At 53.4% G+C, this 67,320-nt stretch overlaps 19 protein-coding genes across 19 annotated transcripts in view; 7 read left to right on the top strand and 12 right to left on the bottom strand.

The window, feature by feature from the left end:
- Positions 1–3,364, bottom strand: part of CORC01_09495 (F-box domain-containing protein) — a gene marked incomplete at both ends in the record, with an annotated part of 3,597 nt that extends 233 nt beyond the window's left edge. Inside the window, 2 exons of the mRNA XM_022621124.1 lie at positions 1–2,895; positions 2,959–3,364. The exon at positions 1–2,895 is cut by the window's left edge and continues 233 nt beyond it. Of these exons, the coding sequence (XP_022472396.1) occupies positions 1–2,895; positions 2,959–3,364 (3,301 nt within the window). The remainder of the gene's footprint in view (positions 2,896–2,958) is intronic.
- Positions 3,365–12,409: 9,045 nt separating this feature from the next.
- Positions 12,410–12,679, bottom strand: CORC01_09494 (uncharacterized protein; the record flags this gene model as incomplete). Its single annotated transcript, XM_022621123.1, has 1 exon — positions 12,410–12,679. The coding sequence occupies one exon, from the start codon at positions 12,677–12,679 to the stop codon at positions 12,410–12,412; it is 270 nt and encodes an 89-aa protein (XP_022472395.1).
- Positions 12,680–20,806: 8,127 nt separating this feature from the next.
- Positions 20,807–21,996, top strand: CORC01_09493 (uncharacterized protein; the record flags this gene model as incomplete). The annotated part of the gene is made up of 3 exons (XM_022621122.1): positions 20,807–20,973; positions 21,064–21,693; positions 21,744–21,996. The coding sequence occupies 3 exons, from the start codon at positions 20,807–20,809 to the stop codon at positions 21,994–21,996; spliced, it is 1,050 nt and encodes a 349-aa protein (XP_022472394.1).
- Positions 21,997–24,939: 2,943 nt separating this feature from the next.
- On the bottom strand, positions 24,940–26,991 carry CORC01_09492 (uncharacterized protein; the record flags this gene model as incomplete). Its single annotated transcript, XM_022621121.1, has 2 exons — positions 24,940–26,699; positions 26,754–26,991. The coding sequence occupies 2 exons, from the start codon at positions 26,989–26,991 to the stop codon at positions 24,940–24,942; spliced, it is 1,998 nt and encodes a 665-aa protein (XP_022472393.1).
- A 1,804-nt stretch (positions 26,992–28,795) lies between these two features.
- CORC01_09491 (uncharacterized protein) lies at positions 28,796–28,957 on the bottom strand (the record flags this gene model as incomplete). Its single annotated transcript, XM_022621120.1, has 1 exon — positions 28,796–28,957. The coding sequence occupies one exon, from the start codon at positions 28,955–28,957 to the stop codon at positions 28,796–28,798; it is 162 nt and encodes a 53-aa protein (XP_022472392.1).
- A 941-nt stretch (positions 28,958–29,898) lies between these two features.
- CORC01_09490 (uncharacterized protein) lies at positions 29,899–30,159 on the top strand (the record flags this gene model as incomplete). The annotated part of the gene is made up of 1 exon (XM_022621119.1): positions 29,899–30,159. One exon carries the CDS (start codon positions 29,899–29,901, stop codon positions 30,157–30,159), a length of 261 nt encoding a protein of 86 aa, XP_022472391.1.
- A 2,566-nt stretch (positions 30,160–32,725) lies between these two features.
- Positions 32,726–33,049, top strand: CORC01_09489 (uncharacterized protein; the record flags this gene model as incomplete). Its single annotated transcript, XM_022621118.1, has 1 exon — positions 32,726–33,049. One exon carries the CDS (start codon positions 32,726–32,728, stop codon positions 33,047–33,049), a length of 324 nt encoding a protein of 107 aa, XP_022472390.1.
- A 1,224-nt stretch (positions 33,050–34,273) lies between these two features.
- CORC01_09488 (uncharacterized protein) lies at positions 34,274–35,825 on the bottom strand (the record flags this gene model as incomplete). The annotated part of the gene is made up of 5 exons (XM_022621117.1): positions 34,274–34,808; positions 34,888–35,113; positions 35,165–35,389; positions 35,446–35,634; positions 35,699–35,825. The coding sequence occupies 5 exons, from the start codon at positions 35,823–35,825 to the stop codon at positions 34,274–34,276; spliced, it is 1,302 nt and encodes a 433-aa protein (XP_022472389.1).
- Positions 35,826–38,232: 2,407 nt separating this feature from the next.
- CORC01_09487 (RING-like domain-containing protein) lies at positions 38,233–39,216 on the top strand (the record flags this gene model as incomplete). The annotated part of the gene is made up of 1 exon (XM_022621116.1): positions 38,233–39,216. One exon carries the CDS (start codon positions 38,233–38,235, stop codon positions 39,214–39,216), a length of 984 nt encoding a protein of 327 aa, XP_022472388.1.
- Positions 39,217–39,926: 710 nt separating this feature from the next.
- On the top strand, positions 39,927–41,380 carry CORC01_09486 (uncharacterized protein; the record flags this gene model as incomplete). The annotated part of the gene is made up of 2 exons (XM_022621115.1): positions 39,927–41,013; positions 41,088–41,380. 2 exons carry the CDS (start codon positions 39,927–39,929, stop codon positions 41,378–41,380), a joined length of 1,380 nt encoding a protein of 459 aa, XP_022472387.1.
- Positions 41,381–41,787: 407 nt separating this feature from the next.
- CORC01_09485 (SPRY domain-containing protein) lies at positions 41,788–43,548 on the bottom strand (the record flags this gene model as incomplete). Its single annotated transcript, XM_022621114.1, has 2 exons — positions 41,788–43,057; positions 43,112–43,548. The coding sequence occupies 2 exons, from the start codon at positions 43,546–43,548 to the stop codon at positions 41,788–41,790; spliced, it is 1,707 nt and encodes a 568-aa protein (XP_022472386.1).
- Positions 43,549–44,292: 744 nt separating this feature from the next.
- CORC01_09484 (uncharacterized protein) lies at positions 44,293–45,611 on the bottom strand (the record flags this gene model as incomplete). The annotated part of the gene is made up of 2 exons (XM_022621113.1): positions 44,293–45,014; positions 45,074–45,611. 2 exons carry the CDS (start codon positions 45,609–45,611, stop codon positions 44,293–44,295), a joined length of 1,260 nt encoding a protein of 419 aa, XP_022472385.1.
- A 725-nt stretch (positions 45,612–46,336) lies between these two features.
- Positions 46,337–46,947, bottom strand: CORC01_09483 (uncharacterized protein; the record flags this gene model as incomplete). The annotated part of the gene is made up of 2 exons (XM_022621112.1): positions 46,337–46,616; positions 46,688–46,947. The coding sequence occupies 2 exons, from the start codon at positions 46,945–46,947 to the stop codon at positions 46,337–46,339; spliced, it is 540 nt and encodes a 179-aa protein (XP_022472384.1).
- Positions 46,948–48,238: 1,291 nt separating this feature from the next.
- CORC01_09482 (eukaryotic translation initiation factor 2 alpha subunit) lies at positions 48,239–49,352 on the bottom strand (the record flags this gene model as incomplete). The annotated part of the gene is made up of 3 exons (XM_022621111.1): positions 48,239–48,716; positions 48,779–49,149; positions 49,266–49,352. 3 exons carry the CDS (start codon positions 49,350–49,352, stop codon positions 48,239–48,241), a joined length of 936 nt encoding a protein of 311 aa, XP_022472383.1.
- Positions 49,353–49,931: 579 nt separating this feature from the next.
- On the top strand, positions 49,932–51,178 carry CORC01_09481 (WD domain-containing protein; the record flags this gene model as incomplete). The annotated part of the gene is made up of 4 exons (XM_022621110.1): positions 49,932–49,941; positions 50,013–50,265; positions 50,326–50,408; positions 50,469–51,178. The coding sequence occupies 4 exons, from the start codon at positions 49,932–49,934 to the stop codon at positions 51,176–51,178; spliced, it is 1,056 nt and encodes a 351-aa protein (XP_022472382.1).
- A 327-nt stretch (positions 51,179–51,505) lies between these two features.
- On the bottom strand, positions 51,506–52,950 carry CORC01_09480 (uncharacterized protein; the record flags this gene model as incomplete). Its single annotated transcript, XM_022621109.1, has 3 exons — positions 51,506–51,801; positions 51,841–52,566; positions 52,614–52,950. Coding segments are annotated over 3 exons (1,359 nt in total), but the record flags the coding sequence as incomplete, so codon positions are not given.
- A 1,356-nt stretch (positions 52,951–54,306) lies between these two features.
- On the bottom strand, positions 54,307–55,767 carry CORC01_09479 (aldo/keto reductase; the record flags this gene model as incomplete). The annotated part of the gene is made up of 7 exons (XM_022621108.1): positions 54,307–54,723; positions 54,787–54,824; positions 54,878–54,996; positions 55,053–55,177; positions 55,229–55,374; positions 55,425–55,591; positions 55,643–55,767. 7 exons carry the CDS (start codon positions 55,765–55,767, stop codon positions 54,307–54,309), a joined length of 1,137 nt encoding a protein of 378 aa, XP_022472380.1.
- A 1,036-nt stretch (positions 55,768–56,803) lies between these two features.
- CORC01_09478 (uncharacterized protein) lies at positions 56,804–59,989 on the top strand (the record flags this gene model as incomplete). The annotated part of the gene is made up of 1 exon (XM_022621107.1): positions 56,804–59,989. One exon carries the CDS (start codon positions 56,804–56,806, stop codon positions 59,987–59,989), a length of 3,186 nt encoding a protein of 1,061 aa, XP_022472379.1.
- Positions 59,990–60,825: 836 nt separating this feature from the next.
- CORC01_09477 (uncharacterized protein) lies at positions 60,826–63,722 on the bottom strand (the record flags this gene model as incomplete). Its single annotated transcript, XM_022621106.1, has 6 exons — positions 60,826–61,703; positions 61,757–63,070; positions 63,131–63,183; positions 63,247–63,303; positions 63,365–63,501; positions 63,606–63,722. The coding sequence occupies 6 exons, from the start codon at positions 63,720–63,722 to the stop codon at positions 60,826–60,828; spliced, it is 2,556 nt and encodes an 851-aa protein (XP_022472378.1).
- Between the last annotated feature and the right edge of the window lie 3,598 nt (positions 63,723–67,320).

Here is a 67,320-nt window from a genome sequence, read left to right as displayed (position 1 = left end):
CTTTGGCGCCGGCGACTGGCTTGTAGCTTGCCGGAGGAGACATGGAAGGTGTTCTCTTTGTTGTCTTCTTCGCCGGTTTCGACTTGTACTTGATGGCAAATTCGAAATCACTGGAGCTGTTCTTGCGGGGTGATTGAGCCACATCATTGGTAGCCTCCATCAAAGAAAGCCGAAGGGCTTGTTGTAGTTGCTGTTCGTACTCATCTCCTTCCTCAACGACAGGTGGGGGCGGGGTGAAGCCAGTAATGCTGGGTTCTGGTGTGACTGTGTCCACCGTGCTTTCGCTGAAGGATGACACCGTATCGAAGTTGGCATCAGCGGTGGAACCAGTGTCGCTGGCGCTGGTACGACGTTGCTCCTCGAGCAAGAGTGTTTCTTGAGAGATCATCTCCGCATACTGGAGAGCCTCCTCTTCGGTCAAATCGCCAAAGGCGCCAACGCCAAACCTATTGCGCAACCAGGCTTCTTCCCGCGTGTCCTGCTCCTCCTCACGCCGAAGTTCTGCAGTCTCTGCGGCAATATATCCTGAAACATTTCCACCCTGGCGTCGAGTGGCAAGACGGCCGTGGACATCAGCGTGCCGGAGGCGACGCTTACGGCCGGGCGCTTGGCTTGTAGCGCTATAAGCCCAGTAACGCAGGAAAGCACCGAAAGACGTGATGCCGCGCAGCACAGTAGGATCAGGATCGAGGTAAATGGCTCGAGCAGCTGAATAGGTGTCGATCGGAAGTGCGGGATTCATTGTCATCATGTGACGCGGTACTCGCCCGTTTGAACGTCCATTCAGAGTACGGAGAGGCTCGAGCGAAGATGCCAGCGGGTCCCATGCTTGTACTAAGCCATCATTTCCGCCGTGAACCAGGTACAAAGCCGTTAAAGCCAAGCAACTGATCTCGGGCGACTCTGTGTGAATGATGCGAAGAGGAGAGATTTCGACAAGGCCGCGTTGCTCACGACAATTCCAGACAATGACAGACCCGTCCTTGGTGCCTACAGCTAGCATGCGAGTTCGCCGACCAGGGACCTCAGTCACAGACTCGGCCGTCTGTGGTGTCATCGTAGGAGTGGCAGCTGATCTGGAGCCAAATTGCAGAGGGTCTTCTGTCAGCGTAAGAAGGGCATGCGACGATAAATCAAGAGCCGACGCAGTGATCTCTGAGTTTCCGTGGTTGCCAAGTGACATCGTAGCAACAGCCCATTCATCCATGGAATTGAGCATTGCCTGAGGCGTCATCGAGCCCGACGAAATGGGTGTAACATCGCCCTTCGCCACAGTCTTGGCGGCCTTATACTGAGACTCCTGCACATGGTCTCTGCCCGATCCAAAGATGGACTGCTGCACTTGTGGGACATCCTGCTGGAGTGAAGCAGTAATTCCCTTGCTGTCTGAGGTCTGTCGCGGCGTTTGGGACATGGCTCGGACATAGCGAGTAAGGCTTGGGGGATGCGCCTCATCGAGCCCGCATTGGATAGAGACAATGACCTCCCCAGCCCCGCCAGCGTCATCATTTGCGAAATCGACCTCCAGTATTCTCCGCATATCCCAGCCATCGCAGACCTTCCGGAAATGTGATGGTTTGTATCGCAGGAACTTTTCGATCTCATGGGCTTCCGCAACAAGCTGCTCCTTGCTCAGATTCATGGCGTCTGCAGGAGACCGAGGAGAATAAGCCCCCCGCAAAGCATGCTTGTCAAACTCATCAGGACGAGCCTGACGACGGGAGTCGTCGATGAGCCGCCAGTAAACTGAGCGTCCAGCAAACCAAGCGTTCTTGGTGACGTCTTCGCCTTTGGATCGCTCCAAGGTCGTCTTTGGTACGTCGACCAGGTAGAATATCTCGCCCAAGGCGTTGAGCGCAACAGCCCACACACGCTGTGCAGTTTTGCGCTTCTGGGTATACTGGTCGTCGACTTTGATCGAGACGATGGGAACGCCTGGGCTGAGCACCCACCGAGCAGTCATCTCACCGTTGGGATGCCGGGGCCCGCTCCCGTCTCCGTGCAGCGCATACGTCGTGACGATACCGAGCGTAGAGCCAGTGATGATACCAACCGTGGAATGCGTAATGTTAGGAACAGCAGTGGATTTGGCGATCCAAACGGCTGAGATCGCTTCTGATAGTTCAGGGATCTTGGGAATGTCTGGGTAGGTGTCGATCACGCCAGTGTCGCTACCAAGATACCGGCCATGCAATTCATTGATCGGGCGGTAGTAGGCACGGCCGCCTGGAAAACCTTCTCCGGAGAGCATGCCGTAAGGCTGGCTAACATCCATGACATTCGGGCACGCAGCAGGTCCATCACCGAGACCGTATGGTTCAAGATTGGGGAACACCTCGTCCAGCTGAAGAATAGTGAAAGGGTCTCTGAAACCCCATTTCTCCACCTTGCCAATGAAAGAATCACTCAGAGTTGCAGCACCTAGGTCGGCAGCACCGTGAATGACTCTGGGAGATTTCTTGACAGTGAAATCGGCGTGGACGTGGGTCACAGCCCAAGGCAACTTTGAGTTGTAGGTCAAGACAGCACTAGTCTTCTTGCTGCTTCGACCAGACGCTCCAACCCCGCCGGGTTTTGTGCCCGGTTTACCTCTGATGAGGCCCCTTAGGAGACGAGTACGAAGTAGATATTCGCTTCTCCACGTCGCAAGGGAAGTCAAGCGAGAAAAGTAGCGAGTCTCTGAACGGACGAATTCGGAAGAATCATGGTCCAAGGCCCCTGCGCGACTCTGCTCAATCGACTTTGTAGTCAGGCTAACGTGGCCCGGAAAGAATCGTAGAAAGGCCATTCGCCATGCATGAGGAGTCGTGACGAGCGAGTAGAAACGCTTCGAAACGAGAGCTATGGCCGAATGAGAATCGGGATGCAGGTGAGATAGAATATGGGTCAAGAGCTCTACAACAAACACGTCAGCGAGTATCAAGATTGTGTTTGTTTCCTCTGTTGCATTTGACATACCATTGGGGAAGTCTGTCAACTGCACGCTGTCGGGTCGATGATTAGATCGTTTGATGACCTTGAAGCCCAAGGCTTGACGAGGAGTCGACGGGGTTTGCGCGTTTTCGTAGTCAATCACTCGCTGACCAGCGACAGCTGAATGACCTTCGGCAGACACTGAATCATGAACACTCAGCCTGCGAAGCTTCTCGTCAAGCTGAGCAGCGCTGACGGCATCGGATGAGTCACGGCGACCTCCGTCTGGAACAGATCTTGGGGATGCACTGCCAGTCTCTTCTCGACGAAGAACAGCGACGCCGTTGGGCTGTTGGCGCGAACAAAAGCCATGCTGAACTGAGGTAGTGGTGTCCGAGGGGTTGTCTTGTTGATGTTGCGTTTCTGAAGACTCTGTCGACCAATGTTGCATAAAGCTGTGGAGCGGGAGGTCGTGGGCAGGTGGCGGGCGACTGTGCAAGGACGATGTGCACAGTCTTTGGAGATGGAGATGCTATGTTCGAAAGAACAAATTTGCGCGGAATGCGGGAGGTTTGCGAATCGATTGCTGCTTGAGGGTGGGATAACGTGTTTAATTCGTGTACGTTGCTTAAGTGAAGCTTTTCGCGGTCGCGTTTCGTGACGAAGTGACCTACGGTTCCGGGCACGGGAGATTGCGGGCGATGGAACATCCCCGGGCCGGCGCTTATCAGTGGCGGGGGAGTAGTGGTTTTCTTATCGGAATCACTTCAATGCCGTCATCAACACCATCACGAGCGCATTTTGTAAGTCAGGTCCACTTCAAAAATTACACAACCAGATTACCATTTACTTGGTTGAGCTTCCAGGCTAATTGCACATGCGTGCATATGTCTTTTTCTGTATAGTTAAATCTTTTTTATAGACACCATTCACAAATGCATTCGCCGCTGCCTTCGTTGCAGCAATCGTCGTCTCAAGGAGGCTTTCCCCACCAATTGGCCTCAGCAAGTAGAGGAAAAAGGAAAGCAAAAAGTTGACGACAGCCCGGCACGCTATAAGCGTAGTCACTCGCTCAACCAACCACACGTCCCTTACCAACAAAGCAATTCAATGGAGCAACAAAATGAGACATCGCCCAATAGAGAGACCTATTATGGACTACGGCAAAAGATGAAGATGCGGCCAGTGTGGATTGAACACACGACCTTCAGATTAAGTGATTGAAGTTGACTTCAGTCTGACGCTCTCCCAACTGAGCTATGTCCGCCACGATCTTCGAATTGCGATGCCAGAACAGAGGGCTCAACCGGAAGAAGACCCCATGGGAATGGGGAGCAATCTCGGAGCGCTCTAGTGAAGTGGATCCTCGAGACTTTGCCCTTTCGAGTATTGGGCATGACAAGCAGCCGTTGGGTTTCACCATATCGTGGTGGCAGTCAACTGCACTTGAGGCAGATGGAAGTACACCGAGTACCTAGTAGGCGGCATCAATAAGAGGGCGATCAACCAGAAAGAGGGGGAAAGGGGGTGGCTGAATGTTGGCTCTCGTCAGCAACTCCCTCCCTCAGCTACTTCCAACTCCCGGCCATCCAGATCCCCCAAGCTTTCCGAGAAGAATTTGATGCGCGAGTGCGGCAGATTTGACAGGTTTGACAGTCTGCTTGACATTGCCGAGACAAGGGATGGTACTAACGGCTGACAGCATCCTGACAGATTCTCGTCAGCAAGTTCGCAACCAACGAGACCACATTAGCGGTGTCAATCAGGGCCCGCCGCGTTGGTAAGGATGGCATTTAATATCCGCCTCATCCTGCTGACCTGCTCTCTCGTTTGTCCCGGTCCACTCAGGAACCGGGCCCTCTTCTTCTTGAAACAATTTCAACGTTACGACGTTGCTCGACCGATTTTCTTCCCTGTCCCTACCTTAGTATTGATGGGACTAGTAGACAGAGTATCGGGCTCCGGAGCGTGAACCATCCATGGCACCACCCGAGCGGCCGACGGTCAGCCTGAACCGTCACAGCCACCGACCACCGCCGCCCGATATGGCATCATGAACTTCCGGCGCCCCTCCAAAGACGGACCTGTTCCGATCCCAGTACCTCGGTTCAGCCTCGTATCTACCCAAAGGGGCCTGCGAGACCCCTATTTGCTTTCCCGCCTGCCGCGGCACCAGCACCTTCTAGTCAAAGAGTCGCGCCCAGCGACCTCGATCCCCAAGCACAGAGGCGTCCGTCTCTGCGCACCGCCATCGCCTACCATCAATCACCATCTTGACGAGGGGAGAGCACAGAGAGACAGACAGACAGACGCCTTACACCCCTAGCTCCCAAATCTTGGACCGACTCATCATGCTGTTGCAATTCCGCACCACATGAGTCGCGCGACCAAGGCAGAGGAATCTGGTAATCTCAACCCGGTTACCAACACATAAGACCCTGGGTGCTGGGCCGCGTAACGGTGCCATGTCCCCCCTCCCATTTCCCCTTCTCTCTCTTTGCACCCCATGGCCCCCCTTGGCACCTCCAAATCTCCATCCTCGGTGAAGCCCTATGAAGAACGAGTGGAAACCCCTCCCTGGAACCTGTGCATCCGGATGTCAAGGGTCCTCCTCTTCACAAACACTCTCTCTCTCTTGCGCTCTTGACTCTCGTAGGTACGGCTACTCCTTGACTCCGTACATAAGCGCGGATAGTATACCGGCGACTCCCATTGGCATTGGGGTGGTTCGGTTCCGTTCTTCGCGCTCCAGCCGTCGCTATAGCCCACGGGCGGCACAGTAGGGGCGTACTTGAATCTACCGGGCCCCATTTGATACGACTGGCAGTGTTGTGCCTCGGCGACTTCACCCAGACGAACCCATTGCTTCAAAGGCTCTCGATCATCAGATCATGGCATCTCGGGCAAGTTCTCCTCCACCCGAGTCAGGACTTGTCACTGATCCTGCGATTCCCAGATTTTCTCAATGATCTCTCATCTATCATAAAGACCGTGCCCAATAGCGCACTGACTGACGGACTGACTGAGCACACACAGTCACGCACTTACAGTACACACACAGACACACAAGATTAAGAATTCCCGATTTTCGGGGGCCGGCTCCGAACCAAAGAGTCGAACATCCTCCAACGCATGGGTGCCCAGAACGAATCCTAGGGTAGCATATCCACCTCCAAATCCACCTTCATCAAAACCACCGAGTCAATTTGTGAGAGACAAGGCCACCTCACTCTGCTGAGAGTGACGTAGGTCTCCGCACAGTCGCCCATTCCCTTGGGCCGCGCATGGACGGAGAGCACACAGAAAGGCAATTCTTGCGGCCAAGAGGGTCTCCATTATATGCGCGGATGCGGATGGAGCCCACCACGAACAACACCACAGGGCCCCATCACCAAGCTACTTGCTCCTCCCCCCCCCCCCCCCGACTTGTCACACTCCGCGCTCCTCGCATAATAAGCCCTGGGGCTCTACGGTAAGAAGGCTGAACAGTACCGCGGGTAGAAAAGTTCCAAGATAAAAAAAAATGGGTAATGAGAGCATTTTTCGGCCTTGTCGGCACACATACACTTCTGGACGTCCTCCCCTTTTGATTTATACGGTACGGGACCCAGACGGACCCACTCTTGCCCGTATGTTTCCTTTTCTCTTCCAGGCCTAGCGTTCTTGGGGCCCGGCCACCGGGCCTGTCAAAACGGCTGTCAAAAAAAAGTCAAAATGGTTGTCATCTAAGAAACTTCCCGATACGCCCAGAGTTCTGCGACTTTGCTAGTGTAAACCCAGGATCCAGGAACTCCCTCTCCTGAGTGTCCCGGATTAGCAGAGTCTTGAGAGAAGGAATCATGAGCGGAACAAGGGCTGAATGAACCTTTTGTTCCTTCTGGGAAATATTTCTGGATGGCGCGGGCAAAACACCATGCCAAGCCCTTTCATCAAGTCCAAAGGCATACGCCATGGACTCGAGCCATCCCCCCCCAAACCCTAAACTCCTAGCAAGTTGTCTAGTGTAGATTTCATCCCAGGACAGGCATTCGAGATGAGCTCTCTGCCGCCGATGCAGTAGTCCCTTCTGTTCCCTCACATCATCTACCACGGCCACCGCAGCACTCCGTGGTCCCGCGGTCCGCTGTCCCGGCCGAGAGCATGGCAGGCTTCAGACCCCCTCTCCCCGGCTCAACAGGACTTCATCCGAAGTTTCCCAGACTCAGCCTGCAGGGGCTCTTCCGAAGGGAGTCCCTGTCAACTCCTGCAGTCTGTACAGAGGGTTACCGCCACAGCAAATGCAAAGAGCAGACAACTCAACAACGTTCATCAGTAGTTGACAACTCCTCCGTCAAGTTTTTTTGTCGACCAGGACCCAGAATCAACAAAGGATACAGCGACCTGATGCAAGTGTACCGGTACCTAACAATCTTTCGAAATCCGGACCCCTGGTCCGGCGCCGCGGGCCCTCCCGCTCGCCTCTCGCGCCCAGCGGCCCAGGCAAGTTCCCATCCAAACTGGCCTGGGAAACCCCATTGAGTCTCAAATCGTCATATTCGCCGCCCGTCGGTCCAATGGTGCCCAACGTCGCGGCCCCATCGGAAAAAAAGGCAAAAAGAAATAGAAAAAAAGAGACAATGCTGGGAAGATCTTCTTCTCATCATTTCGGAAAGGGATCAGACATGGAAGGAAAACAAGAATTCGGCCAATTTTGTCCTCGATCGTCGATATCCCCCTCCCCCAGGGTCGCATACACGCAACGTGTGATGGCGCAGGCATCATCACATAGTCATCTAAAGATGATTTTGAACGACCCAATGTGGACCTCTGCCGCGGCTCTACGGCGCATCTACCGACTTGGGCACGACGACGTGGACAGTGCAAACAAACCCATCCCATCCCCATTCAACCTGGCAACTCCCCGAACTCCTGTCCTTTTCGGGGCCTTGCGGGACTCATCAACCGCCGCTGACCTGCCCCCTTTGGCACAGGCCGTTGACCCCCGGTGGAGCCACAGCGCTCTTGGCAAAGAAAATGCATGTCACGGCTGCGGCTTCAGCGAGGACTATGAAACGGTTCTTTGCTGGAGTGGTCGAACAGGCCGCCGGGGGGGAGGGGCTGAACAAGCCAACAAGACCAATTCCAATTGGCCCTCTTCCCACCCTGGCCTTGCTACGGAGCAAAAGCCGTCGTTGCCTCATTGGCCGACAAGGACTTGCCCGACTCGGCGTTGCCAGCCCGTCTCGAATTCCGCGTTCCTCCCATTGGCGCGCTCTCTCTCTCATACCTGTCGTAAATCTTACAGCGAGATATCGTCCGTGTGTCGTACGCCTCTGCCACCTGGGCAGAAAAAGTTTACCTACCTGGGGAACTGACCTACCCAAGGTGTGCCAATTTCTCTTCGGACACAATGCCGATGGGAACAACCCCAGGCTATCGGCGTTGAGATATGCTTTTGCAAGATGAATCGGTCCTTTACATGGATAGCACATGTCGAGTATTGAGGAGGTAGCAGTAGCGAGAATACCCCGGCACTTTGACCTCAGTCATCGATTAGACGGTCAAAGTGTCCTCGCGGCAGCTGTAGTAATGCCTCCATCACCAGCTCGCGAAGATGAGGTTATTGCGTATCGTCGTCTACGTGAAGCGGCTTAAAAAAGCAGTCGTGTCCAGAGGGTATATTCGCAGCACCGTACGCTGTTCGCGTGGCTGCTGTCTTTCAGCGGCGTCCGCGGCAGTGCGGTTTGACATATTCAACCTCGACCTTTGCTATCTCGTCACAGCTATCGCAGCTTCCCTACTGTGGTCGACGCCGAAATCTGAATGGTTAAGGATCCCCATGCTCTTCCATTAGGGACTTGATTCTCGTCGTATCTGCACGTGTGTTCGTTCGTACGGGCATTATCGAAGCTGGATGGTGCCTCTAGAACAAGGTGGCAGACGATGCTAAGATGGTTCACGCGTATCAGTCATGATAGCCAGAGATAGTCGATTAACCTGGATAGCGAAGGGGTTGCAGTGACGATTATCAATCCTGGTCTTGATAGCAGTGAAGGTGCCCGGCGAACTGTTACCAAGTCATTCAGTGTGCAGCGCTGAAACTGCGTTTGCGTTTGCGAGAATCCCGACTTTTGATTGACAAATGCGCAACCTTGTAGATTACCTATGTTTCGGTTGGCACCGGGAATGAGGTGTGTAGTGCACGAGCAGCAATCGCGAGATGAAGGTCGGGCGATCGAAAAAACCCGTCGCATGCTTCACTCCGACGACGACCCGCATCGGCAACTTTGCCATCGTCAATTTCCGCGGCCAAGAGAAAAAATGATGAAAATATGGCATGATCCGATAGCGAAACTCGGCAGCCGAAGCTTCTCTCTTCAAAGTGGTAGACGGAACGGTGAACCCAAAAGCCATCAGTTTCAGGAAAGTTGATGGTTTCCCTTCCCTGGTGCCCGTTTCACTGGCAATATTAATCCACAATTTTCCGAGGTGCCCGCCATCGACTGCCAGCTCTCCAACGTGTTCGATATACGAACCTCGCAGGGGGGCTCACATCGCGGCCGCCGAAGCTTCACCGTGTACGTAGTAGAGTTATCCAGTATCGCGGGGGAGAGGGAGTCCGAAGGGATGGGGCAAGCACCTTGCCAAGCCCATGGGAGTTTATCAAGCTTTTTATATCAATCAGCCCCCAAATACACAGCCACGATGGCTAGATTGACTTACAATGGTACACTGATGCGCGGTCGCTATCAAAGAAACCACAACTCTAATAGAGTTGGGATGCGTAAAAACTCTAAGCACAATCGTCTAGACCCTTGCAAGCCACGCAGTCAGTCGATAGCATGCATCTGGTACGGATAGTTGAAGTTTGAACGCCCCCCTCAAAGTCGAGAAAGTCGAGCCGGAGCAGCCTTCGGATCCGGACTCGCGGAATCGCGGGGGCTACTTGCCGTCCGACTTACCTAGGTTCAAGGCCCAGCGACGATGACAATCTAAATCGGCCCCCGGGAACAGCAGATGAGAAATACAAAGCCTCAGAACTGGCTCTCACCCAGCAGTGGCCACGGTAATGATCGTCAACAAGGGAGAAAGGGATGGGGTATAGGTAGTTTTGGGGGCAGCCCTCCTTGACCGACCGGCGTCGGCTTACAAGTCGGGAGAGTCGCGCGAACCGGGCCGGCGCAAGGACAAGGACCCCGGGGACGACCTCCATTCAAAAAATCGGCAAGCGTACTACGCGCCTCGTGCCGCCCATCTTTTTGCTTTCTTCTTCTGCTCACGCGATGACCTTGGTAATTGGGAAACGACGAGAAGATCAACGGTAAATCAACTGGTGGCAAAACCCCGATACTATCATCCCGTGGTAAGGTAAAGAGGCAGAAGCAAATTCCGTAACGGTTCATCGTATGGGACTCGGCAGAAGAAGGAGGGGGGCACAAGGGGGAAAAACGAGTACACAGTAGAGATGACGCTTCGTTTCGGCCCGTTCGACAGGCACCGGGGAGGCTCAGAGCTTCCAGAAGAAACGGTGGTCAGACGAAATCCGTGCAATAAGTTAACAATACGGCGGAGTACAGTAGTCGTCGCTAGAAGAGACGCCCACGTGCAAAATGTTGTGAGAAAGGCATTTGCGTATACCACGGGTGGATTTTGCGGACATCGTTGCTGGTTGTACCCTCCATCCTTTGTCAGTAGTAATCTCGTTGCGGACGGGTAGGAGAGAATGCTCCCCAGGTCAATCTTGGTTTGCAGGTCATGGGAGACGCTCAAAGAGAGAAACATTGACATGGCTTGGGACCGTGGGAGCTTCCAATGGAGCAAAACCAACGCACCCAAGCCCATCACAGCCACGCGGAGGATGTCACCAATGCAACGAAGCCGCATCCCAAAGTGGAGGCATGGAGAGGTCCTATGACGGACACCCCCCGACGCCAATCACTACCGGAGACTAGCCGCCGTGCCGCCGCACCGAAACCGTTGAGGGCGGCGCACCGTATGCTTGGGAATTAGGTTTGACGAGTGGCGTAGACTGGTGTGATGATCCGGAAATAACAGCGGGCGGGCGCGAGACCGCCGCAGATTTGCGAGATCTGTCCATGCCAGACACTGGTAGCGGCTAACGAGACTGGCGGCTTGGGGAGCTGTCGATACGCCGGCGGCCTGGTTCGGCGTATCCGTAGTCTGCGACCCTGAAACGCAGGAGGCAACGGCGTTTTTGCCCCGCCGAGGTTGCAAGGCTACGTATGTTGTTGATACGTTCCGTCTGCTATTCTGTGGCATTCGGAATGAAGGAATCAGCTACCTGTGAGTTGCGGTCCAGCCTCAAAGTCTGATGGGTGGGACGGTTTTACTTTCCTCCAAGTCCGGCTCATCATTCTTTGTTGTTATTATTGTCGTGGTTCCTTGAACCTATTGGTCTCCCTTGATTTGAGCTGAGCTGAGCTTCGCAACAAGAAGTTTGCAGCTGACTGAAGGATCTTCTCTGAATCGAGTTGTTGGTTGTGGCAATGGAATCGTAAGAGACATAGCCGCTGGTCACGTAAAGTAGCCAATTGGGGAATCGCGAGGGTTAGGTGGATATGCACTGCAAGTCTGGGCACCCTATCGAGGATTAAGCTCCCGTTTGGGGGGCAATTCCCTCCCATGCCCTGGTTCTAAGAATCCTTCGTTCAAGGTGATTGAACCTTCCAAGACAATGGTTCAACCGCTGATTGGCTTTGGACAGGCGATGAGGGAGGAAACAGATCTTCTCTCTTTCGTGACAGAGAGTTTGGGGAGGCACCGAAGACCCCCATTGGCAGATCTGGGAGATAAGCTTGGAAACCGAGTGATAGAGCGAACAAAGCCTCTGCCGTCAGCATCGTTAACCACCTGGCTGGGCTCTAGGTTGAACCCTGCACAGTGGCCACTGCAGTCCACGACAGCAAAAGGTACCATAGTAGGCAGAACGCATCCAACACCTATCGATCCAAATCCTATCCAAAATGGCTGGTCGTTATGGCCCAGCCTTTGCCGTACCGCTGCCATCTGATATCAGGAGTTTCCATTGACAGCTATGATACCTGTACCTTAAGGCGAAGAAACGACTCGGGGTTTCAGATGCCTACTTTGGCCCTTCAACATGGCCGACAACATCAACTCGACTTGTTTTGTCATGGCGTCGAAAACTTGCTCCGCAATTAGAGAAACGGGTCCAGCAGGCAATCAACACAACGGAACGTCGATCCAGGCTAATCGCTCCGTGGCGCTACTCGAACCCGCAGACTCTATTAGTTGGCGGCTATGATCTGCCGCCAAAGGTGCTCCTTTTGATGCGACCAATGCGATGGTCTATTTCCTGACCCTTCCCTTTTGGCGCAAGGACACAGGAGTCGGAGTCCATGAAGTCCTAACCGATTCAATCAGCAACGCACAAAGAGGGGAAGCGGCCGCTGTGCAGAACAATAGAAAATTCTTCCTGGTCGATACATGAGTGGGCATCCACACGAAAGGGTCAAGGAGATGTAGCCGCTGCAAGTCATTCGAGTCGTGCGTGACATGACGACACAGAATTGAGCTGTTGAGTGTCGCTATCTGTTAGATTTGTCCAAGGTTGTCCTTCCGCGGGACCCGCACCATGCAGAGAGAACCATTTCCAGTAAAGCTCGGAGCCGAAATTGAGGCCAGTTGCATCGATGTTGTGGCATTCGAGCGGGGCTAAGGGAACTTCTTGAGTGCTTGGGACCGCTAACGCTAGGGGGTTGTCCCTCGGTTGGCAGAACTTCCATAGCGTTGCTGAAGATTTCATCGACCCGACTGGCCAACTGGGTTTATTTTCTTTGGAGGGTATCATCGCCGTGATCGCCAACTCCGGCGGGCGGCGGGTCATATGCGGCTGCTATGCGGTTGGTTCTAACAGTCACTGCTCGTTGGCCAGAACGATCCCACGTTGCTTCCATTTACCCTGAGTCGGGGGCTGGTCGATGCACATGACGAGAACACCTGTTTGTGCCTAATCCAAGCAAGGCTTTTCGAGCGTCCTGGTCTGCAAAGATGTTTGCACCAATGGTTGCCCGCCTGCAGCGTCGGCGATACGCTTGATTGGATACAACCAGGTAGGCGGCAATATTGTCCGCCAGGACGTGTCATTCCTCACCTGCTACTGACAGACATCGTTGCAGCCGGTCTGCATCTTGACTTTTGCCTCGCAGTCCGCATTGGGAACAGAGGGAGCTGATACTCCCGAGTCGTACCATAGTCGAGCCCTCGCCCCTTTGCCTGGCTAAGGCGGAACTGGGAAGTGATAGCTCGTAACCTGTCAGTTACTGTCGGCCGAGTGGATATGCTTGAGTCGTCCGCCGAGGCGATGGGCCGGGTCTGGACTAAGCTCGTGGATGGGCTCCAGAACAAATGCCCCAAACTAAATCTGTCTTTTTGATGAGACAGCCATCTCAAGTTGGACCCGGCCGCGTGGGTAGAAGAGAGAGGCCGTCTTCGGTTCGCGTGTCTAGGCAAAGTAAATCGGGTGGCGTGGCGTCAGGGTTCCGTCAAATCGTTTACGGCCGATTCAGCCATATCTCCTAAGCGAGACTCCCGCCCCCGCAGCGCGGGTCCAGGGCTACCATAGGTTGAACTGTCCGCCTCCCCGAGGCCGGGCAAGGAGCAGCAGTAACAGCAGTGGATGTCACCGGTATGCAGCTTGTGGTGTTCCGGCGCTGCGATGCGGTGCACCGCTGTGCAGCTGCGGGGTGGCATGATTCTTCCGTATTTATGTGGTGTCAGGCAAATGGCAGAGTATCTGAATGGCCCAGAAATACTTTGGTCTGCATTTGGCCGGGTCGCTGCGTTGTCGACACGGGCTGTCCCTGGGGTTACCATGTAGGTGGTGTAAGTTCGAGGCAACTTGTATCCGTACTCAGTGCGCATGTCAACAAGCAACCTAAGAGATGGCGTAGAAGCACGCATGGAACATTGACGTTTCCGCACAAGAGACCAATGGCGAGGGGTGAAGAGGAACCCCTTGCCCCTTCGGCCGAGATGGTACGTGTGAAAGCAAACAAGCGTCCTGTGTAGCCGTCCGTGGCGGAATTGTCTCCACGGAGTACGTAAGTATCCGCAGTTTGGGGGCAGAAACAGAGCACACTTACTATGGTACGGATAGGTAACCGTACCTCCGTAGAGTAGCACGGTAGGTCAGAAGCATCGGGTCAAAGCAGCCCAAACATGGCACCTTGTGGTTGTCGAAGGCAGTCTGGCAGGCGTGGCAGGTCTGGCGTTTTTGTTGGTCAGACTTTGCGGGCGGCGATGTCTGACCGCCTCGTACATTGGCATTGATGATACGGATACAATTGTGCCGTCGCTGCTTTCGTCTCACGCGGGCGTTTATCCCAGCGAGCTGGTTCGGCTTTGGGAGTTCCCTGTTTGCCTTGGACCAGATCCTTGGGGAGACCTTGAAGAGACCTTGGCAGAGGCGTTTCTTGCCTTCTCCTCTGCGCGTTAGACACCTAAACGCCCGTCCCAATGCTTCTCGAACAAGAAAAAAAGCATTGTCGTGACCGCTGGGTTGGGATTGAGGAGAATACGAAGTAGAGGAGGGGGCCCAGATGTGATTGCGGCCGTAAGATGGAAGTGGGGAGCAGAGCAGACCATTTTCCCAAAAAAGAAGCCATTTTGAGGAGCTGGAAGTTGGAAGGAGTTTGGAACCGACGCGAACATCAGGCTGGACAAGCGTATACATGCGTTGCTTCCCAGGACGTGTGTATCGGCGTAATTCATCAATTCAACCGTCCGTACGAATAGCTCCTTCTGCCTTGCTTGCTGTTGCTGGTTCCTACTAATGCCGGTAGTCATCAACGACGGCCTCTGCTCTTGCTCTCGCTCTTGCTCCTGCCCCATACGGATACATCGTGAGGTGGATTGGCTCAGGAGGCCGAGGCATCTGGTGAGGAAAGGACACAGGGGGAGTTTCGGGAAGTCGGTCCTTCCAGCGCTGTTTCCACGGGCTTGGACCCAGGCCTTACCCAAGGTAAGGTGCCCAGGTACACCGTACGGGTCGTTCCAGATCGCTACTTACATAAGTTAACCTCGCGACCGCTCACGTTTGGTTGGTGCTTGTACTGGAGAAGACGGGACGAGATGTGCAGCGCGCTTGCCTCACCCCGGTGCTTGGGCTCTCGTTGAATTCTCGAGTTCGTCTCTCATCCCCGCAGCGCCTGGGCCTCACTGCGCCCAGAGGGCACGTCCCGTTTCCCCCGACAAATCTCAACAGTGCCTTGAGATATCCGTACGGATACACAGTATGGATACGGATACCTAGTCTGAATGAATAAAATGGAAAAGAAAAAAAAACCACCTCCCCCTTGACTGAATGAGAAGAGTGGTCCTTACCAAATCCCAGGCCCCTGTCATCCCTGTCCGCCCAACGTGAAATCCACCCAGCCGTCCATGGATCCAACAGTGCAATCCCCGTTTCGGTGCCGAGAACACCAGCGCAAAAGGAAGTGGCTAGCGCAGGGCACCCAAATACGTGGGACAGTCTATCGGTATCCGTAGGTACTGAAAACGGGGTTAAGGATACCGTACGTTCAGTGTCCAGAGGGGGGGGAAAACCAACGGTGACAAGGCCTAAAAATGAAGGCATATTGCGTAAGAATAAGAAAGAATAAACAGCGCTAGAAGAAGAGGAAGAAGCTACAGCTAGCTCTTGCTCAGGAGCAAGGGGAACTCTACGGGTCCGTGAGACCGCCCGCTCGTTGGCGGTCCAGATCGACTCACATCCAATCTGACATGTGCTGACAACGAAAAAGAGCGGTAAGGCATCTGACGGACAAACAGGAAGCGAGCAACGGCAGGAACAGGTTTGCCCGCGCATCCTTCCTGTTGGTATCGGACTTTTCATCCTTTCTCACCTAACCCTTACCTTACTTCGCCTCATCAATGCTGCCAATCTACCCTCCTGCTCGGGTTTGTGGAACGTCGGTTGCTATTTGAGGGTTTTGATCCTGGGGTCGGGGATGAACTGCTGGGATTGTTCGTCGACCTGGGGCCGGGAATAACACCGCCCGAGGGTCGAGGGAGGCGTAACGGGTGGGAAGTCGCATTGCAACTTGCAAGTGAGCCTCACTTAAATAAATTTAGAGATTTGTTTGGATGAGAGGCATCCGTGTGGTTAAGAACACTTGAGTCTTAGGCGGCAAGGGACGGAGGACGTACGGAGCATTGCCTAGTGCAGAACAAACCGTCTCATTACGACACCGTGAATGCATCCATACTATTTCTCCTCTCCAGAATCATTGTTAGATGCTCAGCCTTGAACCAGCCTTTGCGCGCGTACTGAGGGGAAACAGGAGGCAGGAGCATCATGTCGGAGTTTACGTTCCAGGCTACAGGGAGGGCTTGGTGCTGCGGTTGCAGCAGCAGCAATGTAGTAACCCCCTTGGGACTATCTGAGAGGATTAGATACGCCGTACGTCTGCCGGCCTCCGACGATGCCGACGATGCTGGTCTTTGCCCGCGTTGTATTTTGATTAAGTCGGGCATCGTGACAAGCCCCCCCCCCCTCGATGGCAAGACAAGGTAAATGATAAGGTACGACAGATGCACGTTGTAGGAAGCAAATGAAAAACAGGTGCAACCACCCGCATTTAGCCTTCATCGAGAGAGGCGTGCGGTACCTGACGTTTGATCCCTGGGCCACGCGCTTTTCCTTCCTCCCTCGTGCTCCTCACGCACACGAATATGTAGGGTGTTTTTTCTTTTTTGGGGGCACTAGGTCCGGCATCTCGTTCCATTGGCCTAGCGTCAACTCGAAAGGGGGGGTGCCAAGTTGGATTTTCCAATGAGAGATGCCTCACTTTAGGCTTCTCCCCTCCTTTCCCTCCGATGGAGTGCCCAATCCCGTGGCTTCTTACACCCACAGGCTGGGGGGAACCAAGCCACGCGAATCCTGCTAGGCTCTCTCTCTCGTCAGATCGTGAACATGGGGTTTTATATTCCTTGATGTTGTTGTTGTTGTTGTTGTTGTTGTTGGTGGTGTTGCGTGGACGGATATTAGCCAGGCCAGACCCCGACCAGGCCAGCAAAAGATGTCGCGAAAGCTCGGATGATGGACAGGCTAGACATCAGCAGCAGCAGCAGCAGCAGCAGCAGCAGCAAGAGATAGGAGGAGGAGGCACTCGGAGAACTTCAATGAGCCCACATGTTCTCTTCCTCTTTTGTTCGTTACGGGGGATTCCCGTATCTCCTGCACCTGCGTATTATATAGCATCGGACCCGTTACGGAGTGGAGGACGTACACGGTACCGTACCTCTGTCCCTATTGTCAGAGAACGAGAGGAGGATGGGAGACGGATGACTACGGGGCGCTGGGGAAAGCGTCCTTTGCATCGGGCTGGCTTTTGCGGCTTGGCCCACAGAGATTGCACTTATATCCGCGACCCGGTGCGGGAAGGTAAAAGAAGGAAAGGAAGGCCCGTCCGCTAAGCCAGTTCGGGACCGTCTTGCTATCAAGATGTGGCCCCCCTTCGACGATAGGTACGTGGTGCACAACATACCGCAGGTTTGGACCAGAGATCCGTAATTCCGTACTCTGTATCCGTACTGATGACAAGAGTAGTCGCTGTTGGTTTTCTTTTTCTTTGGGTATCCGTAGCTTCTCCCCTTTCTCTAATTGCACCGAGTCGATCCAGATTTCCTAGCCCACAAATGAGATTTAACCAACGGGTACGTCGCTTGTGACTTGCGAAAAAGTGTTAGCCAATTGACGAACCGTTTCGACGTTCTTGATCCGAGGTTCTGGTTGCCGGATTTTTCTTCAGGACCTGCTTCGCCCAAACACACCGTCTTCATTCCTCTCTGCTGGGTCCGTTCCTCCTTGGCTACTCTCTGCCTTACCGCCCTTTCCCCTTCCCGAGTCTAAGCGATTAGTGAGACAATCACAGGTCGGGCCGGAATGCGATTAAAGGGTGGGTGAGGGGAGGGGAGGCTGAAGCTGGATATCCGTAGTCAAGTTGGAATTCCTGGTCAAGTTTGGATTACGTCTTGAAGGCCAACAAGCCACCAGAGGGTTTCTTGCTACTATAGGATAAAAGGCTCTGGGCTTGCATGGTAGGGTACTTTTGCATCAGCCACAAGTTTCTCTATTCACTCTTCTACCGTACCTTGGTCGACCTTGGGAGGTAAAAAAGGGACGCCACGGGACGCCTGAACAGGAGAGAGGCGCGCTACGCTCAAAGCTAGTTGATCGCTTACCGCCCCTTCTTAGCCTGGGCTGGATGGGGGATGCTTTGGTTAGAGGACGTGCTCTATGCTCTGCCGAGCTTTCTTAGCGCACCCGACGATACGGGACTTGTGGTGGTGTTTGGTGGTTGTTTGGTGGTGGTGGTGGTGGTGTTGTTTGTGTAAGGTGTGTGTTTCTGTCGTCTCCGCGGAGGGTTCGAGAGCAACGAGGAGGTTTCGCAAAAGCTCGTTATCCTTCAAGTCCTTCCTTTTGCTGTGTGTCTCTGAGCCTCCATGCAATGCATCTTGCTTCCTGCTTGCTGCAGTCCAAAAGCACGATGGTCTTAGCTAAGACGTGTATCACGGATGTCAGACTCAGGAACGAACGAACAGCTTTCCCATTTGCATAGAGCCACACAGTAAGATAGTTTTCTGTTGTGAGAGGTTCCTCGGCCCCCTGGGAGAACAGACAAGGGAGACCCCCCGTCCTCCCCGATGGCTCCGTGCGAATCCCCGGGCCTGAAGGCCCACCTTGGCCATTCCCACAGTCGCGCCTCTGGGACAGGGATGTCTGCAACCTGGTTGTGCTGGGCAGGGTTGCCAGGGTCTTCTCGCAGACCCCACTTTGGAACACTTAGGTTGTGAAAGTCCCCCCCGCTCTCCTCGACGACTCTCCCAGCTCTGGCATCTGGGAGGAGTGTCACTAAGTGTGACACTCAGTGAAGACTCAAGAGACCCGCCACCGCAGAAACCAGAAAAGCTCGGACATTCTTCCCAATTGGAAGGCACCAGGACCCCCCGCTTCTCTGGGCCTCGCCTTCCCCACCCTTGTGTGCCAGCCGATGGTTCACCTTTCATCAGTGACTATCCGTACAATCAATCACAGAGGTGAGCGAGAGCGAGAGAGTGTGGGTTCGTCGTTCTCTTCCAACATGCCCACTCGCCGCCCCTCCCTCGTCTCCTCCTCCTCCAGACTCCAACCCAACTTCCAAGAGAATCTGGGTTGCTGGCTGGGATAGGTATGCACCATGTACGGATAGGTCCTGAGGATAAGGTACGTACCTCCTCCACCCGCCAACACCACCCCGTCCACACCCCCGGCTCCCAGTCCCCTGTCCCTAGCAAGTGTCCCAGCGCCTGTGCTGACGCTTGGAATGCTCGGTGCTGGCTGGCTGGAATGTGTCTCTGCCACTCTGGGCGGGCTGTCGGGTGTCTGTCGCAATTCTGGGTGTCCTTCCCTCGGGGGCGGTACGTACCTCTCAAACACTTAAGCAGCAGGAGGGGGATCCACCCCAGTTATGGATCTCGTCTCCGGGATGGGGCCATTCCTCTCTGTGAGGAGCCATGGGAGCCCACTGTGCTGTGACCAGTCACCAGTTTCCCAGCGAGGTGGGTTTTTAGTGTTACCACTGCATTGGAGACCATGTTTGGTTTGGCCGCCGTCTGGTCTTTTTTCCCTCTTGCCCTGTCTCTTTCTTGCTGCCCATGCCGCTGTCGTGTCTGCACTGGGTGCCCTGTGCTGCTGCTGCTGCACCTGGGCCTCAACCTGGCTGGTATGCATACACACCTAGACTGTGTATCCGTATTTGTAAGGAGACCGTTCTTGGTACGGATACGGCGCTGCAACTTGCAACAAGTTGTCAATTCGACCGACCGGGTATGGACCATGAGCCACGGGGGCGTGAAGATGCGGTGCAGCGCACCCGGGGTGGATGAGGAGGACTGCAAAGTCTGGGACCGACTGGCATGGGCGTTGGCAACTGGATTGGATTGGCCATGTCGTGGAGCTGCCACTCGGCGCAAGACGCAACCTGCAAGAGAAGAAAGAGGCAGAGCCATCGGTAATGAGAACTAATACCTACCTTGCCTTACCACAGTATCCGTACACACCTCAGTTAAGTAAGGTAGTAGAGACGGGAGGAAGTAGGTAGACCGGAGAGAGTCCAGAAGCCACCACCTCCAACCTAAGCCTGGCACCTGCCTTTCCACCCAGCACTAGCCCTTCTCGACTCTAGCCTCCCTCTACCTTGCCTCTTAGCACGCTGCACCTTGTTTTCCCACTTTTTCCCACACTTCCTTTCAACCACCTCCTCCCCGTCGACTTACCTTGCTTTCTCATCCTTCTTCTTCCTCGTCTTCCCCCTTCTTACACCACACCCTCCTTCCCTGGCCGACTCATCCCGAACAACTAAATAGTTCGTTCGCGATTCGACTCCTTCTCTCACACTCTCCCTCCTCCTCTCTCTCCCTCTTGTCCATCCCAAAAGGTCGCGGCAAGAAGAGGTCAAACTCCCGTCTTGCGAAGGATCTTGCTTTTCGCCAGCACTCACATCTTGACTTGCCGCATCGCTGTAACCGCCAACGATCGACGCCCAGTTGTCGCCCCGAGTCCCTGGTCCACCATCCGTCTAAAACTGCACGAACCAACACCCAACTGCACAGCACCATTTCGCATGACACCTACCTACTTCGCACCTCAGCCCACCCGCCACCCGTACTCTCACTCGAATTGTACAAAACGACAATTCGGTTTTTAATCTTTGTCAAGATAATTGTTCCTCTCGCAAACTTATCTAGACTGCGATCCTAGTCTTGCTCGATTGGATTTTAGTGCACTGCAGATCCTACCGCCTGTCCCCAGAGCAGCCCACAATTGACCCAGGGATCCCACGTTTTCCAGACCGATCCGTCTTGAACACCAGCAACAACATCGCCAACTATGAGTTCGCCAGCACAGGCCGGGCCTTCGGTCCCGAAAGAGAAGAAGGGTTTGGGCAAGATCTTGTCGCGGGCCAAGACCGTGTTCAAGAGAGGCGACAGCTCCAAGCGCATATCGACGCTGTCCACCACCGGCCAGCAGTCTTCTGGGCAAGCCACTACTCCTGGGTAAGCAAGACAATTTGGATACCTTGTTGTCTTCTAGTGTTTTGGGTGTCACGGCACCACGCCTGCATTGGTTGTCTAACGTGCATACAGCCCGTCCACCACTCCTGCGACCGAGCAACCTGCCGCTGCCACCACCAAGGACACCACCAAGAAGGAGGCTCCCAAGAGCAAGTATGAGGACCTCGAGGGTGTCACCAGAGTGCCCCGATCCGAATTGTTTGAGGAGCGCGCCAGGAAGTTGGGCGAGAGGTTCGGTCTCGAGATCAAGCAGAGCGAGTGGATCTCCACCGAGGGCACCGCTCTCCGCGTCGAGAAGCCCATTCGCATGCGCGTCCACCGAACCTGCCACAAGTGCAATGCTACCTTTGCTGCCGCCAAAGAGTGCCCGAGCTGCCAGCACGTCCGTTGCACCAAGTGCGTCCGCCACCCGCCCAAGCGGACCGAGGCCGAGCGCATCGCCAGCCGGGAGAAGCGGGCCGCCATCCTCAAGGCCCAGAAGGAGAACGCGCCCATTGTCCCCGACTACTCCTACGACGCCAAGCACGCAAAGGATATTGTCTTGAAGCGCCCCAGCAAGACCGGAGGACAGGACCTTATTTACAAGAAGCCTCGCCAGAGGGTCAGGAGAACTTGCCACGAGTGCCAGACGCTCTTCACGGCTGGCAGCAAGACATGCTCCAAGTGCAACCACAACCGCTGCACCGACTGTCCCAGAGACCCGTATGTTGCTCCCTGCTGTGTGTGGGGACTAACCGCTAACCCTATATCAGGCCCAAGAAGGACAAGTATCCGTTTGGCTATCCTGGCGACGAATTTGGTCCAAATGCTGTGCCGCACCACGAGTGCCATCAGTGCAAGACGATATACCCTGGAGGTGTGGCTGACGGAACCGCATGCAAGAAATGTCAGCATGAGAAGTGTGTCGACTGTTCTCGTCTGAAGCCACGCAAGGTCGAACCTGAGCCAGACCCGGAGATACTCAAGAGCATACAGGCCAAGATCGAGAGTCTAAAACTCAAATAATGAGACAGCCAGCCATGACTTTTTACATCGTCGGACTTGATTAAGTCGGATTGAGGGCGGCCGGGCATAGCGGGGTGATGGATTTCGACTATCGATGTCTTTTGGGGTGCGAAAGCGAGCCCACGGCATTCTCCATTCATATTCACCTCTCCGCAGCACACACGTTCTCATCCGATTGGTTCATGTCGCACATGCATTCACCGTTTTTTTCTCCTTGCAACACTACGACACTACACGACTATCCATCATCATCATCATCATCATCTGCATCATATCATACCTTTGATTCCGCCGCTGCCATGTCCCTCTGCCTTGATCACCAATCAGAGGGATGACGAAGAACAAGAAGCTTTCACGCACCACGCGATCACGAACCAGCATTGTCTCGACCACCATAAAAGTACCGTTTACTGCCGAGCGAAATGATCTACACCTGCTGCATTCAACTAGCCCGTTTTGAAGAGAAAAAGAAGAGGAAAAGAGACGTAGAAGAGAGGAGACGTACCCTGACGCACCTGGATTGGGAGGAGGGGGTGGATCAGGCCATAATTGCGGAAGACGGGACGAATTGGGGTATGGCGGCTGGGAAAGAAGCAGAGGAGTTGCATTGCAGCGACAAAGAACAGAGCAGTACTAGGCGTACGGACCAGAACCGACAAGACGGGTCCAATCAAGGCGGGCGGACTAGCCTACCAGCGGAAAGCGAATTATTCTCCTTTCATCTCATCATCGTCACCTTCTTCCCATCTCTCACGAACCACCGTTTACTGCTACTACTACTACTACTACCACCACTACTTTGATCAAGGTATATCCAAAGGTTGGGTTTTTACAACCCCCAAAATTTGCTTTGGATAAGTTCATGTTCCTTTTCCTGTGTCATCGACGCCATTTCCCGACTCATTTGTCTTGAAATGTCCGCTACGTACTGATATCATCGGCCCGAATGTGAAGAGTGTTTCTACCCTCAAAGTTCTCAGAGACCAATCTCATCTGACCTTTGCTTGGTGATGTGGACGAGTGAGTCGATTATTTCCGACGATGTCACGTAGTGTAACGTAACTAGTGGATGTCTTACTTCCAAACTGTCAAGGGCCAAGAGTTGAGAAAAGCAAGGTTGGCAGAAAACGATGTTTGATTGAGTTGTTTGTTCCCATGGTACGCTACACAAGTTCAGCACAAACCCGACCATTGGGGGGGGAGAGGGGGAGGTGGAGGGAGCGGAGAAGGAAATTCACAATCCGCACACCCGGAAAGTCGGTCGGTAGGTGTGTCGTTGCGTACTACGGTATGGCACCGCGAGCCCGGGAGGTGGTGGTCGTGGTGGTGGTTGTTGAAAGGGGGTGGCGGAAGCGGGAAGCAGTCCATTGGGTGCGGGCGACATAGAATGGAGGGTGGGGGAGGGGTGTATGTGAGGTGGGTATTGGGTTGGTGGGCGGTGGGCGGTGTTGGACAGTGACGTTGGCGCTGTACTGGACAAGGGGGGAATCTCTCTCGGTCTTGGTGGAGAAGAAACAACGGTGTAAGGTTTGAAAGCCCACGGCGATTCCTTATTGTTACTATTTTTTGCCTTGGAAACGGGTTCCACCAACTTGGTTGGCTTTGCCACGGTGACTTTGCAGATGAAGACTGTTGGTTGGGGGGGTTTGTCGGTTGATCTACGACGTACTCGCCTTTCCCTCAGCGCAGCGGCATTGATATGTGTGTGTGCGTGTGTGTGTGTGTGGCTTCAGCCACCTAGCCGCCCTCCTTTACAAAAAGCCAAAATAAAATAGATTAAATGGTAAACCCGTAAATCCGTAACGTTCCTTCTAGCTTCCCTTCTAGAAAAGGGGCCGAGAACAAGGATGTCTGGGAAACGCTCACTGCCAGCTCTGGGTGCTTGATGGACAAGTTGGCTGGGACGAATAGGGGTCCTAGGAACGGAGTGACAGAGGGAGAGAGAGAGAGAGAGAATCCAACCTTGAGGTAACGGGCTTGCTGACGTGCGATTGGGGGCCACCGCTGCTGTCAGTTTCGTGTCTGCACGTTGTACGGTAATAGGTTGCAGAAGTTTTGTAGGTGTGTGTAGTGAAGTCAAGGTATCGAGTGGCGTTGCTTGGCTCCCCTCCCCTTTCGAACGTTCGGTCCTATCCGCGGGGTGGTGTTGTGGGTGAGCCCCCCCGCCCCGTGTGTGCGCGCGTCTTTTTCCGGTAGTTTGGGGGGATGGGAGTTCTGATGGATGGTTGGCTGGCACGGCTGGGAACGTAATCCCCTCTTCCATGGATGGTTCCACTCACTCGTTGATTATCAGAGTCATCTCGTGGGATGTCATAGGGTGAGATTCAATAAAGACTGTGTCTCGGGGAAAGAGTGAATGGCGGAGCCTGGAAGACGTGTGTGGCTGGGCTTTCTACGTTGATTGGATATACCCGTTATTTACTTTTAAAGATGGTGGCGTTCATTCATGGGTGTGGTACTGTTTTTGAAAAGCTGATATCTCGCAATGAAAGTCGTCGTGGAGGTTGCGGATGCCACTTTGGACATGTCACCTACCTATCTCGTCGACATATGCAGGGCAACCACTGCCTATTGAAGAGGAGTGAAGATGCTACCCGCCTGGGTGTGTCTCTCGTCGCCCGGCGTATCCGTCTTGGCTTGTTGTCCAAGGAGCATTGGCTGGGAGCTCAAATGGGATCATGCTCTAGCTCCCAGACTGGATGGTTCACATGAATATTCCAAGAAATGCAAGGCACGGTTGCATCGACTGGGAGACTCCAACAAGCCGGATGGGATGATCACATCAATACTTGACGGCGGCGTCTATGTAGTATGCATTCCTATTCTATACCTATTCTACACAGGGCTCTGATGCCTGCCTATCCTAACAAGCAAGGTACGATCTCATACTCTTTCGTCACCAGTGAGACACTTCTTTCTTCACCGGCATCTCAGGCGTCCCTCCTAGACCCCATCCTCATGCACGGATTGCTCAAACTGGATCACGCTGCCGGGAGGCAGGGCAGGCCCGATAGTCTCGACGCGGGTGCGCTTCTGGCCAATGTACGCCGTCTTGAACGTGTCGATGCGCTGGTTGAGCCGCTGCTGCACATCACGCACGATGCCCTGCTGCACTTCAGCAAAGGCCTTGACCTGCCCGTCGAGCAGGGGCAAGAGCTTGTGCGTGGGGTAGAATCGGCCCTTGAGGTCCGGTTCGCGCAGGACGGCGTTCTGCTTGAGCAGCACGCAGCGCCAGCGCTCGCTCGCGGCAAACTTATTGCGGAACGCCATCTCGTCGCGCAGCGGGCGCGGGAGCTTATCTTCGGGCACTGGCACGCCGCCCACGGGCTGGTTGTCGCCTGTGATGGGCTGGTAAATGTCCCCCTTGAAGAAGGCGTTGCCGGGTGAATCGATCGGCGCGGTGCAAATCTCACGGAGGCCGAGGAGTGCGTCGGGGAGATTCGCCGCCGCCGGGGGAACGCCTTGTTCGGCGGAAAGACGCACGCGGAGAACGTCACCAAGTTCGATTCGCTCGGCGCCGAGGAAGACACCGTGGTAGTCAATCTTCTTGCCCCCGTTTGTCTCGGAGAGGCGGCTGAAGACGGAGAATGATACGCCCACCTTCTGGGCGGCCATCTTGGAGGAGTCGAGCAGTGCAACTTCGCGGCGATGCGTATCTTCCGGAGTCAGCGTCTGGAAGAATGCGTCCCAGTTGACCTCGTCGTAGGCCTTGTTTTGCAGCTCTGGAATGCTGACATTGGGGACCGAAAATGCAAGGAACGGACGAGTTGTCGATTCCAGCGTCTGGATTGGCGACTGATTGAAGTTGACGTGAGACATTGGGAGGATCTGAAGCTCGGCTTTGTTGCTGTTGGGGTTGGCAATGCCTGTGGCAGCCACGATGCCCAAACGCCATCCCGACGACATCTGGAACCAGACCAGTTCTCCGACGCGGAACAGAGCTGGTGCTACTATTCCGCCATAAGGCTGGGGGTAAGGCAGAAACTGCGCTTGCTGATAGACTGGCTGTGCCGGCGGTTGTACCTGGGGTTGGATCTGCTGTTGAGTCTGAGCCGGAGCTGGTGCAGGTTGTTGCGGGACTTGTTGTTGAACAGGCTGCTGGACTTGAGATTGCATGGGAACCTGTGATGGGGCCTGTGCTTGCCCATGAGCAGGAGGTGCCTGATTCGGTTGAGGAGTGTGCTGCTGATGCTGCTGCTGCTGTACGGTAGGCTGTATCTGAACTGGTGCTTGCGCCGGGGCGAGGGCGGGTACCGCGCGTGAGGGTATCGTCGGTATCGGGACTGGAGTCTCCTTCTTCGCCATTGGAGGGGGCACTGGCACGGGTGTTTCCTTCTTCGCAATAGGAGGTGTTGTCGCGGTTGCAGGGACGAGGACCGGGGACGCCGCTGCGCCAGGGGGTATCTGAGGTGTGATTTTGCGCATCTTCGACGGAGGTTGAGTGTTGTTCGGTGGTGGCAGAGGTCGTGGGGTATCCGACACCGTCAAATCTTCCATGTTGGGCATTTCGCGAACGTTGCAGTGAATACAGCGGCAATCAGCTCGGTCCATCGAGCCCGAGAGGAGCCACAGCACATGAAGACCGAATTCTTGCGGGCTCTTGTACAGTTTCGCCTTTACTGGGTGTCCAGAAACCCAAAGATGCTTGGATTTTTCATACAGCCAGTAGCCCCGTGGAAAGTTCATGAGCCACGGAAGACCTTCTATGAGGGATGTCAGACAACGTGCCACTAACCAGGCGCGGATGGTCTCCTTACCTGTTGGAGAGAGTTCTTGCTTCAGCAAGATCCCCAGCTTTATGCGCCACTCTTGAAATCTTGCATCATCTTTGTCTAACCGCGCCATTTGAGGTTTCGCTCTTGGTACCTTCTCCAGTGCCGTCTTCTTCGCGTTCTTCGCAGCCGTGTCGGCAGGGGTTGGCCAATACCCCGGCCCATTGTCCTGACCGTCACTCCGACACACGTTGATTACCGCGTACTCTACTAGATCTGACATTCTGGATCGCTGTCAGAACTCGACGGGAGTGAGATTTGCGCCGGAGTCGAATGAGGGCTCCGATGAGATGAATGGCCGCCTCAGGCCTCAAGCAGCAGACCTCGAGCCTCCAGAGGCAGCCTGCCAGTAACTCTGTGCGTCAACTCGATCAGAGTTCAATAGCTGAGATGGCCCAAGAATAAGCTGGATGCGCTAGCACATCCTGCGCTTCTGTTGATGAACTCCGTCGCAAGCTGTGAAGTGGATCTGGTGTCGTGGTGGGTTCACTGTTAGATGCTGCTCAGGACAGTAATTACAGGCTCAGACTAGCCTATCGATGCAAGTCGAACCCCAGATGGTGTCAGAAAAATTCTCGGTGGTACCCAGTCACGAGCAGAGTGCAATTATCCACTGTTTGTCGCAAGTATTTGTTTGTCATGGAGTAGAGCAGTCCGAAGTTGAAAGAGGTTGAATGTTGATGGAGCTCGGAGGTGGACGTGCACCGCGCTTGTCGTCTTAGTCAGCAGGCCCGCTTTACGAGGAAGGTACCGCGATGGGTCCCGTCCCTTCGCCTAATCCAGCCTCCCGTCTTCCAGAAACGACATGGCCGCTGCGGGGAAACCTTTCACCATGTTGCCGGCTTCAATTGGGCGTGTTGTCCTCTTGAAAGGGTACTGTGAGGATCTCCGGGTTGAATTTAACCTTGTAAAGCCCGGTTCAATTCGCTATGTATGGCTTACTGGTACTCTGTCTCACGCTATTTGCCGTGTTCCCTTGGTACGGCAGTGCTCACCACAGCAAAGCCACGGGGGCCAGTGTAATATACTGCCTACAGCCAACAATATTTAATGAATTAGGCGTTACCACTGCATTCAATTGCAGGTCAACCGACGTTGAATCCATATTAAGAGTGTTTCAGAGGGAATCGACAGAGCCCGGGGAGGTTTTCGCCTACAACAGGAGACCTATATCTTCTGAACTTACAAGCATGTCGTGCAACCTGTATGTCTCTGACTTTTCCTCGACCAAAAATTGGGTTTCTCCCCGATATATCATTGTTGTGTTAAACATTATCTGACTGACATGATAATGAGATTTATGAGAACATTCTGCTACTCGAGTTGAGTGTTCCCCTGGGCCTCCGAGAGCAGGGCCTCCGAGAGCAGAAGAACCCGTTTCCACCCACTGCATGACCCGGAAATCAATTGACAATTTTCTCTCAGCACAAAATGAATGACAACATAGGCACAAGAAAATTTTGCTGACAACATTGGGGGAATAGAGTATAAGGTGATGGCTTCAGGTCGACGAAACGCCACCAACTGAATCTCCGCGCTCTGGCGTGGTGGTGATTTGAACAACGGATGGTCCACGGCACAAGGGACTGCACCCAAGAGACATAAGGATTATAGAAAATCTTGTACTGGTGGATTGTAGTTTACAAGGTCTTGTTCCCTTCGAATCATTGTTCCTGAACACAAAGATATCCTCTGGCATTTACCCTGCAATGTAATGCCACCTGTACGTCTTATTTGGGTGAAGGAGCGAGTTCTCGCTCACTTGTTCTCGATAGATGTCATCACTGTCGAGTATGTCGTCTAGAGCGACAGATGTATCGTCACAAAGAGTGAGCGGATAGTCGTCATTCGGCCCTGTCTGGGGACGCCATATGACATTAGGCCTGCCGTCAGCAGCCACTCACTGACATCCACACAAGGAGCCTGATGGATACTGCCGGATTTGGACGCTACGTACTTCAGATTGTCATACTCTCTACCTTCCAAAAACTCCAATTGATCCGGGAATAACGTTTGCAATTATATCGCTACGCCCCGAATTGAGAAGTCGCAATGCAGACGCGGGGTGGGCTGTTAACTAGAGACGAGATGAGCAGGGCCACGGAGTCGAACAGGAAATCGAGGATCTGTTTTACGGACCTGAAACCTAGTTGAGAATCCGCTGTCAGGATTCGACCTAGCGCAGCCATAAATTATGAAACTCTGACCGTTAGACTCATGGCGTCGATCCGCTCTTATTCTGGGAAGTGTATATAGAGAAGAGCTTCGGCCTCTGCGAAGTATACACCTTCGACTTCGTGTGGCCGTACGAGAATGTCCTCCGGAAATACTGCGGATGAAGAGGTCAGGACACAAAATCCGTGCACAAAGAAATCGAAAGACTCATGGGAGCTTATCCGGGCTGGAGATATGGTTAGTCTGCGGGCTGCCATCTTTAGGGTCAAAGTCTGCGTTGTATGGTTTCTCCCTCTTATAAAGAGGATCTTTGTGAATATAGGGCAGTTCAGCAACGAAGTCTTTGGTTGAATCCATCTTGTCGACACATCCACATCCATGATTAAACTTCGCCGTTGCTCATGGTCTATTCCACTCCTGAGAGTATTTCGCTGATCTGAGGCTCTTGAAGATACCAAAGATGCGAGGGCGTACTTTTTTGGACGGACAACCTCGGAAGTAGTGATGTGGAATTTACAGACTGCTTGTCAAACCACACTTTGGTATAGACAGAAACCAATCATCGCTGATCATGCCAATATTTTCCAACACCGAGGCGACTACCAAGGCGGCCAGATAGCCCACCTCACGCTCTCAGCCGTTGGTAGCCGATCAGGGGATCCGCCCTCAACTCAGAATCCGGGGTAACATTGCACATGATGGAGGAGAGTAGAGATCCACTTGAATAAAATAAATGTTCGGCTGACACTCACTCTTTCTCAGGCTATGAATATTGTGCCTATGAAGGGGAGGAGCATCTCTTGGTAAATCGTCCAATGCGACGACCGGCCTCCACCTTTCACAACACCAAAGAGACTACCTGTTGAAACTCGCGTCAAGAAAATAATTTAAATCGATAAACTATACCAGTTAGTTCGTTAAATTCTGAAAACTCGACCCAGCGGCAACGGGCAAGATGAATATCAACAATAACGACGAAACTTCTCGAGGCCAAGAGCTGGAAACACGGGCTCAACCATGGAAGAAATGGTTCATTCCCGAGAAACCAGTGTCGACAGACTATGGTCAGAAACCGGTCGTTCTCAGCTCCGGCGACGGCCAGGGAAGCCTTCCTACTCCTCTACGCGATACCGACCTCAGCCAGCCCAAGCCAAGGGTTGAACTTGACGCAAAGCATTTGGCCAAGTCGGAATATCCTTCAATTGGCGGCCACTGAAGAAAATTTTGGTGCATATAACACCTGGTGATGGCAGATATTGTATTCCTCTTCTTATGAGATAGTGTATGCTGGGAAAACAACGGCTTTTTTCGAGACAACAATTATATTTTAGCTGGACTTACCGCTTTCATACAATAAAATACATTACCCAAGTACAAGTCATCAATATTGACCTCAACGAGTTATTCCTTGCAAATCCTACATAGATCAAAGAATTCTACAATTAGAGCTCTGCTTTAACATGATGAGAATTGCTGGCCCAAACCACGTAGTGTGGCGCCTCGAGTGGGGGCTCAATTGTCTTCTTCTGTGCTCAACATAATATATTGGGCGGGAATAGAAAGCCTCCACTACAGCTCTGTGAGCTACAAGTCATTGTTCCAGTTGCGAGAGAGCATGCCTTTGCCGTTCTACATTTGGTCAAATTGGACAGACTTCTGTTGCAGCGGTCAGCTTTGATTCTTTGTTCTTCGTGTCATTCTTCAGGATTATGTAGTTTGGCCGAAACAAATTTAAATGGGGGAAAGAGGGACGCCTAGTATCTGCTCAAAGAGGAGTTCATGTAAGCTCATCGTTAGGCTATGGGCCGAGTCACAGAAACTTTGAGTTCAGCGGTGCTGGTCGAGAAGACAATCCAAAGGCTGGCTAAACCATTGCGATGAGATCTTAGGACAGGAATCAGAGTTCGACACTCGGCAAAATGTGAGAGATGTTATCAAAGCCAGCCCCTGAGTCTCGAACAAGGGCTAATTAGTTCAAAGGCGCGTGGTATCCTCCACAGTGGTGTATACTACTAGCCATTTGCATACTGTCAGAGTGACTCCGGTGCTGAGATCCCGAGACATATCGGCACCTCAACCTTTTGCTGTACCCAATTCCTCTCAACCAGCCGATTCTCCTCGCGTAATTTACGCAGAGAAGCCGATTAACTTCAAGGAATGTATTGCATTGTTTACCCAAGCGAAGCCTTCTTACTGTACGGACGAAAAGACACAGCGTCGTCAGACGCCGGGAAGTGCTGGGATTGCATACACGTACGTTGGACGCAGGCTGTGATGCATTCCCAAACCATTGGCGGCAAACGACCACCTCTTGTCAAACAAGAAAGCCCGATTGGACGTATAGAGCTGCTGTGATACCCCGGAGCTGTACTTCGGAAGCCCAAGAGAACGCAGCCGAGACAAGAGAGTTGCAAGCGCCTATTGCTGCGTACCGCTTTCTATCCAACTGCCGCTGTCTCCTTCTTGTGGACGGCCGGGAACGCCTAGCTCGCGGCCTTGATAAAGCAAGCGCCATATTCTTGGCTCACGAGTTTTAGAAGTCGGGCACAAATTCAAAGAGAAAAGCACGGCGGTTCTTTTCCCAGAAAGTGGATAGCTTTTTTTCGCTTTCAGTCAATTAGAGATGAGTGGTACATACTCTTGGCTTTGAGGAGACATCCCATTTCATGTCTTGAGGTATGTACTGTTCGTAGTATATGTCACTTCTGTCCCCCTTGCCTTGCGAGCAAAGGTATTTTCGGGAGCTATCAGGCATACACTGTGAGAGGAAATATAATGTAGGTGCCGCATCGATGTTTGGGCTTTGTTTAGACCACAAGGTATTGATAATATCAAGGAAGAAGCCGCAGACAGTTTTCACTCTCATCTGGATTTTGCCACAGTCTGAGTCGCGCACAAAAGCTGACTTGGAGCCGCAAGGCCAAGGGCTTGACAAACCTGAAGCATCGTCCTCGTCAACATAACGTTTAAAAACCTCGGAGGCCATCTTTGGTCTTTCAAGAAAAGATCTTGACAGGTTTCCTAGTATTCCCGCGTACTAGGATTACATAGAATCCCAAGCCACATCCCTTACGGACTCGGTTTTCATGCTCTCATGGTCGCCTTTATCACATCCAACGGCAGGAACAGTAGAAGAGTGTTGGAAGTTCCTACATGGAGTAGCTGCAATCTTCAAGTCAGAAGAGGGAGAGATTAGTATTGAGGATTTGAAAAACCATGTCGTATCGCCAAAGGAGAAATCGAAAGGGGCTGGGGACTCTTACATATTGACAGCTGTCTTCGCTGAAGTGTGCTGGTTGACAATGACGCTTCAACCGTGGCTGGACCTGCAACCGTCTGGAGGCCAAGTCTCTCTTGCTTGTAGATTTCAAAGCTTGGCTGGTGGCCCAAGTTCGCAAAGACAAAATCGTCGGACACAATTTGAGGGAGGCAAAGCGGCCAATCAGAAGAGTATTCGAGCTATTCAGTCGCAATGCGTGGGACGATCGACCTCCCAGCGCAGAATCTTCGACTGACGAGAATGATAATCTATAAGAAGGTAGTCTGAATCTTGAAGTTTTGCGATTCGGGCGGATCAAAATCGAGTGGGTAGAAACGCTGAGTGAACATTTCAAGTTCGACCCGGTGAGCCGGCGTCATTGCATTTTCCGGTTCCCATTCTGCGTCTTATCAGCTTTGCGAAAAGAGACACTTCCCCTTCTTGACAGGTCGGTACGCCCCCATGGATTCATTTACAAATTGCCCTGCTGAAGACATGATGGACCAGCATCAACGAAGGCTTCATGCCGACTTCTACGGTGAATCGATACCAGAACTATGTCACTTTGGAGCAGGAGGTCATGGTCTCGTATCGCCTCCTCTCTGGACAGAGCGTTCATTCGAGGAAGCTGATCAGATCGGACCTCGTCAAGCTCAAGCACGACGGCCGGCCCTTTGACGACCTGCTACGCACACTTTGCGGTCCGAAGAAGGAAGTGGACACGCTACTGCCCGAGATCTGGCCAGAGGGGTGGATGGACATCGAGCGAGACACCCTCTTGGAGAGCGACGTCTACAGCGCCCAGAGTGACTTTCCGCGACTGGGCTATCGCCTTATCAGTCTCTAGAGATGCAGCCTGCGCCAAAAGCCCAGCCGGTTGAAGGACCTGTGGAGGGACCGCAGGAATCCCCTGGAGTAGTATACCTTTCTGGCAGTCCTGTGGATGGGAGGTGCTGCTACTGTACTGGCCATTTCACAAACGGTCCTGGCAGAAATTCAAGTTGCCAAGTCGTGAGAGACCACACGGCGCATCTCAAAGCCATAGTTTGATTGTATAGTAAACTTGAGAGCGAGAGTGGATAGAAAAAGTGCGAGACAGCTTTCGGCATAAACCTCTTTCACGGAGGAGGATTTCGCTTCCCAGGGCTTTGACCATCACTGCTTCTAAAGGGCCTCTCCGGGTAGGTATCAATGTTTTGTAGACTCTGTTGAAAAACCGAATACATCAACGCTCCTGTGAGGCAAGAGGAACTTGAAGAATATTTCGAGGTTAGATTGGGCGGAGAGAGTTTCCTGATCTTAGCATTACTGCCCAGCCTGTGGCACTGCGTCTGTCAGAAACATACTAGCGTTTGAAAAATATCTGGCCAAAGACACGAAGAAACATTTGGTTGCCCCAAAAACTTTGTAAAGGAAAAGTTCCTGATGACGGGGAGTGAGATCATATAAGGTCACAGCTTCAGTGGTGGTAACCCGGGTGTCGGGAAGACGATGTCAAAAGCTGGTCAGACCACCGAGATCGGAGGATAGGATGACGATCCCCGTTCGGTAGTTTGAAGGTTTTGAAATCACCTTAATGATGCAAGTGTCTCTCACAATAAACTCTGCCGACTCAAGGGAGTCTAAACGGAGGGAACTCTGACTCAAGGCGGCAAGCTTTGCATTTGACAGCCTTCGGACAAACCATAGATCTGAGTCAAGGACCGAGACACCTCCATCGTACAGGGCTCGCGGGCATTTCCTGAACGCTAAAAAATGCCACAGATAACGACACAACGTGGAAGACTACGGCTTGAATAATTGGCGGGATACTTGACTCGCGAGAGACAGGCTGCTCTGCCCGACGTCGCTCGGTCGCCTCGACGTATGCAGGGGTGGGGGTATTTGAAATTGGTCATGTTCTTGTGTAAATGTGGCTGGGGTTGCATTGAATCCGGCGCCGTCCTTGAGTAAGAATGGCTGGCGAGAAGGCTCTGATCTTCAGTCACCAGCATAGTGGACGGCATCTTGCGATAGGTGATTCAACACGGGCCTCGACCCAAGTGGTATCATTTTGATCATAACTCGTGAACTACTGTTTCGGGTACAAATACAAATTTACAGGTTTCGCAGGCCCATCAGACGCCTCAGACGTATCAGAGCCAACAAGGGGCCACCGGTCGTCCTCGGCGACCTTTCTCGACCCATCGATATTCAACTCCCTCAGCTGAATCCCATTCCCATCGGCCGTGGGTGTGTACAGACCGGCGTTGTCCACAACATACGGCGTCAAGGAAATTCGTGGCGGATACGTTATGCTCTTCCTCCTCGCAGAAAACGCTTGCGACATTCGGGTGCGAGTATTGCGTCGTTGCGCCTGGTTGCTCGTCCTCCTACTCTTCTCGCGGAGCCACCTCGGAATGAGCCGTGCCACCAGATAATCTCGAAACGTCTTGGTTGTGCCAAAAACGACAAATGTCAGCAGGCTAGCGGACACACCGGGCAGAAAAAGTATGAGATCCAGATGCAGTCGTTCCGTGCTGAGGTCCGGGCTCTTGCTCGCAGAGTCGCGGGAAATTTGTTTTGCGGCCGAAACTTGAAACAGAATGGTGACGACCTGAAAGATGCTTTTGAGAGAACCTCTTGTTAGCTCGTGACCCATACTACAGACTTTGAGGCTTGGGACCTTTTGGAGGCTGCACTTACGCTAACGCAACGAAAGCTATGCTGAACCGTACTACTAGCCATCTGTCGTAGATGCTTCGGCGGTGGGTTTCCCTTCCGCTATCAAAGACGAGCGTGTCACTGCTCTTCGTGCTGTTCGAGCGTTGACCGTATTGAACTTTCCAAGAAAGAAGGTTTCGGCGCGTGTGGACGTATTTGACCAAGATGACGATGAGCAGAATTCCGCTGCCGCTCAGACAGAAACCCACTGCACAAGCGGTTAAATAAATTTCATGTGGAATCGGAGATCGAGACTTACTGATACCATCAGCCAAGACCAGGAAGGGTACTGTCTGCTTCTGGACAACCTCGAGTCGCAGGATCCCCATCAAAATCGCCGGCAGCAAAACAGCCGTAGCTTTGGCAATATAGTTCGCTCGTTTGCGGGTGGACTTGACGACGGGCTCCAACTGAAAGATAGACTGAGTAAGAGCGAGAGCCCAAAAGAAGGTCAGGACTGCTTCAACGTTGTAGCTGTAGAATTCTGCAGGAATGTCAGACAAAGGCTTGGTTGGAAGTTGCTGAAGAGAAAGATCTCACGAATGTAGAAAAGCACAAGGTCAAGACCAGTTGCCTGGCCGGCGATGGCAAGTTCAGGATTGCCAACATGGGCGGTCAAGTGCTCGAACTGTGCAAGCTTGATATCTCTCCATCGTACAATCGTGTGAATTTGCTGGGCGACAGAAGCGGCCGTCGACAAGCCTGTGAGATATGATACCAGAGCGACATCTGTTTATGAGGCTGGACGTCAGTTTCTGAGCCACCTTCTGGATCCATAACCGTAGCTACTTACAGCTGAGGCCTTCACGATGGGCATACACCAGCCATGCCATGACAATACTACATGCTAGGCAGAACAAGGAGTAGACGAGCACTCCTATAGCTGTGCCTAGCTCTTCTTGAGGCAGCTGAACAGCCATATGACCCCTTTAGATATTGGCCCAGTAGGCCAGACATGAATACGGAGCTGTTGACGACAGGCAGGGAACAAGGTGACGGGGGACGGAGAGAAAGAAGAGGTAAAGAACTGGGGAGCATACAACGGCATGGCCATGTTTATCATGCGGTCCTGGGATCGATCTGCCCCCTGCGATCGGCGCAAGGTTGTCTCCCCGGACTCGACTGTAGAGTAATGGAAAGTGAACCCAAGATCGGTAGGCATGGAAATAAACGCCGAACCTTGTTCGGTGCTCTCAACAGCATGAGGAGTGCGACCCAGGCGCAGCGGTAAAATGACGAGATGGGACTTCCCAGCATTCCAGAGGCAAGGCAAGGGACTTTGGGCCGAACTACGACCCCAAGCCCCCCCTACAACGTGAGCGAGTAGCCGGCGGGCTAGAATTGTCTTGGCTGGAGATTCTACAAGGGAGGGGGTGGTGGGGCCGCTTCGGATGGTTATGAAGAGTTTTACCTTGTTGTAGGGCGGGCAACATGGGTTGAAACACTATAGTGTGCGAGGGCGATCTCCAGATCAATATTACACTCAGTTTGAATGACTTCGGAGGCTGTCCATTGAGCAATGTCATGGCGAGACGGATGACATTACGACGGCATTCTAGCCCGCTTCTTGGTGCGATTCTGGCGGCATCCTGCCGACGACAGAACTCGGTGGCTGCCCGGCCTCAAATGACAACGTTGAACGCCACCATCCGTCTCATAGAAGACATCACTAGTTTGCGTGGGTTAGGCCGAAGCAGCAGTGCGCAAGCGTCGTCGCAACTTGCTGCGGAACACTAGTCCATAGGCCGACAAGTATCGAACTAAGGACTGCTAGAGGTTAAGTGGTATTGTAACGTACGAGTTTGACCAAACTCTCCACCTCCCACATTAAGATCAACCACGCTCGTCGCTGGAGTCGGAGGCAAAGATGGCTCGAAACACGTCTGGTAAGTGGAGGCGCGTCCTCGACGACAGATTCGCTGGCCGACTGAGGGTGTGTGGACGGACGGACGCCGCGGAGGGTCTCCCGGACCAGCGACAGCCCGGCAGAGGCGATCGGACCGAAGGGGCAACAGACGGCAACCTTCAACAATGCGCAATGCGACGCAATTGGGTTTGGGGCTGCGCTGTTGTCAGTTGCAATATGAAGTCAGCCGGTAATCGAAGACGCTGCTCCATTCCAGAAGCAAATAACCTCCAACGAGAAGGTCTGAACATGTCAGAGTTTCGGCCAGTTCAATACGATGCTCATCAAATCATCTCATTGTTGAGCTGAGTTCGATGGCAGGGGAGCATGCCGTCTACCGAGTGCTCGGTGCCTGGGCTCGTGAAGGGTACAGGGTCATCCATGATGCCGATTCGAGCTAGTGGTTTTGTGTTAACTTTGGTCCTCCTGAGTCAGGAATTCAAATCGGCACGAAAAGCCACTCAAACTACTGCCCAATCTAGCCCGAGCGACGGACATGGCTTCGGGTGTTGGACCCAAGAAGGCAAGCTAAGGATTTCTAGTCCTAACCAAAAAGCAGGGTTTGTCACGGAGGCACAGATTGATGGGATGAAAAGGCCAACGGCGTTTGGCGTGGTGTCAATCCTGCCATTCCTGCTAGATGGAAGGCTGCTGAAGGTCTGCCGCGACGCAACCCTGGACCCGAGGCATGTCGAATCTGCATAACGGTCGGACCACACCCACGTGCTGTTGAGCGAGCCGGGTCTAATCAGAGCGAGTGCGAGGCTGTCAAGACTGGAACCCTTTGGACCAGAGGATGTGACTATGATCGGCAGTCGCAACAAAGTGCCGTGTCGTCGGCATGTGGCGCCTTGCAAGCTTGTAGTGTAGGCGCAAGGTTTGCTGGAATGGATTTCAGCTGCCCAAGTGAGCCATGCCCTCTTGCTCACAAGTTACTGCCCAGCAAGAGGGCACGGAGGGTTAGTGTTCAGGGGTTGACCGATCCGGAACTCCACCCGGAGCGAGGATCCAGATCCAGACCCAGAGCTGCCGAGAGGCCCTGCCCGCTGGCCGACGCACAGTGCAATTTGAGAGGGTGAGGGAGATCTCATTCCAGGAGATGGAAATTCTCCGGCGAAGTGCCCCCCTCTTACAGAGCACTCCAGCCACAACGTGGCTCGCACCTCAAATGCACCCCACTTACCGTGGGTGCTTGGGCGGTGGGGTCCAAGGAGCTCTCTGCCTTCAATTTAATCCTGCGCATGCGATACGCGTCCAATGCGCGTCAAAAGTCCCCCTCGAAAACCTCACCGACTTGCGAAGACCCCTAGTACAGCCCAACTACGGCCGTTACGCCAAAATCAACATAGCTCGGACACCCCTCATGCCATTTGTCCAAAGCCCCGGATACATTGTTCAGTCTAAAGCCTTACCACACCACAATGAACATCGTTCGAGAACACTACAATGATGGTAATCGTGCCTTCCTTCAGGCCTTCCTGGCGCGGGGCACCCTCACATTCGAAGACGCACAACCTATCCTGGCCGGTATCTTTACCATCGAAGCCGAAGATGGCGAGCCCGTCGCTGCCGACCAGGTCACAGCGGAGGACTTCGACTCCTACCTGGAAGCCGCAGCCGAAGGCGTCTCGTTCTTCGACTACGAAATACGAAGCACGATCCACCAAGTCACCAAGAAACGTGTCTACGCTCTCGTGAACACGACCTCAGACCCTATGACACAGCTCGCGACCACATACAATGCCGAGCAGATTGCTTTCACCAAGAGACTCCTAGACGCCATGTTCGAGACGTACAACTCCCCGCGCATGGAGCTGATGAGCATCACGGAGATGCAGGCTATCAAGCTTGCCCGCCCTCCACGACAAAACAACAATAATAATGACGAGAACGGGGAACCCACGCAGACTCAATCTTCCACGGATAAGGGACTTAAGCATAGCGAAGTGGAAGACATGTTGGCAAATCTGGTGAATCAGGGCTGGCTAGAGAAGTCCAAGGATGGGTTCTACAGCCTCAGCCCGAGAGCACTGCTCGAACTCAGGGCATGGCTGATCGACTCATACAACGACCCCGACGCGGCCGCGCAAGATTGGCAGCGCATCAAGTTCTGCGAGGCATGCAGGGAGATCGTCACAGTCGGACAGAGGTGCGCGGAACGAGACTGCAATGCGCGCCTACACAACACCTGCCAAGAAGCGTACTGGCGCACCCAGCGGAGTCACAAGTGCCCCAGGTGTTCAAAGGATTGGGATGGGGAGCATTATGTGGGAGAGCAGGCAATGACTAGCACAGAGGCGTACCAAAGGGGCCATCGGAAGAGTGGTGGGGGCAGAAAGAGCAACGCCGCAGACGGAGCCACGCACGAAAACGGGGAAGAGGAAGAAGACGAGGATGAGGCATGATTAAGCATAGAAAAAGATGTGGAAGCTCGACCCCTGGATGCTATGGGCAGTTTCCACGAAAGATACCCCATGATGGCGGCTAGTCCAGCCGACCACTCAATATACCGATAGCATATTACATATCGCCCTGGACAGCTGTCAGAGGAGACTGGATGAGCCGCAATGCTCTTAGAGGTTCTTCACTTCTCCATACTAGCCCCAACAAAAAGAGACGAAAGTTGGACCCTGGAGCGGCCTCCGATGTGGCGGTGCACTGTAGGTGGATACCCGGATCCAGTTGCCGGTTCGCTTAAGAGCGGTTGTTTGAGGTTGCGCCGGAGGGATCCAATGGAGGTGCATAAATGATCACCGGGTGACATCACATGTGGCTGTGCAAGCTACCCCAACTTGCCCGCCCAACCTATCCTGTGGCTAACACCTGAGTTCGAACGACATGACGCCCGCATCTCAGAGAGCAGGGCCCTGGCCCAGACCCAGACCGCATGTGATTCAGACTTAGAAGCGCTTGGCCGTTGGAACAAAATAAACCGGTTCCGACCGCCTCATTACAACGCTTTTGCATTTACGTCTGCAGGAAACTACCCTTTCTGCGCCGTGAATCTTTGACAGCAACTCCTGATCACGACTTCGGCTCACCTACACGCCAGCTTGGACTCTGACGTTCTCTCACGGTCTCTCGCCAGAGAAACCACCGCCTTCGTTCGCCCAAGATGCTGGAATACCTGAGCTACAAGAAGTTCAAAAAGTACAAGACAGAAAAGGAGGCAAAGGAGGCAGCGTCAGCAGCAGCAGTAGAAGGCGAGCGCGAACACAACAACGGGTCGCCAGCAGCAACAGCAGGAACACTCCACCCAGACTCGCGACCATCGCCTACGCGGCGCCAGACGAGCTCGCAGTCCGTCTCGACGACAGCAAGCGCAGCGACCGGAGGCGGGCCCGCACCCCTCCTGAACCGCAAAGATGAGGCTTTCTTCAGACGCATCCTCGCCGATGCCCACGAGGTCGACTCGGACGACGAGAGCGTCCGGCCCGCCCTACCCCCGCGCAGTAAGACACCAGAGTACACCTGGGAAGACTCGTCCGAGTCCCGGCGCGCCACCGCCGCCGAACCCTCGCAGACTCCCAAAAAGGCCGCCACGGTGGCGGTAGACCCCAAAGCAGACGCCGCCTCGGGTAGCTCCAAGATCCCCAGCAGGATCGCCTTCCTCTTCAACAAGGCCAAAGGCACCGCCGGAGACAAGGATAAGCAACTCGCCCCGACAAAGGCCGTCCCCGCACAGGAAGCCGCCCGCGAAGAAGACGACCTCTCCCGCGTGCTCGACGACCTGAACCTCTCAGCGCGCAACAACAAGGCCGTCCCCCTATCCGCAGAATCCTCCGAGCTCGTCTCGAAATTCACCCTCGTCCTAAAGGACCTCGTCAACGGCGTCCCCACCGCGGTAGACGACCTCAAATCCCTCGTCGAGGACCGCGACGGCACCCTCGCCAAGACCTTTGACAAGCTCCCCAACAGCATGAAGAAGCTCGTCACGCAGCTTCCCGACAAGTTCACCGCCAGCCTGGGCCCCGAGGTCCTCGCGGCCGCGGCCAAGAGCCAGGGCATCCACCACGCAGAGTTCGCGGCCGAGGAAGGGATCAAGGGCGCCGCGAAAAAAATGTTCACGCCAACCAGCTTCGCGGACCTCGTCACCAAGCCCGGCGCCGTCGTGGGCATGCTCAAGGCCATCGTCAACGCCCTCAAGCTGCGGTGGCCTGCCTTCATCGGCGCCAACGTCATCTGGAGCGTGTCTATATTCCGTAAGTCGTTTGCTTTCCACATCCCATAGCCAAACCTCTAGTCAAAGTACAATGCGCTAACATGACTTACCAAGTTCTCCTTTTCGTAATGTGGTACTGCCACAAGCGCGGCCGCGAAGAGCGCATCAAGCGCGAGAACGCACCCGAGATTGTGGACGGCAGCGGCCGCATCGAGGAGCTCCCAGATGACCCGGCGCTCCCGGGCCCGTCGCGCTCGCGTACAGAGCCGCTCCGGTCAGATCGCCCGCGGAGCCAGCGCAGCGAACGCAGCCGGCGGAGCGGTAGACACAGCTCGGGAAGGACGACGCCTCAGCGACGGGCGTCGCCAGACCCCGATTCCCCGAGGAGGACGTCGACAAGGAAGTAAAAGGCTTTTTTTGCGCATGCTCTGATAGTTGAGCTTCTTGTTTCTTGACGTCTATTTAATGACCCTTACGCCTGCGTCTCCTTACCTAGGTACTTTGCGACGAACGACCGGAACGACAACATGAATGAATGGGCAGGCACAGGATGATGACCACGGGATGTGTGGACTGAATTGATTCATTGCTCGTTTATACTCGCCTGATCTGGACTCCTCTTGATGAAGTCTTTCTTATCCTCTGGAAAATCAGAGGCCTGTACGTAGCAAGCAGTTTTCTCCATGCTGCTCCTCTCCCTTGATAGTATAATGTACAGATATGAATTGGAATGCAAAGGACTTCTTAATAGCGAAGTCTGGGTATCTCCGAAGCAAAATTTGCCTAGTGTCTCGATGCGCTTCTGTCGCCCCTTTCAGTCGTCCTGGACCAACTCCTTAATCTCCTCACGTCCACCAGCCGCAAGACTACCCGTCTGGCCGGCCTTCTCGCCCTGACCGAATCGATCAATGACCTTGCAGCCATCCTGGATCCAGAAGTCGACCTCGTCAATGATGTCGTAGACAATATCCTCAACAATTTGCTCCGTATATCGCTCCGACATGGGCCGGACCTGATCCAAGCTAGGGTACGCGGGCTCCGACGGCTTCTTGGGCTCTTCCTGTCCAGCGTCGATCATGGAGACCTCATTGTCGGGACTCTCTTCCAGTCCGGGAGGTGGGAACCAGAAGTCAGGGCCGAAGTTGACCTCAGCAGCACCGCCCCTGTAGACGCTCACAGCGGGATAGTAGCCGAGCATGCCGTTGTCAAGGCCCTCGCGAGCACCGATTTGGCCCTGCGGTTTGGAGGCCGGGGGGAGGAAGGCGAGGAGGTCGGTGAACGGGGTGCCCATCAGAACGCCGTTCTTGTACACCTTGATGAAGGAGCCTGGAAGTGTGCGGAGGGCTGGGACCGGGTGATTAGGGTTAGGCGCCTCGATCGAGTTGGCAGGGCCGGAGGAGACTGGCGAGGGGTTCATGAGGTCCTCCAGCTCCTTGGTTGTGTGGTAGTCAATCTTCTCAAAGTATATGTGCGACTTGAAGCGGATGGGAATACGATCGCGAACAATGTTTGGCGCATCAAAGTTCGTGCTGTCATCGTCTAAGCCGGTATCAACGGCCGGGTTGTACTGGCCAGCAAGGACCTTGCGCTGCAAGCGTTCCGAAGGTAGCTGGATCTCCAGGCCGATGACATCGCCTTCACGGATGCCCTCTCCTTCGGGGAAGAAGGGTTTGGGTCGCGACATGTACACCTTCTCGCCGCCAACGTCACGGAAACCATAACTGTAGGCATCGAACCCAACTGGCGCATCCAACGTCGCCTCTCTTCTCGCGAAACCCATGCGCACGTGGCCATGCGACTCGGGCTTCTCGTCTCCGCTCTTGTTGTCGACAATTCCTCTCGTAATTTTAGTCTCCCAGTAGAATCGCCCCTCTCGGATAGCGACATTGGCACGCGTCATGCGAAAGCCCTTGTTCGTCGTGATATGGAGGCCCGTCCGATCAAAGAACAGGTGGGTTGCGCTGTCCTCGAAGCTGAGATGAGGTCCGGTGGGCTCTGCCTCGGTACCACGGTAGTATAATGACGAAGGGAAACCGGGATCGGCGATACAGTGAGTGTAGTGGTAGCTTTTCTTGTTGTGAACACTTTTGCCTCGTTAGTATTTTTAGTCAGGCGCATAAAGGTGTCAGTAGACTCACTGCTCCGAGGTTTCGCAGAACTGAATCTCGGTTCCGTCCAAGGCAGGGAAGTTGTGGTGGGGATTGAAGCTGGCTCCACGAGCAGGTTCAAAGTCGGAAGGCTTGGGAGGCGCCAGCTTGTAGCGCATCGGACTGTAGTCGGACTGCTTAGGTTCGCGATGCTTGGGGTCCGGCGTGCCGCGGTTGCTGTCGCCGCCGAAGGCACCCTTCGATTCGCGCTTCTTCAGTGACTCCTTCTTGTTGCGTTTCGCTGGCATTTCGTCGGCGCCTTGAGGTTTTGGTGTAGATCTAACGTCGGGATTGAGTGGCGAAGGGACCGAAGGAGTAAAGTCTTCTTCGAGAGCAGGTCGCTTCAAGGGAATGGCAGTTGAAGCAGAGAGGGAGCCGCTCGGGGTCGGCTCCCGTGGAGGAGGGGGTGTGCCTGAGTCGGAGGCCATTGAAACGTCTTTCTAGTTCAAATGTGCAGATTCTTTATGTATTCAGGCTGTCAAACTATGTGCGGGCTTGGATCGGTGAGGTGGTGAGTGGAGGAGGGAGAACAAGAGTTGCGAGTACTTGATTCCTGTCGCGAGGCGCGTGTTTCAAAGGCCAAAATTTTGGGAGCTTCGCCAGGGAAGCTACAGCACACCCCGCGTCAACCGTGGAAGCCCTGGAGCTCCTTCTGTTGTCACACAAGGGGTCTCAGCGGGTAGGCACCAGGGGTCCTGTCCATTCATGGATTGCGGGCTCGGGCTGGATTTGGCGGGGCAGGTGCCTGACTGCAGGTTGCTGCATTTGACAGCTGGAGCTTGGTCACGCATGGGAGCCAAACTGGAAAGCTACTTAGATTAGGTAGGTTCAGGTACCTTTTGGTGCCTCCACTTGCTGCATTTTTTCTCACATATCTTGGTGTTTAGGTACTGACCTGAAAGTGAGCTTTACGATGATCCCATCCCTTTGTGAAGAACTCATTTGAGCCTTAACAAACACATCAAAGCTGTTGTAATACAAATCAGATCAGCATTTGAAATGAGACTTGTCTTTAGCTCTATCAGCTCTCTATTGGACATCATGTCCCTCTACCATGCCGTCAAACGCCAGTCCCATGTTTATCCTTACAAAGTGTACAGAGGGGGTTGTTTGTACAATGTTTTTCTCCATCCAACCCTGGTATCACCCGCCCAGCCCAACCTCAAACCTCCTTAGATGGCGCGCTCCTGCTCTTCCACTGGTGGATGCCAAGTCTCTAATGACTTGAGAATGCGCTGGTACAAGAACAACATGGTGCCGCTCTGAATAAACGTCCATACGCCACGGGGACCCACGCCCCTAAACCATCCGCTGATACCCTCCGTCTGGTAAATGACCTTAAGGCCTTCGATGACGGACGAAGTCTGCAAGTTGACTGCGCCTGGTCGCGGAGTATGCGTCGAAGGCGACGACGTTGAAATGTTGCGTGTCTGAGATTTTGACGTCGAGGTGTGCGCGGCGCCCTTGGCTCCTGGCTTCGTCTCTTTTGGCATAAGATCAGGGTGCACTTGCGTCTGCAAACGCGTCTTGACGACGTCCAGAGGACATGTCATGATTCCGGCCAAGCTGCCGGCGAGGCCGCCGGTGAGTAGCTCTAGTGGCACACCGACATCTCTGCTCTGCTTGTATGTGCGGGCCCAGGCGTGGAATTGCTCCCAAAACATAAACTGGAGTGCGGAAAATGGGAGGTCACGGGCAAGTGTTGCTTGGTATCCGTGAAAGAGCGCAGCCGGTCCCTCGTGACGCACAATCGTCCGCGCCGCGTCAATTGTTCCTCTGTAGTTATAGCCCGATTTGAAATAGGGATTGTTGTAGCGTCCCTGCAACTGCAAGCGGGTCTTCAACACCTCGGATGGAACATAAACGATGGAGCCAGCCAAGTCTCCGAGAAAGCCTGTGATAACAGTTAGTCAGTCTTTGCCTTCCGATTGCTGAGCGCAAGGGTCAACGAACCGGCTGACAGGTAGGCCAGGTGCTGCTGCACACCAAAATCGATGAGGAACCGCTTGCTCCATTCGTAAGTCCCAAAAAACATCATGGTGCCCGGAAGGGAACCACCCAAAGCCGGTATCCATCCGCCATAAAGACCTCGTCGGATACCCTCTTGCCGCAATATTGTGTAGTAGGACGAGCCCAGGGACGTATATTTGGGGGGGATGTGCGGGTCGCCCTGTTGCCGCGTCTTGACCGTGTCCAGGGAGTGCATGAGCATGTCGCCCGTCGAACCTCCCACACCTCCAGCAATCATGGCGTGGAGGTAAGGCGGGCGGCCCTCCTCTTCAAAAGAGTCATCTTGAAGACTCATGTCCTGTCCGAAAGATTGTCCGACTGTTCTGATATCCGGCAAAAATCCTCCCGTCTGTACCGCATATCTATCCTCCTCAAATGAGGCCGCCGCCGCCGGGCTCGAAGCTGAGATGCCCCCCGGAATCGTTTGCGCGTTGTTATCGGTAGGAGCTAAGTAGCTGACGATGCGGTCAGCGACGGACATTTGCGAGTGGTGCCTGTCGCAGGTTGACCAGGCACTCTCCGGTCTGCGTCAAGGGTCGGTCCCTCTCGGTGGCTCCCGGTGCTGAATGCTGACGTCGTGCGGTGTCGATGTCGAGGGGGGCGAGTCGCGGTTGAGGCAGTTGGGTACCCGCTGCGGTACAACAACGCTGTAATGATTTTGAGGGGAAGTTGAAGGAGAGGACCTCCTCGTCGTTGATTGTCGCGTAGGTTTATTGGCACTGGCGAGATTTTGGCGGCGGCGAGGAGGAGGAGGAGTAGCTGCAGATAGTGATATCGAAATTTCATGCAGGGTTCCCGACTCTGGAATTTTTGTTGGCGGTGCACAGACCACATCCAATGCAGCACCTCCCGCTGCGTCACCGTCGGGTGAGCTCCCGTCCCTTCCATCTGAATCGGCCGGAGGCCCTGAGCTGAAAGGGGCCGAGAACTCCGAGCTGCAACGCGGGACAGCCCGCGCCACTTCGAAGACAACGGGATTCGAAGATTACCCGGACTTAAGAGGATGGTAATGAACCAGCTGAATTAATCGTCAATACCCATGTTGGATTTAAAGATGAAACTACACATTTATTGCCTGTTTCGATATATGCATCAACTTTTGGTGCCTCTGAAGCCCGCATCCAGGAGTTTCTTCATGTCCACTGAGACGCCTTCTCCCCCACACCTGCTTATTCATACACGAAGCCATTCACACCCTATGTTTCTTCAGTATCTTTCCTTGAACTTATGTTCTTCCCATCTCACGCGGCCAAACTTGCGCCAGGGCCAAATATTCCATACGCATTTGCCCGTCACCAATGCCATGGATATCGGACCGTACGTATTGCTGTCCAGGGTTTGATCTTGCGGCCCATCGCCTTCCACCCAGATGTGGCCTTGCGGTACCCTGACTACTTTTTCCGGGTACCCTGCTCTCGTTGTGACATATTCGCCTTCCAGCGCGATGACTCTCTTGATCGCTACAGTTTCCGGATGAAAAGGGCTCCTGCAAAGCAAGTAAAGGTCAGCTCGCCGGGCTCCCACTTTAGCAAAGGGCATCGTTCTTCCGTGACGCACCTAAACGTGATAATCATGCCTCTCTGGAGCCCGGCGGAGGGTTTCCACCTCCAATTAAGAACCATGTCGTTTGCAGTCGTCTTATTGCGATCCTCGTTGTAGTAGGGGTACATGGAGCCGCCGCTAATGCTCGTGATGGTCGCAACATGGTCGTTGAAAGTAATAACGACCGGGATCCAGGTCGCGAGCCCGAGCAGGCGGAGCGTGGTGTCACCGAGGAAGCTCCCTCGTGCGCGCGCCCATAGCGAACGGGAAGCCATGGGCGCAAAATTTCGTGAAAATGTCGCGGAGGATTGCCGCGTTGTGTCTTGGAGACAGAGCTGCCTGTCCTGTTGTCAGATAGAATTGTCGCGACGAAGGTTTCGAGCTCCATCATCCCATGTTCTTATCTTATCTCTTATCTTATCTTACATTTTCGCCGTACGTTCCATTACCTTAAGGTAGAGAGGATACTGGCGCCATCGTCAGCGCGAAACAACCTAATCTACGATAAAATTTTGTGAATCGATCTTAAGGAGCGATATTGAAAGCGGTCCGATTCATGTGGAATCGCGAATTCTCTCGAATTCCACCTGTTTAGGATAGAGGACTCAGGGATGACTGTTGAATCGCCACTGTTCGGGAGTCGAAACGAGGAGAGAATGACCAACAATACTGATTATACGAAATGATCTTGGCTCTGCTCTTTCTACATAGTCTCAGCTACTTGCTTAAGCTTCATCTTCAAAGTCAACCTAATTTCCGGCCAGTTGTTCATTGATGCAGAAGCTTCGAAGGCGACAACAAGACGAATAAACCCACAGCATGGAATTATTCCCCATTCAAGTCGCACCCAAGTTAGCTCATTGAACTGATTTGAGTGTGGAGAGCTGTTGTGAAGCTCCTGGACTAAACGATGAAGCCCTGGCGAACGCAGGTCAGCGTCCTGTTATAGACGCTAAGAGAAGAAAACTTTGACATATTTCAAAGCGAAAGTAGAAACGTAGATCAACAATAACCAACATCAGCTATTAGCTATTTTGTGCTCTTGTATCTCATAATGGAGTTGGCACACGTGTATACTTCAGTGACCCTGTCAGGAGCTCCCTTTTCCACGCGGAAAATCTAATATCTAGACCATCGCAATGATGGCATTGACATCCGCGTCGACCGCATCGCAAATGTACAAGTGTCATGCAGTAAGTGGGCTATGCAAATCGGGTTATCGGAGGGCAAAGTTGCAGATGGGAATATCACTGGGAGTCATTAATTGTCGAGCCTTGCCGGGGAAGACTGCCGTGGCTGGTTTGAGTGGCAAAGGCGAAGAATCTCATACCCTCGTCGACTCGGAGTGCCCGAATACACAGCATGAGTTGGTCGACCGTGATGATCATGGAGGCTAATCATCTCTCCGTCGCTCACTCACACTCAGCGTTGGAAAAAAGGTTTTTGAAATGTTTGGACTCTTTTTTGGTCGTCTCATTAGGATCACTCTGGATTCCCAGCCTGCCAGTACGCTCATTCTACCAGCCGCCCCTTTTTTGTTGTGATGACGTTGACTCCAAGAAAAATCTAAACCTCCGGGTTGTCGTCGCTCTCGCTGACACTCTCGTCACCGCTGACCTCGGCGTTCTCGCGCTCCCTCTTCTCCATGAGAGCCTGCAGCTCGGCGTCGTCGCTCTCCGTAACGGCCTTAGGCTCCATCTTCACCACCAAAGAGCCGCCGGCAGCCTCGATACTGTTGCGGATCTCGACAATGGCCTCCTCGAGGCGTGAGATACCGAGGTTCTTGTCCAGGCACGTGCTGGTCAGAACGTACAGGGGAGGGGACACAAGTCTGACCTTGACCTGGGTCTGGTCGTCGTTGCGCGCCTCAGCGGTGCGCAGGGCGTTCTTGACGGCGTCGATACCCTCGTATCCGAAGCAAGTGACCTCGACGTCGGCACGGACCTTCGTAGGTTGGGGGGTGAGACGCTTCGCGATATATGACTTCAACTCCTCGGAAACGGCCTCGCTGGGGAAGGTGGCGTCGTTCCAGACCTCGGCGTTGCTGTCCTTACGCATTAGTACTCTTAATTCCTCCTGCCATTACTACAGGTAGTTCCAACTCACGTGATAGACAGCTTGAAGGCGTCAATCGCATGGCCGTACTTCTTGTTGAGAGGCCATGCGATGGTCTCGTAGAGCTGTTCGATCGGGGTAAGGGTCTTCTCGGCGACATGGCGCATGATGGAGTGAACCATCTTGCCCTTGTTGTACCGCTCCTCGCACTTGATGATATCCTCTGGCGACACACGACGCTTTGAAAGATCGATATAACCCTTCTCCTTGTCGACACGCAGGACGACGACGACCTCGTTACGGCCCACACGGATGAGCTTCTGGATACTTCTGATACGACGTCTCGAGAGCTCAGAAAGCAGAATCATGCCGTCAATATTGTCGTACTCGAGAAGCTTGACGTAGGCACCCATCTCGGCAATCTGTACACCAGTCAGACCCGATTGTTCCTTCTTTCCTGTAGCCTTCCTGTCCACCGGGACCCAGTGGGTTTGGTCGGTTCGGCTCGCGGTGTGCGTTGGGCCGGCGGGGCACAAACCTGCTTGACGTTGACCATGACGAACTCATCGATCTCGGGGTACTTGTTTTCGAAGTATCGAAAGTGACTGTAGTTCGGTTCCGCCATCTTGGCTACTGGTTCTCGAAGTCGTCGAGTACGAAGGTTGGTGGTGGCGGTTGGGTGTTGTTGTTGAAGGTGGTCGGCCGACAGGTGTGGAGGGGCGGGGTGCAAAAGAAGGCGCGCGGGCTTTTTACACGTTCCTCCGGTCTCTGGATGGCTTGTTTCCTCTGTGCTCGGTGGATATTCCGCCTACTCGTCGGTCTCGATATCGGGGTGGGATCGGTTGCTCGGGGGCGACGTCGAAAAGCGTAAAAGAGGCGGCCTTGGGGGTTGAGCGGCGTTACGTTGGTGATTGGGCGATCGAGTCACAATTTTGCTACTGCGGTTCACAAATCGCAGAAATCCGAACAATGGTGGGGGGTGCTTTCCGAGCGGTAGTCCACGGCAGAATTGATGCTGATTCGACCGATAAACGCTGCTTCTCTTATCGCCACGTGAGCGCCCCTCCAACCAAATTGTTCAGGTAAACAGACCCCAGAACCCAAGAAGCTAACATTCAGGTACACCAAGAGCTGCTTGTTGTTAGAGGCGCAAAGAGCTACCTCATCGTAAGAGCTTCAACAACATCAGAACAACAACCCCAAAATGGCACCTGGTGAGTTCCTGAAGGATTCCGATCTCTAAACTCAGTCGGGAAACATTATCCAGCTACTGATCCCTTCTCAGCATCCCAATTCGAGCTGGCGCAACCGCCTAGTGACGCCATCTCCTCGCTCTCGTATGCGCCCGACTCTCCCACCAGACTCCTGGTGTCCTGCTGGGACAAGAAGATCTATCTCTACGACACACATAGCGGAGGTGAAGATGCGCCGGGCACACTTCTCAAAGCCATTGAGTTTCGGGCGCCTATCCTCGACGTGATCTTTGGCGCGACAGACAACGAGGCCTACGCCGCGTGTTTAGACCACTGCGTCTACAAGTACGGCGTTTTCCAAAGCTTTCCTTTGACTATTGGGTGAAGCTGACGCTTTATATCTAGGATCGACCTGGAGACAGAAGAGAAGCAAGTCGTTGCGCAACACAACGCACCTGCACGATGCGTAGTCTACAGCCCAGAGCACTGTAAGTGGTGTCACCGCTTTGCCTATATGTAGCCAACAAGCCGTCTAAACAACCTCGCAGCACTCCTTATCTCCGCCTCCTGGGACATGACCCTCCAGATCCATAACGCAAAGTCGCCCTCTGATACGAACATCACCGTTCAGCTGCCCGGAAAACCCCATGCCCTGGCAGCTAGCCCCTCAAAGGTTGTCGTCGCCATGACCGCGCGCCTCGTCAACATTTACGACCTGACCAACATTCCCGCCCTCTTCGCCGAACCCGGCCCCCACGACATCAAGCCCTGGCAGCAGCGCGAGTCGTCCCTCAAATTCCTTACCCGCGCCATCTCCTGCATGCCCAACGACGCCGGCTACGCCACCAGCAGCATCGAGGGTCGCGTCGCCGTCGAGTGGTTCGAGGATTCAGCCGAGTCCCAGGCTCGCAAGTACGCCTTCAAGTGCCATCGCGCGGCTGCGCCTGATGGCGAGGGCGACATTGTGTACCCGGTCAACGCCATGACGTTCCACCCGGTCTACGGCACCTTTGCTTCGGGTGGTGGTGACGGGACCGTCGCTTTGTGGGACGCCGAGGCCAAGCGCAGGATGAAGCAATACCAAAAGTTCCCCGACAGTGTTGCGGCCCTGGCTTTCTCCAAGGATGGTAAATATCTTGCCGTTGGTGTCTGCCCAGGCTTCGAAACAGGCATGGAGGACTACAGCGCCGAGGGCAAGGCGAGCGTGTTCATTCGTGAGCTTGGCGAAACGGAAGCCAAGGGCAAGGGCGCGAAGTGATCGACTACGGACTTTAGGAACCTGTGATGGAATCTTACAAGATTTGTGGGCGCATGGCGTTTGAGGTGGTTTACATATGCAAGCATTTCATTTAAACGGACCGAGAGGGTAACGGAAAAGCCTGGTATGTATTATATCAGATGATACCCATGGTATTGGGTGAGAAGCGTGGCTGTTGATATATCTTGGTAGCCTCCATCAAGCTAATTCTCCCAAAAGTCCGGGTCCCGGAGAGGACGCTATGTACACAACCATGATGATCAAGCTTAACTCTCTTCCCTCCGCACTCCCGAGATTCACATGCATATCTACATCCTCAGCATGCTGCTACAGTGTAACCGGGTATGTCGTGGTCTTGGATCCCAAATTCCTGTTCTCGCGGGGCAAGGCTTTGATGGGACGTGGTCTTAGGTCCCCGAATGCGCCAGCCCAAGTGGCAGGTCTTCCGTGCAACACAGATCCAGCCAACGGTGGCGAAACCTTTCGGGTTTCTCCTTTAACGTACGTCTTCCCGGTGCTCATAAGACTAGACAACCTCCTGCGTCCAGCGCCTGGCTTCATCTTACTGGTGCCGGTCGGTGTTGCACTGTCTGTCGCTGCCGCCTCATTCAAACCAAGCTCGTCGTCGAACATATCGTCAATATTGTTATCTCTTTCCTTAACGTCATGCTGCCCCATATCTGAAGTCTCCCGCGAGATGAACGAGGTACCTAGGTGGAAATCATCCGGAGAAAATCCACTTGCTCCGTCTGACTCCAGTGTCGAATGTCTCGCGTGATCGATGTCTTTAGCGAGGTCAGAGACAATGGGCAAGATATTGGTACGGTGTCTTAGTTCCCTGTTCGCTGGCCCTACTTCGATGGTTCGCAGGGGGGGCAAGACTCTTGGGCTTCCAGACTCTCTAGTGATAGCATTCGTCTTGGTGTGATGGAAATTAGTGGGGGCGGTTTTCCCTGGAGACTGTTGCATTCCCAATAGATTGACTGCTTTGGATGTTGCCTTGACTTCGGTATTCCTAAGTAGATCAGGGTCGATCACAAATTTTTCACGCCTTCTCAAACCCTTGGTGATACTTCGAAATGTTGTAGGTTTGATGCCAAAAGACACAGAAAGAGGCCCAATTCCGGGCGGAGCCGGGGATCTCTTTCGCCGTTTGGTGCTCTGTGGCTTGCCAGAAACGTCGGTTTCCCCTGTGTCAAAGCCATCCCTGATACTCTGATGCAGGGGTAAAGTTCCCGGCGCTGATAACGTCTTGTAATTCTCAACAGTTATCTTTTTGTAAAACTTTGATGAGGGCCTTCCACGTTGTCTCTTGAAGGGACTCAATGTCTTAACGGCAGTGGGAGGATGTCGACTTTCAGCACGTACATGTTCGGCAATATTCCATGCTGGCAAAGCTGTCAGAAGACTTCCGATCACATTGTATGAGACATACCTTCGTTGCGATCGAATCGACTACTCGATTTTGGGTGAGGCGAAAAACTGTAGTCAGAGTCAAGGGGCGTGGTGTTTTCCTTTCTCTGGGACTGCGATTCATCAATCGCAAGACTCTCCTCGGTACTAGGCAGCGGATGGCTTCCGTCGTGTGTAATAAAATCTAACCCCTCAAAGTCCTGGTCAGACTCCTCGACCTTCACGGAAACATCAGCAAAGACGTTGGGATTGACATCGTGTAGAGGCTTTGGGAAGCTGTATCTGATGTAGTCGACCAGTGACCCTCCATCAATCGCATGCAATGACTTATGGGGCTCGAACTGGGATGTTTGCTTTTCGGTGGGGATGCCATTATCTTTAAAAACGGATGAATTCTTTGGCGAATCTTGAGGCCTGTCATTTAAGTTAAGCTAACTCCAGGAGGCAGGCATCCGGACTCACGACGACATGGTTGAACGAGAACGTGTCTGCGTAGGCTTGCTTTGAGTGGTACGCCTTGGATCAGATCTGTTTGTTGTTTCGCTGTGCCGTTTATCGAAAATCGCGAGCCGCCTGGTGATTGAAACAGTCACAATGATGTCCAGCAGAGGATGTTCCGAAGCTTTCCAGGTACCTATCTGGGTGATTGTCCTCTGCTAGAAGCACTGACTGTTTCCCTTGACGTAGACAAGTCGTCTCCTCTTCGTAAAATGATTCTCAATTGTGGTCCTTGGTCAGCAGTGATAGTTTGGACAGAACCAAGGACCAGCGGGAGGGGTGTCATAAAGCAAGGAGGGTGAGAAGGGAGAATGACTAAACGCGTGACATCGAGCACTAGGTAAACCAGGGCAGAATGAGCCCAAGAATACTTCAAAAGTGTGCACCGGCACCTTAGGTTAGCTGATGAGGTTTTCAAGGAAGGAGCGCGTGCTGGAGCCAATGCATGCTTTCCGAGCTACAGCAGGCGGTGCTTGAGGTGCCCTACGCCGCACCTTCCATGGCTGTGGAACCAGGGCACAACAATATCTCGCTGGTGACGTGATTTCCAGAGTCATAGAGCATAAAGGTTGCTGGAATGAGTGTATTTAAGAAGTCACTGGGAAGCAAGTAGATGCAAGCAATGCCGTCTTTGGCTTGACGTATTGGCTGGATCGCAACTCACTCTACATGTCCTCCACGTAGCTTCGCTCTACAATCTGTTACCCAAACAACGTGGATTCTCCTCCATCAGTCCGGATTCTGCTGTCATGCGCCGCTTGTGACTGCTTCTAAGATGTGCGCCAAACAACACAAACAGTAAGGTGTAAGAAGGGTACAGGACGTCAGATTTACCATGCCCCAGTCCTTTAAAAAAAAAACTCGTGACTAATTGCCAGGGGTTAGCAATGCCAGTAAAGTAGGTATCTGCCTCATGACTGCATAAGCGAAGCGGAGCGAAGTGAACAGAATGGATGGTGATTGGCCTTCAGGCAACATAAACTGCATGCTGAGTTGCAGAGCCTCAAATAAATTGACTACAAACCTGGTCGTTATCTGTCTGCTACTCTCAGTTACATTCGACATCACAAATTGGAACGGGGTTGGGCTAAAACTATGTTTGGGATTGTGTCAGGTAATCGGCAGAGTAATATCGTTAACGGTCCTTGTTGCTCTTCAATAGCTTTTCAGTAGTCTGCTGGCTGCCACCTTTGGTACTGAGTCCTCACTCGATAGTACTACTTTCCACCTTCCTTAGGTGCGATAGCCTTGGGCTCTGGAACATAATCGAAAGTTCCTGCCATGTTCAATAACCAGATCTCCCCAGGATTCGATGGGACCTTCTCCCTCCACAGGAAGTTGTGGGGGAAACCCATGTCGAACGGGACAGCTCCTTCGATATCCTGAATCTCTTCATCGGAGAGATTGAGAGCCAAGGCCTCAATATTTTGCTTCAGATGATCGACAGTGCGGCCACCAACGATGGGGAAGACGTAAGGCGTCTTTTGCAAGACATAAGCCAAAGCAACACTCGTGATGATTGTGCCCTTGGCCTTGGCGATCTTTTCCAGGACCTGACTGATCTTGATTTGCGCTTCGCTAGCCTGAACTTTGCGGCCATCCTGGGACTTGCGTTGCTCTTCCGTCTTGAAAGCCTGTTCAAAGTTAGTGCTGCTCTTCTTGAAAAAGGTAACAGAAGGCTTCTCAGGAATACTCACGCCACCGCCGAGCGCGCCCCAGGGTGCCAAGCTCATTCCTAATCAGATGTCAGAGGGTGTATTCCAGTACCACTTTGAAAGCGTTGCAAACCTTCGGCCTTGGCCATCGGAATGATCTCTCGCTCGAAGTCTCTCGAGGCAGCAGACCATCGACCTTGGTAGACTGAGAATTGGCGTAGTCCATGGTTTCTCGCATATTCATTGGCCTTGCTGATGGGGAAGTCAGTCTTGCTTCTTTGAGAGGACAAACTCCTTCTGTTACCTACCTGACGATCCAAGCGGGAGTGTCGCTGATACCGAGAAAGAGGACCTTGCCGCTGATGACGAGGCTGTTGAGGGACTGCATCAGCTCCGGAATAGAGGTAGAATAGTCCCACCAGTGCACATAGAGCTATACGGTGTAAGTGACGTCACTTGAAAGATGAGAGACAAAACTACTCACCAGGTCAATGTAGTCGGTTTGCAGCTTGCGCAAGCTTGCCTCGACAGACGTGTGCAAACTCTTGGATCCGTTACCGGTGAAGTTGGCCATGATGCCCGGCGCTTTGGGACCGGCCTGGAAGTTCGTGGTGTACTTGGTTGCAATAACTGTAAACGACTTAGATATGGCTTCTGTTGAAAAAGGTGACCGAACTTACCCATCTGGTCACGGACACCTCTCTTCTTCATCCATTCTCCGATCCAAGTTTCCGACTCTTCGAATTGGTAGTTGTTGGCGGTGTCGATGAAGTTGCCACCCTGCTCATGAAAGAAGTCAAGAATCTCATCGACAGTATTTTGATCACAGGTTCCCATGTATCCCTTCCTGAGACAGTCGTTAGAAAGAGGTATACACGTCTCACAGGTGGTAATTTACCAGGCATCGCCGAAATTCATGGAGCCCAAGCATAAAGGGCTCACTCGAACGGAAGCCGTCGGAGAGAGAATGCGGTAACGAGCCAAAGGGCTCTTGGGCGGAGGTGCCATGGGTAGGGCCGACATGATGATAGGCAGTGTGTGATATATGAGGAAGTAAGTTGAATGCAGCCCAGAACGAGAGAAGTTTAGGATGAAATCAGGTCAATGGATTGATTGGAGGATGGAACATGCGAGGAGACAGTCGATTTATGTCTTTTCGTGAGAAAGACTAAGAGCAGCAAGGCAGGGGGTTCAACTGTCACCGACCGCTCTTTCCCCCTCCGGACGAAAATGGACGAACGAAAGGCAGCATGACAGGAGGCAGGACCCCTCAGTTGGGAGGGCAGGCCGGAGATCCAGGCACAGATGATCTCATGGGTAGCTCGTCCAGTCTCTTCAGGCGCTGCAAGTCCAATTGGATATGCGGATTTTTAGAGTTAGCTCCTGCGCCAGTCTCCAAGTCTGGGAAACCTTGCACGAGGTCTGCAAACCACCTACCACCTTAGCTTCCACGGAAGACGCTAATCACCGGCCTTAAACCCGACGATTCGCACTGCCCTTTGCGGGCTGCAGGTAGCCGGGCATGATTTCGAGCATTCGGACCAAATGAAGTCTCCGGTGTCCTGCACATCTCCGCACCGTGAAATTTTTGGGCAGAAGGATGAACATTATTCGCCAAGGAGAGATGCTGGTTGGTAAGCGCTCCCATACTGTCTTGATTCTACCTCAAGGCATCTCAGAAGCTTCTCGCGTCGAACAAGGCAGCCCGTCTAGTGAAGAAAGTCACGAGTGAGGCTGACGTTCGGGTTCGGGTTCGGGTAACATGACCCGCTGATGACTAAGGTGACGCGGAGCGGACGACGCGGAGCGGAGCAACCATGTCTCCTTTCACTCTGACAGCCGTTAGCGGGTTAGCGGGCAAACGACCGCGTAGCAAAGGCCGAGGTGGTACGACAGTGGGCGTAGATTCGACAAGGGCCCTTCAACGTTTGACTAGCAGTCTCGACGACCCATTGGCAACCGCGCTCAACATTGCGATACCTGCGACTGATCCCCTCCGGCTGCGAAATGATCCGATAATCGAGTCGAAAACGACCATGGCCATTGTTGAGCTCGCACAATGTCCGCCCCCGCCCCCGTTCCCTCAAAAGCCGCGATCCATGCACTTCGAGGTCTTCTCTTCGGAACTTCTTGCTCTCTCGTCCTCTTAGCGGAAGAGCGTCGCCAGCGAATCAAGATAGCACGATCTGCGGTCGAAAATGGCAGGAGATTGAAGTCTTTGAAGCGGTACAGCTCCAGCGGGGTCGTTGCCCTCGAGGCCCTCCAGGAAGAAGTCGCCACCGATCCAAGCCTCATCAGCTGGCCAGCGCGCTCTCGAAGTCGCACTTCTACTCACGACCACGGAAGATTGGCATTTGACAGCTCATACTTGGATCAACACGTCAACGAAACCGGTCCAGATGCACGACGGCCAACGAGGGCAACGAGCGAACAAGATCTTTCCCAAAAGCCGTCAGACCAGAGAGGCGCAATACAGGACAGTGGCCGGCCGGCCACAGATGCTGCGAAGAAACATAGTCATGACCCTTTTTGGTCTCGATTCCCGTCCTCAGTCTCTGCGATACAGGACATGTCTATTGAAGACAGCGTTTTGAGGTCAATTAGAGATCGGCCGAATGGATGGCCAGGAGAAACGAACGCCATTGATCTGGCTGTAGAATGTGTGATTAGGGACCACCCTGATGACATTGCACAGACTGCTGGGCTAGAGGAGCTGCTTCTCAATTCGACGTCTCCACAGCTCAGGCAAGGAATTCCACACGCAGCCCTGAATCTTGTTCGTCGAGCCTACAGGTTCGTGGACCAGTCGCAAGCCTTGCCTGATTGGTTTTCAGAGTTGTCTTCGCTGCTGTCAACAGCTTGTCATCGGAGGAACAACTTCAGAATCGCCGGACAAATTCTGGAGTTTGCGGTACATCATAACGTAGCCACTGAGAACGACGTGTTGGCACAGTGTGTTCTTGAGGTCACCGAAATTTTGGTTCCCCAAAAGACGCAACAGTCTGCTAAGAACCAAGACCCCCCCGAACGATTACAATTAGCGGCAAGTCTGTATGTGGGCAACTTGCAACTACCTCCGCTGGAACAATCGAAAATACGATCTGGCTATGTGAAAGTGGGCAAAGATTTAATCAGCCGTGCCCTGGAGGTGAAATGCCCTATTGACGTTGTTCAAGTCTTTCAACAAGTTTCCACTTGGAACCACGACAAGCTTGGAACCATTGTCTGGTTCATGATGCAACTTTTCGAGCACCAGCAGCACAAATTGGCCATCGACACATTCATCGAAATTTTTGCCAAGTTGAGGAAGACCTCTGCGTACTCTAAGCGTCTATGCATGGACATTGTTCATTCGGTTGTTACCTCCCGAGGTTACGAATGTCGCGAGGTTCTCCACACATTCAACCAGCTGAGGGAGCGCGATGGTTGGGAGATGCCGAGGAAATGGTTGAGAGACTTGTTGTGGGTGTATTGGAACTCGACACGCAACTTCACTGAGACGCTTCAGCTTTTTGAAGACGCAAGGGGAAACGACTTTTACGGTGTTCAAAACACTCTTGAAATTCGATCGAAGATGGTGCGGATTTGCATCGAGGCTAAACAAGCCGAGAGAGCACATTTGTTAATGGAGGAACTTGCATCTTTATACCCAGAAGTTCAACACGATGTTGAGATATTCGGCCAATTCGCCCTGCAAAAGGCCAACCAGGGGGATTGGGCCGGAGTTCTCAGCGATTTCGAGGCGATGAAAAAGATGCAAACAGCCAACTCTCACAACGAACGGCACTTCAAGCGCACATTTGCGGCAGTACTAGAGACCTATGCGAAGACTCATACGTGGGGCGAAGTCGAGACATTCATGGAAACGTATATTCCAGAATTCGGATTAGGTCTTGATCGCCAGCTAGTCACATTCATCGCTGACAGGCATGCGAAATGTCGCGACATGCAGGCACTGAAGCGATGGCTGATGTTCTGTATGGATGCGGGGTACACCACCGATGGCAGATTCTGGACCGCAATGTTGGTCAGTTGCAAGAGAGACTGGAAGTACAACAAGGACCAGCTGTCCGACCTATATCGTGCCATGAGGGGTGCTGGTATCAGCACTGCCTTCCCGGGCCTCGAGCAATGCTTCAAAAACCTCTCTTGTGCCACAGGCCACCGTTCAAAACAAGTCCGGCTCAAGGCTTACATGGTGAGCCCTGCCCACGAGGTGACTGCCTTCGAATCCATGAGAGCGGATGCGCAGATCGGGAAGTGGAACAGTGTGCTGGCTCTTTACAAGCGTGCGTTACACAACGGCATGGGACACACGAGTCGGTGTCTCAAGCTGGCGATCACAGCTATTGTCCAGCTCGAGGGCCCCAGAAGCAGACAGGCCGTGGCACTCTTGAGTAGCGCCCAATCTGAAGGTTGCGATACGAAGGAGGCCATGTACCCAATCGTTTTCAGCCAGCTCGAGGAAATTGGAGATCATCACAAAGGGCTAGCGGGAGAAGACGGCCGAGGACGGCCCTTCCCGTACCTGAAGGCCGTCTTCGACGACCTCCGCAGCAAGAACCTCCACATTGACGACGGCCTTTTCAACCGCGCCGCCCGCATCTGTCAGGAACTTCGCAACTACCGGGAGATGATCACCTTTTGCATCATCGCGGCCGAGATCAACGGCCGCGGCGATCTCTGCTACAGCGTCTACAACTTCAGCAACCTCCTCGCCGCCTACGTGATCCGGCACGAGTACGACAAGGTGCGCTGGCTCCTCGCCGAGCTCAAGACGCGCGAGTACCGCACTTCGAGGGAGATAAGACATCGCCTCTACTGGGCCATCCACTACCTCAGGAAGAGCTCCGAGGCCGACAAGGCCGAGGAGCTCAAGCAGTCCGATCTTGAGATCATGGCCCTCGTCCACGACGCTTGCAAGGCCTTGGTCGCGGAAACCCGGGACCATAAGATTGAGGTCAATGAGGTTCTCCTCAGCGCCATGTCTCAGAGCAAGTTCAAGTCAAAGGCTACCGGCAAGGCCGACAGCCTCGAACCCAAGGCGTTTGAGGAGGAGCAGGAGTTTGACATGACGAGCGAGGAAGAGGACAATGTTGCTCCTCCTGCGCTTCCGACCCTGGCTAGAAGGGTCCAGAATAAGGGCGAGGTGCCTCTGAACCCTGTAACAATGTCTGGGGCGAAAGAGACCGAGTCGCAGCCGGTCAAGAGAGCGTTCTCGTGGAGCTCGACCACGCTTAGATAGAGGGATAGGCTCTCAACGATGAGCCCGTGTAAGACGCCACGTTGGATTCACAACAAAAATTAGGTGGACAAATATGTGTATACAGGGTGTAAATATAGAGCTTTGAGGGCAACTGTACATGTACATGTAAACGAGCCAATATAGAATGCGTGTTCAACTAGAGACCATGAGGGCCAACGACAAGCCGTCTTTGAAATACACACTTATGGCGAAGCAGTAAATACAATTCATTGGGTGACAAGAACATGAGCATGTTCACGCACTTGAGCCAGGTGAGGTTGGGGGAAATTCTCTCGCGTTCAATCTACGGCACGAGACTCGAGAGTTGGTTCAATCCAAATTGGTATTTGCTCGGAGGAGTGTTGGAACGTAGGCACCCAGATCCGGGTGAAAAAGCCTTGTAGAAACAGGCTCGCCGGCCGCAGAGCCCGGTCGAAGCAACTTCAACAAATATGGTACACGATGCTACTTTGGCGATTCCAGCCCGCAGAGCCCATACCGCGATGGGACTTGTCCTCTTTTCTTCTCCCTTTCTTTCTCTCACCAAAAGGGGGGTCCCCTCTCTTGTCGGCGCACTCTGAATGTCAAATTGCCGTCCTGCACGACAACACTTGAAACTTCTTCTAGCCTCTCTCTCTCTCTCTCTCTCTCTCCTCGCGGCACCCTCTGGCTCTCTAGCTAGTTCTGGTTACTCTTCTCGATTTCCCATGTCGTGAACTGTGATAATAACGCCTCACCGCCCCCAAACTCGCCCGTCCCTAGTTAAAGCATGATGGAAACAGTCATCGCCAGTCGTATCTGCAATCTGCCATGCAGTAAACGCCGGGGGAAAACGCTCAGGATTCATCGTCCGACCTTGCCGTCCCGCCACTTTTCACTGAAGGTGATATGCTGATAGCAATTTTTTTCGGCGTTGCTGTGTTTGACCGATCCGCAAAATTCTTCTTCCTTCTGACCATACTTGATGTCATTGACGCATTTGACCCTGCAGAACTGCTGTTTCTGCGTTTGTTCTGCATCAGCTTACCAAGCTCGTCGTCGTCATCCTCCTCGCGACGTCTCTTTTCAGAAAGTCGTTCTGGTGGTGCCACGGAGGATGATTCACTGCTCGTGTCAGAAGCGCCATCCGCTCCGTCCTGCTTCTCGCCAGACGTTGGCAAGACCTCGGGGTCGGCGTTCTCATCCACCTCTTCATCTGAAGGATAATCAACCAGCGGTTTTGATGCTGGTGTAAATACTGCTGAGCCATTTGTTGGCTGCAACTTGTCGAAAGCCCTGCTCTCAGGTCCATCTTCGTCGTCCGAGGTGTTGAAGTAATCCTCTTCGGCTTGGTCAATGGAGATATGTTCCATCATCCTCTGATTAGGGTTGGCCGTCCGCCTCGCAAGATCCTCTTCTGATTCCGTGTAGAATTCGGCGGTGTGGCCTTGAGTTTGGTCGTAGAGCACTAGAACGTTGCGGAAAGTTTCCATGTAACTCAGATCGACTAGCCGCTCACGATAGTGGTGGACGAGAAATTTGTTCATCTCCTTTCTGTGCTCTTGTCCAGTGACGAACACGAAAAACTCGACACAGGCTGAGCTGAGGAGATTGTCCCGGTGCATAGATTGGAAAACCATATTGAGCAGTGGCTCCAAGATGCCGTGCTCCATGATTTGCCTGTCGTAGTCGACATCTTGCATCCCTGCTAGGTTACGGAAGAAGCGAATGGCAACTGACAGTCATGGTTAGTAAAGCATGAGACTGATTTTACAACTCAGCACCTACCTAGTCGGAGATATTTCTCCGGAGAGGCAAATAGCTGAGCAATTCGCCGAAGCAGATCATGTTTATGGACGAATGATCTGCTTTGTTTGTGTTGCCTGATGAAGAAGCCGAGTATTTCAATGAGGTACGTGAACATTGACGCTTGTTGCAATGGGAAAGCCATATCGGTGCGACCTTGAAGATCGGTGAGAGGCCTAAAGAGCCGTTGTGCTGATGAACCTGAGTAAAAGTTGTTGAGAAACAGCTCGTGCTGAGATTCTAGTACTGCCGGAGGCCGTCGGCCTGTGAACTCCCCATTCGCTTTTGCGAAAGCCTCCTGCGACTGAAGCGGAGGGCCCTGGTCAAGAAGGACCTTCAAGGCATCCGAAATTTGTGCCTTGACGCCAAGATCGACTTCTACCAGCAATAAATCAATGAGCGAATCTGTCAAGGGCGGTTGGTTTTCATGGAGTTGTCGATAAATGGTGCCCCGAATCATGTGCGGATCGTGGTCTATCAGGGACACGAGGACATCGGTCGCACCGACCCGTACACTCACGTCGGGATGACGCAGGCCGAAGTTGATGACCTGAAGCAGGCCGTGACCGATGAAGTTGTTGTAAAGAGTTTGACGAGCCGGCGGCTGCAAATTCTTGGCAATGGCGCAGCACTGCTGAATGAAAAGAACAGCCTCCTTCTTGCGTCTCTGATCTGTTTGCGTTGCTTTGAAGATGCCGAAAAGATCATCGAGAAACTTTCCATTCCCTTGTAGATGCTGGACAATATCCACTTGGTTGAAGAAAATCAGAGAGTTGAGAACGGAGAAAGTCGGATCATCCAATATGCGCGCTAGTACAACGTCCTTCAAATACTGAAGTCGGTAAGTCTGATGGATTTTCCGCCTGATCTGATCGTCCTGGATCGGTACAACCTCCTTGTATCGTCCTTGGTTATCTAGCCAGTGGCGATGATTGGCTTTGTGGCTTGGGAAATCGGGGTCGTATTCGAGAGCGCCTACGACGCCAAGAACACACTCGTCGGATACGGCATGTTCTATTATGGTGGTGTCGTTGAGTAGGATGACAGTCTTCATGATGTTGCACAGTCGGTGCAAGTCTGAGAGGCTCTCGAGATCTTCGGCCATCTCAACCAGAGGAATCAGCTTGCCGATGTAGTCCTCGCCCATAATGCACTTTGCCAGTGCGTCTCGTCCATTGACTGTCTGACTCATGATGCGCATACTGGTCTCAATTTCCTGTAGGTTCCCTATTTCGGCAGGGGGAAGGCTAATGGTGCTGGGCATTTCCATGGCCAGATCGTCGGAAAGACTGTCGTCTGAGTGGAGAACGTTAGATCGGGGTCGTCCACAGCGTTCCCCGCCAGCACGCGACTTACCGGCAGCGGCCATGCCGCCCTGGAAAGTCTGCTGCACGCTGTTGACAAATTTCCTATTACAAGGAGCCATAGTGAGCGACAAAAGTTCACAGCTGAGATGCGAAACCAGCGCTTACCAAATCAGTGCACAGCCATCAGCCTCCTGGAACGAGAGGGCCATGTCGATGCCATTGCTGGGTTCTGTCCAAACGATGAGAGTCTCTATTATTTCGAGTCAGTCGACCTGCGCCGCACACGGAGGCGCCTTGCAACTTGCCTTGCTGCTTCTGGAAGCCATCCTCTTTGCAGATCTTGGTCTCAAGTAGAAGCCTGTCAGGGTGGTCTTCGGATTCAACTATGACTCTGGGGTCTCGAGGCTGGCCATCTTCCGTCTGATGAGTATCATCAGTTTAGCATCAGACTTTGATAAATAGATAGGCGCCGGCGGCGGAGAAGGCGATATCGCGACAACATAGGTGCGTGCGAATAAACATACCTGCATGAAAGCAGCGGTACAGAAGCCGGTGCCGCGATCGAACCAGTCATTGTTGCGCAGCTCGTAGACCTTGACGCGTTTCTTGTCCGTCGCATGATGAGGCACGGGTTGTGCCATCATCAATGGTTCGGTGCCCCCCTCTGTAGTGAGACGGGGGTAACTAAGGATGTCGGGAGCGAGGTCGAGATGTTGTTGGAGGGAAAGCTCAGCGTCGGTCTGGCTAAGGATGGTGAGCGCCACTTTCCCGTCGTTCGGTCGCGCCTGAGATGGGGCGCGGCTCTCAGGCGAGAGGTCGGTCAGGGACGAGAAGTCTTGAGGTCGTGTGCGAGATATGTATCGTCGTCGTCGATGATCTGTGGCAACGAGATGTACCCGGGTGACGTAGGGACGAGATGATCAGGGAGCCATCAAAATGGGAGGGGGTGGTCGGGTCGCGCGATTGGCGGGTGCCGGGGATTTGGGCGACGCAAGGCACGGTATGGGTTGAAGGAAGGATGGCTGCGGCTGACGCGACAGCGATAGCGGAGTGCAGGCGACAATGATAAGCAACGCGCTTGCACAGATGGAAGGCGGCGACACTGGAGCCCAGAACGAGTCGAATGCGGCGTCGCGGCGCAAATTTTTGGGTTGCGTGGGATGGCGGATGATGATGAGATGGAAGAACTTTGAGGCTGTATTCGGTCGGTCGGTCGGTTGGTCGGACAGAGGAGGCAAACTGGGGACTGGGACTGGGACTGGGACGGGACTGGACTGGGCTGGGACGGAAACTGCGCGGGCTACTGTCGCTGGCACTGGGAGGCACCTCAGCGTGGCCGTGGGACGGAACAGCCAAAGGCGCGTGATTCCCTGGTTGGCAGGTTGTTCAACCGGCCCACAATGCCCACCCACCGAACAGTGACCCTACCGCTCATCGCTCCCACTCGCCGCTTTCTGGCTCGGTACCCGCATTGCACTAGCTGATTGTGGACTCGACGCACGTACCACCTCGCACCCGCGACTACCACCGGGGAGGGGCTTGCGTCAACGTGCGGCTACTCGCCTAAGTGTCCCCTTTGGGTAGGCTTTCGACCGCCAGTTGTCGCCTGGCGGGGCCCAGATGACTAAGCGCCGGGCATCAAATGCCGGCCTACCTCGTGTTTTTCAAGGTGTCCATAGGGCCTTTTTAACCTTCTCGTGAACCCCGTTGCGGCTTGCCAGACTACCTTACCTCACTTAAGGTATGGATAGACTCGAGGCAACAGGAGAGCCCTGTCTCCCTTAAGGTACACCAGGCCGATCATGTTCCCTAACGTTTCCAAAGGTAGGTAGGAGCCGGCGTGTGGTTGTGTGGTTGTGTGGTTCCTCCAGAAGCGCGGCAAATCAAGCGCCCGAGGTAGTTTCTTTTCAACCTGCTCGCTCGTGGAACGCACCTTTATTTAATCTCATCTCAGTTACAGCTCAACCTCGTCATCGTAGGTCTCCGCCTCTCGATGCTATACGTCGGCCAGGCCATTCCGTGGAACCAGCGTTTGTGGGACCGGAGACAAGGACGCCCCAGCCACGAAAACCACTATGCAGGTAGAAACAACGCTTCAACTTCCCCGCATCTCATCCGCTTGTTGATCAATGCCTGGGAATCCCAAAAGCCCGGAATGGATATTGATACAGCATTCCTTACTATCGACTTGCATGAATAGGTTTCCGTCTTTGCTGGGCTTATCAGATATGCAGTTGTCGCAAAACCGTTGAGTTCACGTGCCGCCTTGAACACCGTCATACAAGCACTCCCGTGAAGCCATCATCATCAGCAGCACCAGAATGACGATTCAAAACTCGGACGCGTCAAATCCCGTCTTTTCTGATCACTAGGGGAAAGCATCTGTCGCATCCCATAAAGTGCGTGTATGCATACAGCAATGGAAACAAAGGAACAGAAAAGCCCCAGTTCTTGCTTGGGTGCTCCCGTGCAGATCATCCCAAGAGCTCGTGCCACATCACCGGGGCATGGGAATAATGGGCTTTCTGGGAATCAAAGTTAAAACATGCAGGGATTCAGGGCTCCATCTCTACGATATCACATTTCGATCCCCGCTTTCGACATTCTTCATGTTCGTCTTCCCTTCGGAAATTAATGCTGCTTGCTTATTCTCCATGGATCGATTGCAGAATATCGATAGAGATCTGTGACGAGGTTTCCCACAGAGCGCAGGATTATCGATACCATATCAAAAGTTGGCAAATCAGACTTACAACAATCGATCAAAGCGTTCACGCGATGCGCTATTTCTCTGCTGCTGCACAGCGGGCTCTCAGACAACAGCATACGTGCGGTTAACCGAACAACCTAAGGACGGAAGTCGCTCAGGCCATCGCGCCGTGCGATATTTCATCCCACATGCGAGTGTTGAGAAAGCCACGATCTATGGCTAATCTGTACCAACCTTTCACTGTGTCGGCGCGGACCTCGAGATCCTTGAGATCAGCGACCATGCCCTAACTAAAGTATAAGAAAGGGCACATTGTCAACGTCACTATAATTCAGAATGTGCGAAGTTCGGCTCTTGCTAGTTCCTTACGATGCCGTCAGAAGAGCCGTCGGTGGTCAAAAGTTTTAGCCGCAGATCCTTTGCATCGATGATCTTGACGGTTGAGGATTTATCAGCCCAACATAGGAGCTTCGGACAGCGAATTTTCTTGTCGCGGATCAGCCGGCGCATAAAATATGACCATGTTGATTACGAATGAGGGCGTTTAGCCCGGCCCGATACTCGCTTTCTGCGCAAAATCAAAGATCAACGAAGCGATCCATCCGTCAATTGATTTCATCCAGGCCGATCCGAGCTTGCGGTGCTACTATGGTACACTAACGAGGATGGGCCCGTCAAGTTGGGTTGTTCGGAGGAATTTCGGTGGAGATGGTGCGGTGGCTTGGGGGTAAACAAAGAAAAGACAGGCGACTCCGTCTATCCCAACGGCAGCCTACAGTTTCACGATTTAGGCTCGGCCGATACTCCCGGATCGGCGTGCTTCTACAAGCCAGGAACTCTTCCGAATCTGTCAGCTGTCACCCTCCGAACCCAGGTCTACAACATCTAGGGATCTCTAGCCAAACGCGTACTCCTGGTCGTCAGGGTCGCATAGCGAAGCTGTAGAATTGAGACAACTATCAGCCTGTGCCAATCTCTCAGTGAGGACTGAGGAAACTGGACAACATCTTCGGCGGCATAGATTTGCAAGCTCTTGCAACTCTCACCCCTGTCACTGTATCCATTCACGCCGCCAATCTCGACAAGGCGACTGGGACTCGCCTCTCGTGGTGGAATTCGACAATCGCCCCGAAGCAAAGATATCTGCACTCTGTAGATTGACCGAAATCATTGACACCGGCGTCGGAGCCTAGGAGCATCATTGAATACCCTAGCAGGGGATTAACCGCAACCCGGGCGGGCCGGAATGCTGCTTGCGAGGCTCGCCGGCGGAGAAAATTCCACTTGGGGCGCAAACCAGGGTCCTTGTCAGACTAAACATGGTGGCCAGCGCCTTGTTAGCCCAACAATCTTGATGATGCAGGACAAACAAGTTTTCCTTTTCCAGGGCTTCTGGAGGAAGGTGAAGAGGGACGAGGCTCCATGAAGAGTGCGAGCTCGACTCAGCATCTTACCCACATCGCTTGCCGGTGCCTCGACAGAGATGCGCGCGGCTTTATTCGTGCTATTGTGTCAGGGTATGAGGGGCG

This window comes from Colletotrichum orchidophilum, assembly GCF_001831195.1.
Source record: "Colletotrichum orchidophilum strain IMI 309357 chromosome Unknown Scaffold_86.1, whole genome shotgun sequence".
Taxonomy (NCBI): domain Eukaryota; kingdom Fungi; phylum Ascomycota; class Sordariomycetes; order Glomerellales; family Glomerellaceae; genus Colletotrichum; species Colletotrichum orchidophilum.
The sequence above is the reverse complement of the archived record's forward strand: the minus strand, read 5'-3'. Positions and strand labels throughout refer to the sequence as shown.